The sequence below is a fragment of the Brassica napus genome, chromosome C9 (genome assembly GCF_020379485.1).
Source record: "Brassica napus cultivar Da-Ae chromosome C9, Da-Ae, whole genome shotgun sequence".
Lineage (NCBI taxonomy): Eukaryota > Viridiplantae > Streptophyta > Magnoliopsida > Brassicales > Brassicaceae > Brassica > Brassica napus.
Genome location: NC_063452.1, coordinates 13,913,076 through 13,982,594, shown reverse-complemented (window position 1 = coordinate 13,982,594; position 69,519 = coordinate 13,913,076). Strand labels below are relative to the sequence as shown.

The window sequence follows — 69,519 nt, the reverse complement described above, 5'->3', positions numbered from 1 at the left end:
AATCACAGATTGTATGAAGGGAGTTTCATTCACGTGGACATCCGAAGTAGACAACGCATTCGCAGACATCAAGAAGAAACTAACAACCGCTCCCATACTCGTGCTTCCTGATTTTGACTCACCTTTTGAGTTACATTGTGATGCTTCTAAGTTAGGAATTGGCGCGGTACTAAGCCAGCATGGGAAACCGGTTGCGTACTATAGTGAGAAGTTAGCCAGAGCTCGGGGTCGCTATAGCACGTATGATATAGAGTTTTACGCCATTGTCCAGGACATTAAACATTGGCGCCATTATTTGGCTCATAAGGAGTTCATCATGTATACCGATCATGTGGCACTAAAGTATTTAGGCACTCGAGATAAAATTTCTTCTCGACATGCGTCGTGGACAGCGTACCTTCAACAGTTTACTTTCGTCATCAAACATCAGTCCGTAAAGCTCAATAAAGTCGCTGATGCCTTGAGCCGACGCTACGCATTGGTCTCTACGTTACGAGTCTCCGTTCTTGGGTTTGACTCTTTGGTGACATTGTACACCACTGATCCTTTCTTCGCCAAGGTATGGTGCGATCTTCAGCAAGGGGTTCGCTCGGCTTTCTCTCTGGTCGACGGGATTGTTTTTAAAGACAATAGGCTTTGCGTTCCCGAGAGCAGTCTTTGGTTGCAGATCATCAAATAGTTACACAGTGAAGGACATGTCGGTCGTGACCGTACGCTGAGGCTTGTATCTGAATCTTACTTCTGGCCTACGCTTAGGCGTGATGTTGAGAGGTTTGTATCTCGATGCACGACGTGCCAACGCAGTAAGGGACATGCCTCCAACGTCGGCCTCTATCTCCCTTTACCTATTCCGACGCAGCCGTGGAGTGACATCAGCATGGATTTCGTTCTCGGCTTACTGCATACTCAGCGAGGCAACGACTCCATCTTTGTGGTCGTTGATCGTTTTTCGAAGATGGCTCACTTCATCCCTTGTATGAAAACTACATATGCTGTTCAGGTTGCTCAACTTTTCTTCTGCGAGGTCTATAGATTGCACGGTGTGCCACAGTCGATTGTCTCTGATAGGGACTCTCGCTTCATAAGCCATTGTCGGCTATCTTTGTGGAAGCTTTTTAAGACCAGTCTTAATATGAGCTCCGCATATCATCCTCAGACGGATGGTCAAACCGAAGATGTGAATCGTTCCCTTGGCAACATGCTGCGTTGTTTGGTCGGTGATAATATCAAGTCTTGGGATTCTATCTTGTGCCAAGAAGAGTTTGCCCATAATCACACCCATAACCGAAGTCTCGGCTTCAGTCCTTTCAAAGTGGTGTACGGGTTGGTGCCTCGTGGTCCATTAGCGTTGACAGATCTTCCACAGTTAGGAGAGTTTCATGGGCGCGCAGTGGATCTTGTTACCGAACTGGCGAGTATTCATGCTTCAGCACATGCTAATTTAGAGGCTTCTTCTGCGAAGTATAAGGAGTTTGCAGACAAGCGAAGGCGCGAGCTTCATTTTCAGGTTGGCGACTTTGTTTGGGCGGTTCTTACTAAGGAAAGGTTTCCCTCCAAGCAATACAACAAATTGAAGCCTCGCAAGATTGGCCCTTTTGAAATCTTGGAGAAGATTAACGCAAATGCATATCGTTTGCGCTTACCGTCTCATGTGCATACTGCCGACGTCTTTAACGTTAAGCACCTATTCAAACATGAACCGGATGATGACTTGCTGACCGGATTCGTGGACGAATCTTCCGTACGGGAGGGGACCTGATGTAGCATACATCGTATTCCCGTTAGGCTTTGGTTTTACAATTTTCTTTTTCTATGATAGTTAATGATTTATTTTACTTAAGAGATTAAGATTCTAATCTCTATCGTTATTAGGTCTTTATGTCGTTATATATAGTGCCTTCTCAGATTTGTGAGAGACACACTTTGATTATTGATTTATAAAACTTAGAGCTTTGTTTTACATCATCTCTTAAATCCTTGCAATTGGCTAGAACATAGGCGTTCTCAACGATCACAAGAAAACTTTGATCTTAGGCATTCGCAGACTAAATAGGATCATCGTGTTATCGGTTACTAAAGTTACTTCCTCTCCATTACTAAACCATAATAGAAATAGGTGAGCTAGGTGAATAATTATCATGTATATATGCTTCCACATTATATATATATGAACAGATTAAAAAGGCACGAATGTTACCCGTAAGTATCCTAAACTCCCAACAAATACCTAAGTTAATATATTTGAAATTTAGAATGGGTGCTAATAAATAATGGTATTGAATTACATACCCATTTGAATACATATCAACTGCAAACAAAATATTCAAAAAGATTTTTCAAAAAAAAAACGCTATATGCAACTTAATTATGCACACTAGTGTCACATTTTAACTTTGATTGAGATGGTTTGGTTCATCCGGATTGTATTCGTAATTAATTAAATTATAGTTATTGAGCGTTAAAAATAAACAAAAGAATTTGAGCACCATTCCCGGGGGAGACCAAGAAGATTCTTAGGGCAAAGCGTGAAGTTAAAAGGCTGTCGAAAATAAAACATTACGATTACAAACTTGTATCTTTCACAAAACCCTAGCTTCCTCCCAACCAAACTTCCTTCTTGGCACTCCTTTTTATTTCAATTCCAAGCCCCATACGTATTTGATTTCTTTAGTTCTTTATTTGGATCTCATAATCATTACACACTTTATAATATATTATTACTGCTCATGCAATTTGAATATGAAAGTGAGAATAGAAAACTAAGCCCTAGTTTGCAAAAAATAGTCGCTGAGCTTCTCCATGCTACAACGATAGTTTGAACTTTGAAACGATCATCTTAGTCCTCCTAATGGGTATAGTGTATTCCTTTTTTTTTTTTTTTGTAACTGGGGTATAGTGTATTCGTTACCCATTTCCTAGAGAATTTATGACTTTTTTTTTGGTAAAAATGTGTATATATATATATATTGGTTATGGTTAGAAAAGACTATATATATTCAACAACGAGTATTTTAGAAAAAGAAAACTTTCAATAACGAGTAATCTAAAAGCGTTGTTTTCTAAGGAATTGATATCTAAATAATGGATTTTGACTTGTTAAAATTTTGGATGTAGATCATAAGTTTTGAAATTGATCTAAAATTCTATAATATATGAATATACTTTTCAAAAATAAATAGTTAGGGTTTTTGAAAAGATTTTGAAAAATTAAGGATGTTAGTATTTAAATACCTTGAGTCAAGTATGGACATGAATTCAAACCATTTATGATTACGTGCAGAATGGGAGTATGTATTATTCTATTATTTTGTTTTGATTTCTTGTATTGTTTAATAGAACTGGTTTAATTAGGTGTTTGCATATTTCAACGTTGTGGCCTCCTCATGCTATTACGCGACCCACTCTCCCAAAAGTTTTCACTAAAAAAATATTTTTACCATAAAACTTTTAGTATGTACCATTTTTAATGCTTATGTGATCTGTGCTTTTCCACAAAAGAAAATTCTTGTGGAACAGTTTTATTATTCTTCATTTGTTCCCTTTTCAAATGATATATCCAACTACATTCAGCTGGCATAACTCTGGCTTGATTGATGAGATTCGATTAAGTGACATTAATAAAATCTTCTTAGCATATGTATATATAGACGTAGCTGTGAATTATATGGTTAGTCTATACTTTAACAAAAAGTATAATTTAACTACAGAGTAAGACATTTTTATTAGTATATATATATATATATAAAATTAATAGCATATACATTTAATTATAGAAATAACATGAGTAGTTGAGACATAATGTCACAACTAATCAACAATGACTTATAAGCATTTGTCATTGATTAATCAAATGCCTACATAGGTTAAACAAGGCTAATTGGTATGATTAGGGTAGATTATTATAATATAATTTAGAAATATGTGATAAAAGAAGAAGCAGAAAAAGAGGGAGACGACAAGGAGAAGAAATGGATGTCATTATATGAGAATTTCAAAATTTTCAGTGCGATTTGTTTTATTAGTCCCTGGTTGGCAGCTTCCATTCTCTTTCTATTCTTCTATTCTTCTATTCTTCTATTCTTCTATTCTTCCATTTTGTTTTTGTAAATCTCTAATTTTAAAAGATTCCATAACTACGGTACTACTACTAACCCGTATTTTATAAAGCTAGCGATATAATTTTATAATCGTAGGATGACAAGTAACTAAGATACGCATATCCTAGCTAGAAACATTTATATTTCTATTCTATGTTTTTTTTTTTTTTTTGTTAACCGAGGGTCCCTGGCCGAGGCCCAGACATCCCTCGAGGCCCGCAGTAGCCACGTCATTTCCACCCCAGAAGTAGCAGGGTGGGCCCGGGTGACCCGGCGTAGGGGTATATCTGAGGGGGAGGTTCGAACTCGCGGCCCTTAGGACCATTGCGAGCCGCCTCACACCACTCGACCACCAACGTCGGGTTAAAATTAAAAGGAGATTCTATTATATGTTTATTCTGTATATATCTAGTCTTACTTGGTGATTTCAGAAGTATTATGTTAACTCATGAACCCGTGAGAATATGAATTAATATCGAGGAGTTGAGCTAAAGATTTAAGAAAAAAAAATCAAAGAAAACGAAATCATTCAAGATGTCTGACAAAATTTTGTTCTTTTTATCAATTCAAACAAGGTATGACTGATCAATGATTGATACAAAGACGACAACTATTTGTCCTTTAAAAAAAATCCAATGGTGTAGGAAAAGAAATGCATCAAAGACAGTTTTGCTTGGTGATAAAAAAAAACAGTTTTGCTTTTGTTCAACAAGAAGTTAATTTTCTTGTTAAAATTCTTGGGTTGTTTAATAAGAATTTTGGAGATCATAAATTGCGTTAGGATTAGGAGATGTATAATTTTAAAAGGGCTAAATTATATGATATAGATTTTTTTTAATATGATATATGTATAGATCCTGTTTTAGGAATGTTAGAGTCCACGAGTCGAAAACTTCTCAATCCTTCAAATAAAATAAAATAAAATAAAATAAAGATAAATGTAGATTATGACTAAGAATTCTTCAAATTTGTATGATACTTCTAAAACATACAAATAGCCGCCTGAGACTTTTATTCGAGATCCGGATTCGATCCGAGATCTGATTCGGATCCGATCCAAAAATCCGGATATCTGGAGGAGCCAAATCCGGATCCGGATAGTAAAATGTTGGATCCGTCAAAGCCTGATCCGGATCCTGATATCTTGATTTTTTAGTCCGGATATCCGGATCCGTAAGTTTTATCAATAACTATTTCAAAAATAGTAATGTCTATATATAAAAACTAATTTTATTTAATATATTTTCATTTTTATAATGGTATATATAAATTTTATGTAAATTTTGTAATATTATACATAGAAATAATTAAAAGTATTATATTTATATTAAATTTTAAAATATAGTTAATATTTTATATATATTAATATTATTTTTTATTTCTTTAAAGAATCCAAATTCGGATCCAGATATCCGCCGGATATTACAATTTTTAGAAGGATATCCGAGAACTCCGGATCCGGATAAGGATAGTAAAATTATGGATAAGGATCCGGATACCTTAAAATTGTCCGGATATCCGATTCGTCCCAGACCTACTTTGTACATCTTCTATCATTTTTTTATATTATGAAATAAATTTAAAAATCACGTTAACTATATAATAGTTTTTGTATATGTTATATTTAGAAATATTTAAAAAGATTATAAATGATTAAAACTGTTAAAAGTTACGCACTGAAAATTTTGAAATTTTGAGATTAATGGTTTAAAAAATTTGTTATAAAAAATAAATTATCACAAAACAATATGAGTATGAATCATCACTTAATAGATATTTAGATTAAAATATATTATGTATATTTTAATATCATATAAATTTAATTAAATATCATATTAAAATCATTAAAATTTTAATTTAAAAAATTTAGAAATATGCATCATACTTAAACTTATTAGAGGCTATCTATTTAACAAATATTTTAAAAATATCTCATTTTATGTCGGACGAAAATTACTACCTAGTAAGAGAATCTCCAAAAAGACACTCGAAGTTTTCAAAACTCTAAATTTGAAGTTTAAAAGTGTTCTTCTCTAAAAGAAAAACTTCAAACTTAACTTCAAAACTATTTGTATTTTATACTATGGTCCTTATATTTGTTATAATCAATTTAAATTCATAAAGTTTTTGTAGATAATTAAGCACATGCATATATAAAAATGTTATATTAAAACATAAATTTTAAATAGAAACAACATGATTAATATTAAACTTCAAAAAAAATACCATATTATTCCATAAAGTTATTTCCGTAATGCATATATGATCAACTAGTACATTTCGAAGTAAAAATGACTCTTTTTATTTTTAATTTGTACCTTACAAATTAAAAATTGTTCAAATCGGATAGTCTTAAACTTGTAAATACATTAGATCTGAACAATAAAATAAAAGAGGAAAATAAATGTTCATATTTAAAGTTATACGGTGTTTTTCGAAGATGTTCTAAAGAATTGGTTAGTTGTTTCGGTCTCCAGCTGGTATCAACCGATCGAATATCCACGTTAATATAAAAGGATTAAGGTAACTATAATTTAATTTTTGTTAAGCAAAAAAAAATTATAATATAATTTGTCGAAATGAAATCTAAATATTTATTGAATAGTTCTGGACCTCTTGGTCTGATAGAGTTACAACCCTCATTGATTTCGAAATATGTTTGTCATCGACTAGAAGATCCAGATATCATAATTGTATTTGTACTGAATAGAAATTATCATGTGAAATCCTATTGTTGAGATAAAAACAAAACAAATACGTGATTTTGAAAAATGTTATTTGTGTATATTTGTGATCCATTTATGATAAAAAGACAAGAATCACAAGACTGTACCAAAATAAAAACAATAAAACCCCACTGTCAATTTTTCCCTACATTTATTTCCGTCTTTTTTTCTCAGAGAATTTTAGTTATGGAACTGAGTCCAAAAGGGCTAAGTCCAACACATTGCAAGACAAAAGGGCAACGTAAGCCTAATTAACAGAAAGACGAAGGTCCAACACACAGACCCAAAACACAAAAGGTAAACCGTCGAGGAAACAAACTACAACACATCATCTTCCACGTGTACGATCGCCCGGCGATCAATGAACACGGGTCAAGACGAGGAACCACTTCCTTCCAGGTGACGGAACTCCGCCGACAGCAAAGACGAACCACAGAAGAACCAATCTTCACAAGGGCTCGAACCGAAGAGCCAAAAGAGGTGGGGGGAGGGGGAGATACAAGACTGTACCAATATAAAAACAGTAAAATTTTCGTTACATTTCTTTGTGTACTATCTTTTTTTTTCTCAGGAAATTTTATTAATAGAACTGAGTCCAAAAAGGCTAAGCCCAACACATTGCAAGACAAAAGGGCAACGCAAGCCCAATTAGTAGGAAGACGAAGGCCCAACATAAAAACAAGGGGGGATACAAGACTGTACCAATATAAAAACAGTAAAATTTTCGTTACATTTTTTTGTGTACTATCTTTTTTTTTTCTCAGAGAATTTTAGTAATGGAACTGAGTCCAAAAGGGCTAAGTCCAACACATTGCAAGACAAAAGGGCAACGTAAGCCTAATTAACAGAAAGACGAAGGCCCAACACACAGGCCCAAAACACAAAAGGTAAACCGTCGAGGAAACAAGCTACGGCACATCATCTTCCACGTGTACGATCGCCCGACGATCAATGAACACGGGTCAAGACGAGGAACCACTTCCTTCCAGGTGACGGAACTCCGCCGACGGCGAAGACGAACCACAGAAGAACCAATCTTCACAAGGGCTCGAACCGAAGAGCTAAAAGAGGTGGGGGGGGAGGGGGAGATACAAGACTGTACCAATATAAAAACAGTAAAATTTTCGTTACATTTCTTTGTGTACTATCTTTCTTTCTTTTTTTCTCAGGGAATTTTATTAATAGAACTGAGTCCAAAAGGGCTAAGCCCAACACATTGCAAGAAAAAAGGGCAACGCAAGCCCAATTAGTAGGAAGACGAAGGCCCAACACACAGGCCCAAAACACAAAAGGTAAACTGTCGAGGAAGCAAGCTACGGCACGTCATCTTCCACGTGTACGATCGCCCGGCGATCAATGAACACGGGTCAAGACGAGGAACCACTTCCTTCCAGGCGACGGAACTCCGCCGACGGCGAAGACGAACCACGGAAGAACCAATCTTCACAAGGGCTCGAACCGAAGAGCCAAAACTGGTGGATCTACGAATCGGAAAAAGAACATCGACGCCTACAATCGATCCTTCAATTCCGACTATCTTGCATGAAAAGATCCGGCATCTTTGAAGATAAATATAATCTTGAAGATGCAAAAACCAAATCAATTGGAGAGAAGAATCGTCGGAGGTACAGAGCGAGAGGCAGTCGGTCAACGAAGAGTTGAATCGTAGATGGATCGGTGCCGGCGAGAACGATTCTAAGTAAGACATCGTCTCCCGGAGACAGAGGCCGGCGAAGTCGGCACTATGAAAGTCGTCGCTTCCCGGAGGCAAAGCCGCACGGCCATCGGAGGTACTGATCAACCGTCAAAGACAAGAACCGGTCGGAAGTACCGAAACCGGTAAACAAAAAAACGACAACCTTTCACTCCCAAATCAACTCTAAACCTTCTGAAAGATAAATGTGTGATAAGAAGGTTAGAGGAATGGAGAGAAATTCTCTCACTAGGGGAGGAGAGAGGTCGAAACCACTTTGGCAAGAGTTCTTTGTGTACTGTCTTACCCAAGATAAATCTATTTCTTACAAAATCAAATACTTTTTCCATTATTAAGAAGACAAAATTACCCACCCTAGACGTGACCTCCCTTTGACAATAAAGGGTAATATTGTAGTTTACTCCAAGCCCAACTTACACATTGTTTTTTTGAACAAATACCCAACTTACATATATTCACTATTATCACCATCGCGCCCGACGAAGCTTTCTTTTGCTTTTGTTTCATATGCTTCAAAGTTCTTTAGAGCGAGCTAGAGAGAGAGCACACAAAAAAAAAACTAGAGACTTTGGTCCCGCATCTTGGATATGTCTAGTGGGTGGGTCAAATCGTGGCAGTGTAAGTCGAAAGCTTTCGATGATGTTTACAATCCGAATCCGATACATCTAATGTCAAGCTACAGTTGCAGAAGAAGCACACAGAACCTAAAAGACGTGATCAACACTAAAAAAACCAAACCCAAACCCAAACCCAAAAAACAAGAATCCGACCCGGTTTCAAGCCCTTCGACACGGATTCGATCATCTGTAGTTCGTGACCCGCTTTTGCCGACACTAACAGAGCTTGCGGAGGGGCATCAGTCTCGTAACGTGGTGGAGATTATTTTCCAGACAAGCTGGGGCCCGAAACCGTTTCCGGGTCGGATCGATATGATCTTCAAAGTGCAAAACGGGTCAAAGACTATGACCCGGTTCGAGGAGTATCGTGAAGCCGTGAAGACTAAAAGCGTCGGGAAATCGCGTGAGGACAACGCGCGTTCGGTCGCCGACGGGAACGAGACGATGAGGTTTTACTGTTTGGGTCCGAGTTACGGCGGTGGCGCGTGGGGAATTCTCGGAGGAAAAGGTGGCGGCGCGTCGATATATACATTCGCCGGGAGTTGCATGGCGCATGAAAAGGCGGGTGGAGGTAAAGGGAGGAAGGCGATGCTTGTTTGCCGGGTTATAGCGGGACGAGTCATGAAGCGAAACGAGTTAAGGTACGACTCGGTTGACTCGGACGTTCGATCTCGGTTTGACTCACTGAGTGGTGGCGACGGCGAGCTGCTCGTGTTCGATACACGTGCAGTACTGCCTTGTTTTCTCATAGTCTACCGCCTGTAAAAATACGCAGTTTTATTTTATTTTTCTAACTTTTGACAATTGTAATTTCATTTATCAACGCGATTTTCTCCTAATTGTTAGGGAATTTGTTTTCCGATGTATAATTTGGTAAAAATTGTGATGATAAATGTTAATTAATTTTGTTTACAAAAAAAATGAAACGAGAGTTTTTCTTAATTAATGCGATTACATACTGAATCTTTCTGAGATTAAATACTGAATAATATGAAAATAAATACTGAATGTTATGGTTCATTGGCTTTTACAATGTCATAAATAGATATTATCACGAAGCCAATTGTTATTTTTAATACAGTTGGGTGTTTAGATACACGTACATTCAATGCTTTACATCTATAGTAAATCTTTGTTTCACTAAAATCTCTATACGTTACTTTCACAGCTACCTTCCTTAAATGTGAAAACTGAACACTATAGTTGGAAATTTCAAAATTTGTAACTTTTGTTAATACTGTTTAAAAATAAACTTTTTCAAATTTTCACTGAGTATTTCAAGAAAGAATAATCAGTGTAAACTGTAAAGTGGTTCCGTTTAAAGAGCATTTGTAAAAGATTTAAAGTGAAAAAAAAGAAGAGAATTTTTCAAAAAAAAAAGAAGAAGAAGAGAAAAAGAGCAAATTTTGAAAAAGAAATCATGAAAGTTTTATTTGAGGCACATGGACAATTACATTGGTGAAACTCGAAGAACACGAGAGGCCTGCCGTAAAGAAAAAGACGAGTATCTGAGGGTCAACAAGCACGTTAAGACCCATTAGGCCCATCAATTCATTTTCGATCATATTCATTTATATGAAAGCATAAAAGGCTAAAACAAAAGAAGATGACATGCCTATTTCTTCACCACTTTACCCATTAGGCCCATTAATTGATTTTCGATCATATTCATTTATATTATATTTTCTTTTACCAACTAATCATATTTCATATGTTCAATGAGAATTTGAAGATCATAGACTGAAAAGCTTTCTCCTCTACCTTTCACGCCGTTAAATGCTAAAACCCAATGTCAAGGCTAGGCAGATTTTTACTTCAAACGTTTCTAAAAGCATCAATGTCATTGTAGTGGTCCTAGTGGACATTTCGTAATTGGTATTATGCACAAAAGATACAGTAACCCCCCGTTAATATATTAAACCCAACTTATATTGGGCCTGAGCTTATTTACCCCCCCCCCCCCCCCCCCCCCCCCCCCCCCCCTCCCCCCCACGATCATTACTCTTTCGTGTAAAGATTTTGCAAATAGAAATGCAACCACGATATCAAAATGTTCCTCACGATTCATAGAGATTCAAAACGATAAGATAATCATGGATAAAATTTAGAATTAATCCTCTTGATTTGATTGGTTATTGGTATTTGAATTTTCATTTATTTAGTTACATTTTAAAAAGGAAACTAATCTTACAAGTAAATATATATGAATTAACATAATTTATTAACATAATTTATTTATAGAAACAACTAAATATGATAAATTATATTATAGAAATTATAATATACATATAATATTATAGAACCAATTATATAAACAATTCCAATTAACAGTGGATACAATAAATCCAATTCAGACAAATAATTTACGTAAACCTAATATTATTTATTATACCGCTCACTATATACATTTTCTGAAAATGTGTCAACTGAATGCAAAGCAATCAAATATTCAATTAAAAAAATCAGTCATTTTTTTCAATGAAAAATGCTGATATTATAGTTGAGTTATCACTTTCAAGAATAATAAAAATTAAAAAAAAACATCCGTATCCGCGCCTTTTTTGCTTCGCTGCTCGGAAACACCCAGTGCTGACAACACTAAGAGAGGTCATGATGAAGATTGTACTTAAGGCTTGGAGCTTCTGGGGAGTACAAACAAGTAAGTACTAGCTAGCCACATTCCCAGCTACTTAGTACTTTAATATTTGAAAACAGAAAATTATATGGTAAGTCGATTAAAATAATATTAACCAATGATTTTTTAATTAAAATATAAAATCATATAAATTTTTTTAATACATTTTTAAAGCACAGAAAAATAACTTTAAAAAATATAATTTACGAAATCAAAATGTTTTAACATTTTATTTTAGTGCATTTGAATATTTTATATATATAATTATATTATTTTGTATTTATAAATATGAAATTGTATAAGATATTATTTATTTATTTATTAGTATTTAAACTCTTTTATTTATGACTTTTTAATAAAATCTGTGTAATTTATTTGATTAACTGTATGATCTATTTTGACAAATTTTTAATTATAAAATTTACTTGATGTCAATTTATTAAAATTTTATCTATACAATATTGAATTTAATATAAAAATTTATTTAAATTAAAATGAATCTAATTTTTTATTTGTGAAAATATAAATAAAAGAATCCATTAATTTAATTAATTTGATAATGATTGATATTATTTTGTAGTATCTAAACCTCCAAAAATAAATTATAGTTCTTTTCAATTTTTCATAGATTATTGGAAAATTTTAGTCAATTATTTGATTTGAAAACTAATAAAAAGTTATTAAAAAGATGACACTTAATGTTTTATATTTTTTGGACACAAGATCAGTTATTGTGTTGTTTGGAAACAAAGATAATAGTATAATATCGTGTGCATAATTACTTTATAATAGAATGGTGTATTTAATTTAAAATCCTACAAAAAAATTGGGTCCAAAGAATGTTTCTGTTTTAATAAAAGAGAATATGTCATAAAAAATGATATTTGGAAACTTAGATTAAAGTTTATAAAATTAACATTGAATCTCAGCACGCTTCTCATATTATATAATACCAAAACTTTTGATTTTCAATTTTTTTAAGATTATTATTCAAAATAATAATATAATATATAGTTTTCATGGAATAATTATACCCGCAAAATAATAATATAATATATAGTTTTCATGAGATTACTAAACTATACTCCCACTGTTTTATAAAGATGCATGCATGATTTGTACAAAAATACATTTTTATATTCTCAATGCATATTTTATTACATAATAATGATTACTTGTAAACTTCAAAAAGATCAATTTCATTTATTGAATTATTATTGGTTCGAAATTATGGAAAATAGAGAATCACAAAACTACGCATTTATAACTAAGATTATATATCTTTGTAAAATAATTATAACTACATAATAATAAGATTTATTATGGTTTAACTAAATATATTATTATGTAACACATAATATATTATTGTACCAAATAATTTCATGTATTATTGTTATATATTAGGGCTTTTTGCAAAAGTGACTCAAAACTTGGAGTCAAACAGAAAACTAACCTTTTCTTTTGACTCCTTTTTTTTTTGAGATTTTAACCCCACATCTGCACTTTATCTACGAAAATGCCATTAACATTTTTTTTTTTTTTTTTCGAAAATGGCTTCTTTACTGTCTCAACCTCATCTTCTTCAAGTATTTACAATACTGCCACTGCAATGAATAGTGGCAACAACCTTGTACGAACTGTTTGGAGCTTTTAATGCCCTTTAATGCACGTAAATCTCTTTACACTCTCTCTGTTTCAATTGTTATGAACTAAAAACAACATTTCTTTCACTTTCTCTCTATATTCATCCAAAAAACTCAAGCTTTTGATTCAAAATATGGGCTATGGTTGCAGAGCCATATTTCTTTCGTTTTGACTTACGGTTGCTTTCGTTTGAGGTTCTGGGTGGTTGGAGAAGACCCTGTGTGCAAACGAAGTCATCTCACCTAGTTTAAGGTACGAATTTGAATTTTTTTTCAAGATCTGTTCGCGTAGAAGACTTACTAGTAAGTCATCTGTATGTAGAAGACTTACTGATGAGTCTTCTGGTCAAACGGACGACTTAAATTAAGTCGTCCAGCTTTGTTTGTTAAAAAAAAACACTTCAGACGACTTATATATACGTCGTCTACGAGAAACGGGCTAGTTTTGCATTTGACCGAATCGTGTCAGATCTTTGACTATTTCTGGACGACTTATAATTCAGTCGTCTCTGGGAAAGTTAAAATTTCAATATTTTATGAAAACTTGACGACTTACGTGTAAGTCGTCCTAGGTTAGTTTTGTAATTGAAAAATAAAACTTCATAATTTAACTTTAACCAGACGACTTAATATAAAGTCGTCCCTCCAGAAGACTTAATTTAAAGTCGTCCGGGGAAAGCAAAGTCGTCCAGAATTTTTCCCAATTTTCTGGTCAAACCTTGCTTATCCCGGACGACCTTAAATTAAGTCGTTTAGCTGGACGACTTTCATCTAAGTCGTCTGGAGAAAGTTAAATTTCAAGTTTTATTTTTCAATTACAAAACTAACCTAGGACGACTTACGTGTAAGTCGTCAAGTTTTCATAAAATATTGAAATTTTAACTTTCCCAGAGACGACTGAATTATAAGTCGTCCAGAAATAGTCAAAGATCTGACACGATTCGGTCAAATGCAAAACTAGCCCGTTTCTCGTAGACGACTTATATATAAGTCGTCTGAAGTTTTTGTTTTAACAAACAAAGCCGGACGACTTAGAATTAAGTCGTCCCTTTTAATTTTCAATTGCAAAAGTGACCTCTTTAGACGACTTACCTTTAAGTCTTCTGGACGACTTAATGCTAAGTCGTCTGCGGCAATGTTTATTGAACTTCTTCATTTCCCTTTTCTCTATGTTTACTAATGTGTTTTATTTTGAATATTTGCAGATGATTTTTCAGTTACATGCAGTGTATGGAGAATGGTTGTTGAGAGATTTCCATTGGGATTTTGTGGTTGATGATCTCAAAGGAGGAAGATTGTTTTTATTGAATGAAGATTCAACACATGCTGAACTTGTTGCAATGGCTCAAGAAGATTATAACCTGGACATGAGGAACGAGAATGCTTTCCTCCAGAACTAAAGCGTGGTCGGGGGAGACCGAAGAAATCAAGATGGCAATCTTGGTTGGAGCTATCTAGGATGAGAGGACACAAACCCAGGAAGAAACACAGGGCACGGAGATGCTCAAACTGCAAGGAAACTGGCCATACGAAACCACAATGTACACAAAAATTTTAAGTCGTCCAGTCTTGATTACCCGTCCAGACGACTAAAGTTTTAGTCGTCCAGTGTATTTTATTTTTAGACGACCTTCTACTAAGTCGTCCAGTGTATTTTATTTTTAGACGACCTTCTACTATCCCTTCAAGTGTATTTTTTTTTAGACTACCTTCTACTATCCCTTCAAGTCGTCCAAACCTTCTAGACGACTTATTTGTAAGTCGTCCAGTTGGAAAACCTTCCAGACGACTTATAATAAGTCGTCCAAACCTTCTAGACGACTTATTTGTAAGTCGTCCAGTTGGAAAACCTTCCAGACGACTTATTTCTTCCAGACAACTTATATATTTACAAGTTCAAATACAAACACTAATCTTCCAGACAACTTATATATTTACAAGTTCAAATACAAACACTAATCTTCCAGACAACTTATATATTTACAACTTATATATTTACAAGTTCAACTTATATATTCAAATACAAAGACAAGTTCAAATACAAACACTAATCTAATCATACAAGCCCACGAACCTATCACCATCCACATTTTCTTTTAGATGCTGATCAACAAGCTCCTTCCATATATCCACCGCCATATTATCCCTCATTTTCTTTGCGTTGCACCTAGCAAAGTCTTTAGGGTCAAAGGAGACACCGAGAGCATGACATTCAATGTACTTTACAGTGTACACGCCACAATCACCATTGTTGGCCGTGGGTACACCTTTCAGCGGTCTCTCATATGTGTATGGCTCCAACCCGTATTTGACCCGTATTTCGTCGGTGGCTGCGCACTCAACAAGCAGATAAGGGACCATCTGGAGAAAAGGCTCCATTATCGCATCCCATGCGTCTGGTACACTAGATGAAGGTATGCTGTCCCAGACGACTATGTGCCTCTTAGGGATCGATATCCAAATAGCAACCCAATGCTTGTCGTCCAAGTTCACTGGCGCATAGATATCGTCAATGTCCTCCCCCCACTTCTTGTTTGATTGGCAAAATGAAGGTATTGATCCGTCATAAAAATACGACGCCCCACCAGGTAGAACTCTTCCTAAACCTTTGTGATCAGGTTCCGATGTTTTGAAGAGGTGATACTGCTCTCTCCAAGACTGGGAAAAGTTGTGATCCAGGAAGCACATTCGCTCGCTCCTGAAAGCTTGTGGGTTCTCCTGATACCTCTGCCTTAGCACATTAATCCAAGCATCTATATGCTGCATATTAAATATAACAAGTTAGAAGTTACCAGACGACTTAAATATAAGTCGTCTACGTGGTCGTCCAAGTAGACGACTTTCCAGACGACTTATAATAAGTCGTCTGGAAAGTAGTCTACTTGGACGACTTTGTAGACGACTTAAATCGTGAGCAGAAGACTTACGCAGTCTTCCAGCCATCCTCTGGCTGTCCGGAGGAAGTGGTACCACCTTGTTGGTGATGTACGTGGTTTGTCCTCGGTCTTAGTTAAATAATGGCTGCAAACAAAAAAAGCAATCAGTTTTGGACGACTAAATCAAGCTATTATGGGTAAAGCAATCACTTACGGATCAGTTTTCAACCAATCAGCGAGTTCCTTCAACCGATCTTTGTTTACTGGCGGAAATGGATTATAGGCTCCACTTTATCTTTTTTTTCTCTGCCGTATAAGGAGATCTCACAGTGGGAGCAGGTTTCTTCGCTCGTTTACTCTTTGCACGCTTGTCCAATACAACCAGGCTCGGTTCTGAAACTGGATCGCTTGGCTCGGTGGAAGCGAGGCTCAGTTGTTGATCGGTGGAAGCGAGGCTCGGTTGGTGATCGGTGGAAGTGACAGCAACAATCTCTTTGGAGGTCTTATTTACCGAGAATGCCTCGGTTGCTGTATCCTCCGGCAACCATCTCTGCAATAAAAGTTGCACACAAGTTAACTCTGGACGACTTAAACAAAAGTTGTCTGGACGACTAGTTGGACCTGGACGACTTAAAATTAAGTCTTCCGTGGTCAACTAGTCGTCCAGACAACTTACGTTTAAGTCGTCCAGGGTCAACTAGTCGTCCAGACAACTTTTACAGTCGTCTGGACAACTAGTTAACCCTGGATTTGATACTAACCTCTTTGATTTGAGGAGGCTGTTTCTTTTGAGGAGGAGGCTGTTTCTTTTGAGGAGGAGGCTGTTTCTTTTGAGGAGGAGGAGGCTGCTGTTTGGTTTGATGAGGAGGAGGCTGGTTACTAACCACGGTTTCTTTGGCATGAGGGGTAGGTTGTTTATCTTGAGGGGTAGCCTGTTTGTTTATACCCCCGGTTTCTTTGGCAAGAGGGGTAGGCTGTTTATCTTGAGGGGTAGCCTGATTGGTGACACCAACCTTCTTCTCCACAGCTTCCAATCTATCGGACAACTTCCTAAACTCCCTCATGCACTTATTAAACCCTTTTTTCATGCAGTCAGCTACGCCCTTGAACATAATTTCCAACTCCTCTCTGGTCACCCCTCTAGCCTCTTCTCTAGCCTCTTCACTAGCCACTTTAGGAGCCTCTTTACGAGCTTTCTTCCGAGGTCTTGGATTGTCTTCCTCCTCCTCCTCCTCCTCCTCCAACACAACCATCTCTTTGGCCTTCTTTGATGGAGTCACAACCTTAGGTTTTGTATTGACCTTAGTACCAGTGACTTCCCAGCAATCCATGGTCCACTTCCACGGTCTCCGCTCATACATGACTTTAATGATGTTCTCCGCGGGCAGGTCCTCAACCTCAGAGTCCCATTTTGGCCACATTTCACTAATGTCCTTCTCAACAAAGTTGATCACGCGGGTCTGCAGTAAATAGAAGAATCGAGTTAGATATTTGAAAAAAAATACTAAATAGACGACTTAATTATAAGTCGTCTACTATGTCGTCCAGCTGGAAGACCTTCCAGACGACTTATAATAAGTCGTCTAATAAGTCGTCCAGATGGAAGACTTTCCAGACGACTTATAATAAGTCGTCTAATAAGTCGTCCAGATGGAAGACTTTCCAGACGACTTAATTAAGTCGTCCGATAAGTCGTCCAGCTGGACGACCTTCCAGACGACTTATAATAAGTCGTCTGCGCAGTCTTTTGGATTGAAGTAAATACCTGACTCAAGATAGCAGCTTTCATTGATCTGCGGCCTCTGCTGCCCTCGTAAGCCAGTATCGGTGGAGACGGACTGTCTGCTCTGGGACCACCAATACTAGCACCCAATTCCGGCATAGCTGTGTACGTCCAGACCTGAAGAACTTGTATAAACCCATCCACGGTGTAACAGCCAGCAATTTCTTTGTTCCACAAAGAGTCCATCAGCACCTTAAATGCGACTCTCCCCCATGGATAATTCTCAAACCGTTCTAAATCCATCACTAGCCTTGCCAGAGTAGATCGTGTAGCGGTTGAAAACTTTCTCCCTTCAATGAATCCAGTGAAGATGGAGAGGTACGCGAGCCGCTTGCGATCTTCCCTGGACCAATCCCCTATCTCTGCAGTGCTGCTATTATCTGATCAGTAGTTGGCCCAGCTTCCAGATGAACTCCCAGCATCCCCCAGAAAGAAACCATCTCTGGGGTAACATCAAATTTTGGTGTCTCAAGGTCCTCGATGTACTCGCAGTTTAGACCAGTGAGGTTTTCAAACTCTAACAGTGAAAACCTCAAAGGTTCTGGACCAACGAGAGACCACATCTCATACTTCTTCTTAATGTCCAGCTTGAAACTGAGCATGTAGTGAACCAGCCTTGAAGCCCAACCAAATCCCAGCTCCTTGAACTTGATGAAAACTCCCAAACTCGACTCCTTGAGCTCTTCAAATTCGTCATCAGTAAGAGCTTTCCTAAGAGCAGTATGCAACTTGCTGTTATCCGTATGATACGAAATGCTATTGTGGGCTTCTGGTTCTTCCCCTGATGTGTATAACCTACGGGGGAGTTCTGGAATATCCATCCTTTTTGTCTGCAAAATAATCAAAGACAACGATATAAGTCCAGACGACTTAGTAGACGACTTATAATTAAGTCGTCTGGAAAGTCTTCCAAATGGACGACTTATATTTAAGTCATCTACTAAGTCGTCCAGTTGGAAGACTTTCCAGACGACTTAAATTACTTACAAGTCTTCCAGTCGCAGAAGGAGTTGGAGTACTCGTCATTGCGGTTATAGATCTGAAAAAATAAACGTGAAACGGTGAGAATGAGTAAATTGATAGAGACAACGTTTTATGTTCATCTTTTCCTCGAGATTGATGACTTAGCGGCGTTAGGGTTTACAGAGAAACGGCGCTAAGGTTTACAGAGAAGAAGCGGCGGCGCTAGGGTTTAGAAGAAGCGGCGGCGCTAGTGTTTAGAACGTTGGTGACCACGGTGGCGAGGGCGACGGTTTGTTCGGAAATAGTGGAAGCGGCGGCGCTAGGGTTTAGAGGAATCGGCGGCGCTAGGGTTTAGAGGAATCGGCGGCGCTAGGGTTAGAAGAAGCTGCGGCGACAACGGTGAGAATGAAGTGAGATAGATAGCCGATGTTGAGAACGATGGTTTGTTCGGAAATCGTGGGAATTCGAAATCGCCTTTGAGAGAGAACTGTTAGGGTTTCTGAATATCGCGAAAAATGAAAAAAAAAAAAAAATCACCTTATATATTGGGTAAATAATCCGGTTAGCTTTAAAATTACATTGGTAAACTTTAAGGTTTGGTCCGGTTTAGACGACTTATTCTGGCTGATAATGTACAACAGACGACTTAATATTTAGTCGTCTGTTTTCAGACGACAAAATATTAAGTCGTCCTAGACCCTAAAATGAACCCCTAAACTAAAATGACTAGATTAACTAACTAACCACGTTATAAAATCAAATTATACTTAAATAGTGTTTACTATACACAGAAATGAACACGCATAAGTAATTTTAAAAATTTTCAAAAACGGTTTTAATGCTTTCCAAAATCTAACCCTAAGAACACATACAATACTACAACATATGTTGATGAAACATAAACTTAAGAATATCATGACTCACTACTTTCACTCATCTATGCTGAAAACAATTGAAATTTGTTATATCTTAATTTATACCTCCTAAGACATATGTTAATTACATAATTCCCATTTTTCACTTATCAAAATATTTTTTACAAAATTTTTAAATTATGTTTAAGACTAACTGTCCAGACGACTTTAAGTTAAGTCGTCTGGACGACTTATTTTCAAGTCGTCTAAACAGACGACTTGCGAGGGGTAGAAACGTAAAAAGAATTCCGTTTTTTTGTTTGGTCACAAGGGGATAGTTGTAATTTCAATAGCCTTTTAGGTTACTTTTGCCTTTGACCCAAGTTGGGGTATTGTTTTGGGTTTGACTCCAAGTTTTGAGTCACACTTGGCAATTCTCCCTATATATTATGGTATAATTAGATGTGATTTAAATATGATATATTCTATGCATGTGTTAGATTGGTAATATATGGTATTATTTATATGACCCAAGAATTTGTGTATTATTTACTAAAATATCATTAGTGAATGGTCAGAATAAATATCAAAAACTAGTGGCATATCTTGTAATAAACACATCAACTAATTTTTTTTAAAACAATAAGTTTCTTTTTCGATAGATTACAGTTAATGAAAGATATTTTGAATATGTCCAAAAATTGAAATATACACAGTAGCTAAAAGTTAGATAAAAATATGAATCTAAATTAATAGATAAGTTGTCTAATTCTAATTAGTATGAGATTTTTGGAAAAAAGCCTAAAAATTTCCATGTGGACATTGCATCACATATTCAAGGTGCCAGTGATTTGTGCCGAAAGGCTTCCTAACAATGCAACAAATGTTAGATTGATAATTTCTAACTGTGTTATCAAAATACTAAGTGGAGCACTTTTATGGTGATCAACGATTAGTTGAATAAATCTTAATAGGTGTAGCGAAGGTTAGGTGAAGAGTTCCATTGATGAGTACGACAGTACAAGATTGGTGCCGAGTTTGCTGAAGGTCGAAATCAAGAATTTGTATAGTACTTGGTTTGAGTGGATGATAGTTTTTATTCCAAGTTCCACATCGTAAGTTTAGATAAATATTGGCTAGTATATAAGCAATGTCCGATTCTAAATAGTATGAGAACTCTTTTTCGGAAGGAGCCAAAAACAAATTCATACGGACCTTGTGTAACGGATCCAAAGTAGACAATAATTTATTATTTTAAATTCATGTAACAATATGAATTATGTTAATTATAAATTTTGATTTTTGATTTAAATTTTTTAAAAGGGAAAATTACTATAACCTTACATATTTATAAAAAAATATTTAACTAATATATCATGATTTTGCTTTTGCTTTTCTTAATCAATCATGTTAATTATCAATTTTAAAGAACCAAACTTTATATAATAAGATTATTTTGGTTTTATTACAAATTTTTCCTGTTTGAGAAAATTATTTTATGTTGTAGATTAAGATTGACTCTTCTAAAAGCAAAGTTCTGAAAGTGTTCTTAGATGATATCTTATCTAGACCTAAACCCTCTAAATTTTTGGTGATTATCTTCTAAATTGTCTAAAACTATATTACTAATAATAAATAATAAATAATACATAAATAATTATATAAATTATGGTCATCAATATAAAAAAAATCATATAAAATGGTTTAATATAAATTTTAATGTTTGTGAATCATGAAATTTAAAATATTAGTATATTTTTTATGTGTTTCAAAAAATTATATATTTTTATAAAGCAATAAACTTTTAAACTATCAAATAACCATTTTAACATCTAATTAAGTTTAATTGTTTCAAACGATAGGTATTGAGTCACTGTTAGCGCCTAACATTTGTTGAACACTGCTTAAGGAAAAGGTCGTAGATAGAGATGAACTCTTTTAGCAGAATGAGAAAGATTAGTAATCCTCCTAATTTCTAATGTTACATGGAGGTTGAATCAGGTCGGCTGAGATAGGGGGGCGAGCGGTGCAACCGCCCCGGACCCAATCCGTTGTCCCCCTATTTCTTAATGAGTTCGATTTTTAAAAAATACATGTATTTTTATATAAAAAATAAGAAAAGGGGTCCAAATTTTTTTTATATGAAAGTATTTTTTTTATTTTCATAGATTTATTTTTAAAAATACTTCTGATATTTTGAAAAAAAACATATATCTATCAGATTTTTTAAAGAAAAATAATAATTTAAAAATTAAATTTTTTTTACCCTAGGTCCTATGACACCATTGAGCCGGTCTGGGTTGAATACAAAGAAAACGGAAAATATCGTCTTTGGATTTTATGGCTACTGCTCATCCCTAATTTCCCTAGCAAATACAGGGCTTTAGAAAAATTCCAATAGTTTATCATGTAGTCTATCTATCTATTATTATAAAGAACAATATATATGAAAGTATTTTTTTATTTTCATAGATTTATTTTTAAAAATACTTCTGGTATTTTGAAAAAAAACATATATCTATCAGATTTTTTAAAGAAAAATAAGAATTTAAAAATTAATTTTTTTTTACCCTAGGTCCTATGACACCATTGAGCCGGTCTGGGTTGAATACAAAGAAAACGAAAAATATCGTCTTTGGATTTTATGGCTACTGCTCATCCCTAATTTCCCTAGCAAATAAAGGGCTTTAGAAAAATTCCAATAGTTTATCGTGTAGTCTATCTATCTATTATATAAAGAACAGTTTGTTCTCTTCTCCTTAAGACACCTAGGATTTCACCTAGATAAGTCGAGCTCTATGAGCACGACACGTGTCCCACCATCCCAAAAACTAGCGTTTCATTTAAGTTACAGATCGTAACTGTGACGCCTCCTCTCCTCCTCTGCATCTCTCCTACGTGAAGTTATTAAGCACCGTGATGCCTCATCTCCTACTTCGTGACAGATCTGCTCCTCTCCGGCTATTACGTCTCTACTCTTCCTCGTCTCTCTCTCTCTCCACGTCTGTTCTTCTATTCCCTGGGATCTCTGCTCCATGTCTCTCCACCATCATGAGATCTATTATTATAAAGAACAGTTTGTTCTCTTCTCCTTAAGACACCTAGGATTCCACCTAGATAAGTCGAGCTCTATGAGCACGACACGTGTCCCACCATCCCAAAAACTAGCGTTTCATTTAAGTTACAGATCGTAACTGTGACGCCTCCTCTCCTCCTCTGCATCTCTCCTACGTGAAGTTATTAAGCACCGTGATGCCTCATCTCCTACTTCGTGACAGATCTGCTCCTCTTCGGCTATTACGTCTCTACTCTTCCTCGTCTCTCTCTCTCTCCACGTCTGTTCTTCTATTCCCTGGGATCTCTGCTCCATGTCTCTCCACCATCATGAGATCTATTATTATAAAGAACAGTTTGTTCTCTTCTCCTTAAGACACCTAGGATTCCACCTAGATAAGTCGAGCTCTATGAGCACGACACGTGTCCCACCATCCCAAAAACTAGCGTTTCATTTAAGTTACAGATCGTAACTGTGACGCCTCCTCTCCTCCTCTGCATCTCTCCTACGTGAAGTTATTAAGCACCGTGATGCCTCATCTCCTACTTCGTGACAGATCTGCTCCTCTCCGGCTATTACGTCTCTACTCTTCCTCGTCTCTCTCTCTCTCCACGTCTGTTATTCTATTCCCTGGGATCTCTGCTCCATGTCTCTCCACCATCATGAGATATCTTCTCATGTCTCTCCATCTCCACTGCCATCTCTATCAATTAATGGTAACGAATCTCCTCCTCCTTTTTAGATCTACAAATTATTTACTTTCTCATCATCTCTTCTGTGTGGCTTTGATTTTGGTGAAGTTTGAACAATCGAAGGGTGAAGACGAAGCAGAGGATCGATACGGTGTGGAGGAGCAAAGATGAGTGTGGAGGAAAGAAGGAGAGGCTGTACGGAGGATTACTACCGCCGTATAGACAAATCTGGGTTTTGTTTGAGTTTTATTAGATCTGAATTTTGCTCTTAGTTGAAACAATTGATGAATATTATTTCTATTTTTTGTAGGTTTGTGATTTGAAGATGATGGGTTATATATAGTTTATATAGGCTGGAAAAAGACTATGGTAAGGATTTGCCATGAAGTTTGATTCTGATTTTGTCTCTGTTTTTGGTAGATGAAGTTGATGGAAAGGATTTGCCATGAAAGTTGAATCTTATTCTGTTTACTTAATAGCTTTCTTTAAGAGACAAACTTCGTTTTAAATTGTAAAGTTTGCTGTTTTATCCAATGTTTCTGACTTTAGCTGTGTAGAGAAGCAGTGATCTTTCGATGTGTTTTAGTTCAGCTTTTTAATGTTGTTCAGGTTGAGTGATATGTTTTGTGGTTGGCAGGAGAGAGTGATATACAGAAAAAAGGAAAATGGAAAGCGTAGCCATACCAGAACATTTGATCAAACTCCTCCCTGTTGCACAGCCTGGAATATTTGATCTGGTGAGTTATGTCATCTCCGCCGTGGAAGGGAATCCATACCAGAGCGTCTTCTACAACGGAAACATTGAGGTAGTTAAGGAAGGCAAAATGTGGAGAGGCATGGACGTCTTGATTTTCAACGGTTGGCATTGGTGGACCCATATCGACCACATCCAGCCGTACGTTTTCTTTGGCTTTTGTTTGCTTCCTTTTTGAGTTTTGACTCATTTGATGACTCTACGTGTGTTTGTGTGGCCCAGGTGGGACTACATGGAAGATGAGAACAGATTATACAAAGACATGAACAGACTGGTCGCTTATCACAAAGGGATGACCACTTAGGCTCGATGGGTTAATGCATTTGTCAATCCATCTAATACCAATGTTTTTTTCAATGGCGTTTCTCCTGTTCATACGAGTAAGTAAACAAACAAAGAAACCCGTTTCAATAGGTAGTTGATATTACTGGCTAAGCATTTTCTAGGAATAGCATAGCTATTAGGGAATCATAAACATTTTAATGTTAATCTTAATGCAAGAAATTGATAATTTAAAGACCATGTGATCTATGTATAATAGCACTTTAAAATTTAGGGATGGAGACAAATGTTTTATCCTGCTGTGCTCAAAACCGGCCATGACTATTATTTTGATAATGTATGTTATTGTGTAGGTGATTATGGTTCTACCATTCTCTAATATTCTCTTGACGATCTTTTGTTGGCAGTGGAAGGGATTGGGGAGAGCCAATGAAGTCATGTAAGAGTCACACACAGCCATTCTACGGGAGGAAGTATTGAGGAGGGTCACCTGTGGCTTGGGTGATTTTAAACAAAGTGGTGAGGAGATTGAAGAACCCGGTATATTGGCTCGACATAACCGGTCTATCTCAGCTCCGTAAAGATGCTCATCCTTCTTCTTACAGTGGGAACCATCCTGGTAATGATAGCCAGTGGTGTCTTCCTGGTCTACCTGATACTTGGAACATACTCTTTTCTCTTGAAGTCTCTTTTGTCCTATCATCAATGTATAAGTTACTGAATAACAGTCTATTTCTTTAGTTAACTTTGAATTGTTGTTGCTTGATTCTTGACTGAAATAACGTTATAGATACCAATATGACTCTAAACATGAGGAAAACATCTCAGACCAATGTTTTTTTCAATGGCGTTTCTCCTGTTCATTACGAGTAAGTAAACAAACAAAGAAACCCGTTTCAATGGGTAGTTGATATTACTGGCTAAGCATTTTCTAGGCATAGCATAGCTATTAGGGAATCATAAACATTTTAATGTTAATCTTAATGCAAGAAATTGATAATTTAAATACCATGTGATCTATGTATAATAGCACTTTAAAATTTATTGATGGAGACAAATGTTTTATCCTGCTGTGCTCAAAACCGGCCATGACTATTATTTTGATAATGTATGTTATTGTGTAGGTGATTATGGTTCTACCATTCTCTAATATTCTCTAGACGATCTTTTGTTGGCAGTGGAAGGAATTGGGGAGAGCCAATGAAGTCATGTAAGAGTCACACACAGCCATTCTACGGGAGGAAGTATTGAGGAGGATCACCTGTGGCTTGGGTGATTTTAAACAAAGTGGTGAGGAAATTGAAGAACCCGGTCTATTGGCTCGACATAACCGGTCTATCTCAGCTCCGTAAAGATGCTCATCCTTCTTCTTACAGTGGGAACCATCCTGGTAATGATAGCCAGTGGTGTCTTCCTGATCTACCTGATACTTGGAATATACTCTTTTACTATGCTCTTTTCTCTTGAAGTCTCTTTTGTCCTATCATCAATGTATAAGTTACTGAATAACAGTCTATTTCTTTAGTTAACTTTGAATTGTTGTTGCTTGATTCTTGACTGAAATAACGTTATAGATACCAATATGACTCTAAACATGAGGAAAACATCTCAAGAATACAATATGTACACAACCGTGGAAGGATTTAGTAGTCGATCAATTTAGGTCTGAATAAGTTTCTATACGTTTTTGTTTATATGTAAATTGATATTTTACTCCAAATAGATACCTAATCAATAAAACATTAAAATTGGTTTGAAAATAGTAGACGCTAAAGATCAACAAAAGTATAGCCTTTGTGGTTTAGTTTATGCATTAACAAAAATTATGCATATATGCACACTGATTAAACATAAATGTAAATAAACAATCTATGAAGACATTTAACCATCAAGGGAAGCAAAGAGACGCCTGAGACCATACATGTCCTCTTCACACAAGAATCGATGCAATAGTAAAACCAAAGCCCTTCCTCTACCCTCAGGATTTCTTGCAAAACAAGTTTCTGGAAAATTCCTTGCATCGGACGGCACACACTCTGGTCTCAGGCGCTTCTCCACTCAACAAACAGACGCAAGATCACCAAACTTATCCTCAGACCATCGCTCACCCGCATACATTTCCAAATCTACGCACATATACAAAATGAAAAAACGAATTACAAAAAAAAGAACCAGAAAAAAGAACACATACAAAATGAAAAAAAAGAACCAAAACATTTAAAAAAAGGTTTGGAAGTGGAAACACAAAAAATACGAGTGGATGTCTAATGTCTGCATAGTTTTCAAGGTATCCCATAGACTAATATAACACATAAAGGATCGAGTAAATAATGTCCGCATCGTTTTCAATCCCATAGACTAATATAACACACAAAATGCACGAGTAGATGGCTAATGTCTGCATTGTTTTTCTCTCTTTTTTCTTATTAAATAATTATTTGGTCCTCATCCCATAATATGTTTCCATTATATTTTTTTCATTCGTTTGTTTCAAGATTATTATTTACTACATTTCATGTAATTTTTTGGCCGTTATTTTAAATTTCAAGAGGTGTTTTAAATACCAAAATAGCTCAATGTATTTTTTTTTTCCTTTTAACATGTTCTTTTTATTAATATATTATATAATTTCATAATCTATAACCATTTTAAGCTTTTTAAAATGTTAAAATACGAATTTTTAAAGTACGAATTTTATCTTTTCTTTTTCTCTCTTAAAAAAATCATCACAATTGAAAAGAAAAGAATTATCAATTATCTGACAATTTTAATTTTATTGAAATATTTTTCTCGCTTTTGATTGCATCCAATTGATTTATGTGTGTTTATAGTGTTATAAAACTGAAAACACTATAAAAGTTTACAATTCAAGATTAAAACGGCCAACATACTTAGAATCCGGTCATTTTTAGTTATATAATTAAAATTTGGTGTAGACAACATAATCATACTTACACCCAACTTAACATAAAAGAAAATTTACACAAAATTATATCTTTTATAAAAATCGATCCATTAAATCCTGCCTGTAAGGCGGGCCGACCCTAGTATAATATATAATAAAGTTTTATTGTGAAGGATAGGAAAGTTTATTTAAGAACTCAATGCGTGGGTAGGTGGGTAGCTAAATAGGTGAATGTGTTGATCACGTGTAAGAATATGTAACAGAAGACGACATATATATACTCCCTTCCTCCGTTCTTTAAATGTAGATATTTTAGCGTCTTCACGTATATTAAAAAACATATTAATTATGCATCGTTTTTAAAAATTATGAAATCTAATGTTTTTTAACCAGTGGTTTTTTAATAAATTCAATTAATTTTATTGAAATTTGTAATTTTTATATAAAAACATAAAAATCTATTTTCTGATTTTTTTTAACTTTTCTAAAAATTTTATTTTAATGGAACAGAAAGAGTATAAAAGTAAACCAAGATTAATATCAATATTTCACCCCATAAAGCACATATATAGAGCATCGTACCTGAATCCTAGCCTTTGTATTTCTGTGTATATTAGTTGGACAAACTAATTCGATCAAAAATTTCTGGAAGGTAATATTCTAGGTGATGATTGTTTTCATTAGTTTTTGGTTTTAGTTTTTTAGTTTTTAAATTTTGGTTTTGCTGTATTCTTAGTTTTTTTTTAATAAAATAAGCAATACATTGTTTTAAAATAATATTTTTTAAAACAATTACCATTAAAATTTATCAAAATATAGTCTCTGTTATTTAAAATAAAAACATTACCATGTTTTAAATTATTTTATTTTTAAGTGTTATATTTAAATATAATTAATAAAATATCTATAAATTATAAAAATTAAAATATTTTAAAATTTTGAAACAATTTATAAATTTTATTACATAAAATATTTTTCGTTTGTTAGAACTTGAATGGCTATTTTTCAAATTAATATAATATATTGTATTAATAAAATATTTTAAATTTTATAATTTTTAGATGTTGTTTAGTATTTATAATAAAATTATTCAATAGATTATTTATAGATATTAATAATTAATTGGTTACAACTAATACTAAAATTATCTATATTTATTTACATATATGAAACACATAAATTATTTTACATTAATGTTAAAAAAATTGTATGGGAATTTTATCTTTATGAAAATATTAGTTACTTAATTATTAATTAATTAAAATATAGTATTTTATATAAAATAAACAAAATTCGTTTTTATATTGAAAACCCAAAAAAAGTTGGTTTTTGGCTTTTCTTCATAAATTGGTTGGAATTTTGAAAAACTAGTTTCTCTAAATTTTAGAGAATTTATTTGTTAAAAAACTTGATTGGCAAGTGAAACGGTTTTTACAAAAACAAAAATTAAAAGCTAAAACTTGATCAGATAAAAAAATGGTTTTTACAAAACAAATTTTACTCTAACTTAAAAATGAGAAATCGTTCGACCATAGTTGATTGATTTCCGATGAGGTTAAGAAACTAGGGTTCAAATTTTCACACTAATATTTTAATTATGGTTGATTATTATATACGTCATTAGTGATACCATCATACCAGTATCCTACTATTCACAAGTTTGTAAGATTGGAATATATTTTCCTAGTTCTGTATCTCCTGGTTAGTAGAATAATATTAGCGAAATGAAGTTGAAATATTTATCGTAGACATGGATCTCGACGTTTCTTGTTTTATTTACTCTACGGTCCGTACCTATCAAAAGCAATCAACGATGAACAATGAGATGGTCCGTATGCTCAACTAAACCAAAACGCTCAATAAGAAGCGTGAGTTATGACATACCAACTCAGGCTAAAGCTTTTTGGGGGCTTTTTCTTAACTCTCTTCTCCATTTAATTTATCAAATGAATTCCGCAGAGCATGGCATAATTTCTTCATGGAGAAAAACAGAAATGTTATTACACGGTAAAACTATTGGAGTTTAGACCCCCAAAAAAAAAACTATGGGTTCTTACAGAATCCAAAAGAAAATATGCTACTAAAATACATCTATGGATGCAAAACCTCTACTTCTTGCATAACATATGTAAACAACTATGAATATTGCTGAAGAGAACCATTGAAACCAGAAAAGACTCATAGTTTTCTTAAGAAAAAAAAAAGTTTTAAACCATTTTCAATTCACCTCTATTTTTCTTTTATAAAGGATAAATAAGAGAAAACTATAAATGTGAGAAAGAAAAAAAAAATAGAGCGTAACTGGAAAATAGTTTCAACGATAATAAAAGTAGAGTAACAAATATTTCTACTCAGTTACTATTTTAAACAAATTAATTTAAATTTGTTTTCTGTCCATTTACTTCAAAAATAAATAAAAATAGAAGGATCTATCACTCTATAAAAAATATAAGGAAAAATTTAGGGATAATTTGTAAAATACTCTATTAATAGTTTCAAATTTGAAAATTACATCTTTTTATATTATTTTTTGAAAACTACACTTTCTTAATTTTGAATTGATATTTTTATCCAGATTAGATATATATATTTTTTTAACACCTCCAGATTAGATATTTCAATAATTGAAATTTAGCTTCGAAATCAATAATAATAATAATAATAATATTTATATTTAAGATAAATTTGTTTGTTGCTCAGATAAATATGTACTTGAAGTCACTTAATCTTTTAATATTATTTATTACACAAACAGAGCTTGCGTACTTTTTGTAATTTAATTTTCAGTGACCTATGTTACCACTGTATTAACTCTTACTATACTATCTCTATATTGGAACATAGTTTGAAATCACGCATAGAGAACTAGTACTTGAAGTCACGTAACCTCTTAATTAGGCAACTATTTACTGCGTACGAAATGTCAAAATTCTGCTCAGTCTTTCTTAATACATCACATGCTTCTTTCTTGATCATGTAGGGAAGTTAGCACGGCAACTAATAATGAAGCTGCGGCAACATAAACGAAGTTCCCGCCATCGCTCGTAAACTGCGCCGCAACAACAGGGTCACTTAAACTCAAAAAACAGATAATGGCAAAGATGAGAAAGTTACACAGATCAAATATATTTTTCAAGAGAAAGAAGATAATAACAGAAAATATGAATTTACAAATTCTAATAACACATAAGGACTCATGAACTAGCTAGCCTCTAAATGAGAGAAAAAAATAAACTATGAAACAAGAGAAAGAAAAATGTTTTTGCAAAAATGGAGGATAATGTCTCATGGAGAAGAAGAAGATCGTCTAGAATGTGTTTTTTTCGAAAAAGAATATATTAAAAGAATATTTTCTAGATAATCTAAAGATTTCTATGTTTTCAAAAAAAAAAATATTCTTGTTGAAACTGTTATTTTAACTATAAAATAAATTTAGATGAAAAATAATTGAGAAATATTCAGACCGGACAATTTAGTCAATTTATATATACAAAAGTGTATTTTTCAAAAAATTAAATAATAGTGTAATTTTCAAATTAAAATTTTATCTAAGTGTATTATTCCAAATTTTCCCAAAAAGTGATCCTGAAATTAACATTTTTTTCTATTTTCATCTTTTTATTTCTACCATTTTATTCCACTAAATACGGAAGCAAAACTTGACTTATTTTTCAAAAGATATTTTCATTCAAAAAGTTTATCGATCCGAGAGGGTGCAGATTTATAATCTATTTCTCTATGATAAAATTATATTTGGTCGATACACTATTGAGTCACATCCGTAATATTATTTCCATCAAATCTAGAATTACAATGTGTTTTTTGTTTATGTTATTTTAGTACCTAGAGTAACTCTAAAATTAATTCGACTTGATAGGTAATTTTATAAAGTAACTAAGAATAATATTTTTTTCACCTCTTTTGTTTACTCTAACCATTTTAACCGGCATGTTTATCATGTTGTAAAAAAAATTTAACCATTCAAACTCATAAAATAAACTCCAATAACATAACAAATAACTATTTTCATTTTTATCTCATATTTAATCTGATTTATTCTATTAGGTTGTGACTGCAATAGTTTATTACTCTAATAATAAATTAATTATATGTTTCACTAGTAATTCACCAATCAAATTGAAACTTGCAAGTATTTCTTTCTTTTTTACTATGATCACTATTAATTGAAAAAGATATACATAATTAATTTTACTCTCAGTTTTATTATAATAATAACATTTATTTTAGTTTTTTTATTCTCTTCCTTAATTTTCGCCATTTTATTCGGTTCTATCTTTTCCTTTTGTTTTTTACTCTGGTTATTCTGAAGCTACCAGTCAGACCCTCAATGTTTCTCATCAGACTCATTATTATAGTTTGTCAATCTGATTTCTTTTCTGGAAACAGATGATCATTCACTTTAGGTAAAGGAGATACGGTAAAGGAGCTGGCAAATTAACGCTGGAAACCTTAGAATAATCTGGCTCTCAAAAAAAAAGAAAATTCGAATTATAATCAAATATATTCTGTTGGGGCCACTATAATTAGAGTAATTGTTTTTTTGTCAGCGGTAATTGTTTTTTTGTTATCAAAGAACTTTCTTTTGTTATTTTTCAGCTAGAAAGTTTACTTTAGATCAAGAAGGTGGAAACATTGACGTCAGATGTGGTGGACCCTTCTAAACTTTCCTTTACTTTACCACTTATTATCAGTAGGATTACACAACCATCGTATACCAACACTAGGCTTGGTACTTTTATCCGAGATCCGGATTCGATCTAAGATTCGATCCGGATCCGATCCGAAAATTCGGATATCCGGAGGGGCCGAATCCGGATCCTGATAATAAAATGTTGGATCCGTCAAAGCCGGATCCGGATCCGGATATCTTGATTTTTTAGTCCGGATATCCGAATCCGTAAGTTTTATTAATAACTATTTCAAAAATAGTAATATCTATATATAAAAACTAACTTTATTTAATATATTTTCATTTTTATAATAGTATATGTAAATTTTGTAATATTATACATATAAATAATTAAAAACATTATATATTTTTTATTTTTATATTATTTTTAATATTTTATATATATTATTATTATTATTTTATTTATTTTAAGGATCCAAATCCGGATCCGGATCCGGATATCCGCCGGATATTACAATTTTTAGAAGGATATCCGACACCCGGATATCCGACACCCGGATATCCGACACCCGGATATCCGAAAACCCCGGATCCGGATAAGGATAATAAAATTATGGATCCGCCGGATAAGGATCCGGATCCGGATACCTTAAAATTGCCCAGATATCCGATCCGTCCCAGGCCTAACCAACCCTAATGAAATTTCTTTTGTAACAAGTTATTTTTTTTCTTTGTTGATAAGTACACTTTTCAACCAAAAATATATATAAATGAAGGGTTAAAATGAGGTAAAAGATACCTTCGCTCCACTCACCTCACATTGAATTAACCTATTGCGTATTTATCCAAAAGACTATTTTATTATTGTCCATAGATGAACTCGGATCTAAATATAAATTTTTTTACAATAGTAAAAAAGTTTTAAGAATATTTAACTTAGACTATTTTGTTTCTAGGTTTGGTTTCTCAACTTTTTTTTTTGGCATAAATTTTAGGTTAGTTACATTGAGCTTATAATTTCGCTAATTTCTCTATAGAGAATAATACCATTAACCTGTAAATAAAAAAATATAACATCCATCTATTATAAAAATATATATAGAATTTCTATTTTAAATTTTTCACTTTAAATTTTTCTCTCTTGTACTTTATAAATTATCCGACATAGCCTACATTTTGTAGAGTGACAAAAAGATGGAAATCAGTAAAAGTCAACCAAATATTTTTTTTCTAGCGAAGCTAACAGGAACAATTTTTTATTCTTTTTTCATCTTGATTGGATGTATTTAAATGGAATTCAGAATTTTTTAAAAATATTCTTTTTTTTTTGTTACTCTTAGAATTCGATACAATAATACTCAATTCGTTTAAAAAATATCACCTGCGATAAGTGGTTTTACTTGCCGACAAAAACGAAAAGTAAATGCGCATTTTATTGGAGTTTGGCACATGTAGACACATTATTATTTAAGAATCATTACAACTTCTTTTTGTAGACACATATCTTCACTATAATGATTCTTAGAATCATTAGAGAAATATGTTGGTCCATCTAATTATATAATAAGTTTTTTAGTAAACTAACAATAAATTCATCATTAATGTACTTTATTATTTCCTTAAATAAAATTTACAGAATTGCCTAATATGGCTAAAGTATATATGAGAATTAATGATTTTAAATAATAAAAATTTGATAAAAAATAGTGTATCTTCTATCATATTTGTTTGATTTAAAACTATTAAATAAATTAAACAACCACAATAATCATATAATAAAAATTTAGATTTTTATGTATATGTTATATTTTGAATTTTTACAAACGGCTATAAATTACTAAAGCTGTTAAAAGTCTCACATTCAAATTTTATGATCCATGGTTTAAAATTTTTTTACGACAAAATACAAATGATTACAAAAATTATATAAGTAAAAAGTCTAATTTAATTAATTATTAAGATTAATATATATATATCGTTTTAAATTAAACTATAAACCATACAAAATACAATATTTTAGTTTCAAATTTTACTTTGAACAATTTTTTTGATAAAAGTTTTGAACGATCATTAACAACTTAATTTTTTTTTAAATTATAAATTATTAAAACTATTAATCCCACAATGAAAATTTTGTTATCAGTTATTTAAATTTTTTGTATAAAAGATAAAAATGATCAAAAAAAACTATATGAGTAGAAATCATCATTTAATAGACATTAATATTAAAAATATACTAAAATATATTATCTATGCCAGTATCATTTAAATTTAATAACATATCATATCAAATATAAAAAAAATATTTTTTGGATTAATAAAATTGATGTATATGTTCGCATCAATTTAAATATATAATTAATAGTTACTGACTTTTAATTATTTAATATATATTTATTATTTCATAATATATAAAAATATTTAATACATAAAATAATTTATATATATAATGTTGATTCCGCGCAAAACGCGTATCTTAACCTAGTTGGTTAGTATATGATTGCGAAACTTGATCCACCGATTATTTATTAGCTCTACACATGAAGTCACTGCTCTAAAAGTTGGATTAAGCAGACCCTAAGCCTATGCCCGACTAATCGGTAGAAATATGTGAGTGACGTATTGGGCTATGTACTATAATAATGATCTTCTAACACTTCAAAGACTGATTCAGTTTATTAACACAATAATTTATTTTCTTATTAGACCCTAGTCTTCTTTAATGTATTGTATTTAACACTTTAATGAAAATATCTTTTAAATAAACTTGATTTCTACTTCAAATTTTTAGTATTTTAAATCAAATAAAATAAAGAAAAGATTATAACATTATCACTGAAAAATTAAAAGATATTTAAATTGTACTAATTTTTTTTATCAAAACCGCACTATTTATCCACACTTATCTCACAAATCGTATAAACCACAACTGGACCGTATCGCACTTTAATACTTATATTATCAAAACAATGGTTACCATTCAGACACTAAATTCCAAATCAGGAAAGGTTAAAACAGGTCTAGTATATATCTCTATAACAAAAAAATCACAATGATGGAACATAGATAACACATCTAGATGAAAGTGAAGAGACAAGAACTAAAGAACCAGGATAGGAAAAAGCATGCGACACAACAACTAATAATCAAATTACTAAATGCTAAAATGAACACCACACAGAAGCAGAAACAAACAGATCAAATTGAAGTTTAATCCAATTATCCAAGAGACGAGAACTGCAACCACCCACCTTGACAAACCAGCAAAGCAGAAAACGTCGGATAAAGCAGCAGCAACATCATTTAACCCAAACGAAACCAGACAAATGGATTAACTCAACCGTCAATCAGACATATCTGGAATTTAGGCTTCAACACATGGAAGGATAAAATCGGATCTGAAGTTCTACGCCTCACATGCTTCCATGGCTTCTCAGCCACATACCATTAGAAATCAAACCAAGATGAACCTCACTTTAAAAAGAAGAATGACAACAAAAGAGAGATGGGAAATTTGTTCAAGTGCTGTCAAAGCAAAGAAAACCGGTCTCCGCAAATTTGTTGGTATACTATTATTTTTTTTTTTTTGAAAAAAGAGAGATGGAGAGATATAGTAATTATTTGCTTTTAACTAAAATTACAATTTCGTTAAAACAACAAAAACTTGGTTTAATTAAAACTTATGATAAAACTTATGTATATATTTATGAATTAAGAAATGCAAGCAAATTTAAATTTTTATATATTGATTATTAATTAGTTTGTAATAAATTATAATTTTCCAAAAATTATAGATACATCAATTTTACAGATTCACATAAAAATATTATGATAATTTGCAGTAATACATATCACACTTGTTTACAGTTTTTTGAAAAATATTATTAATGATATAACTTGATAGTTTTGTGGACTACACAATAGAACACAATAATAAATAATATACATATTTGGAAAGACATTGTAAATAAAAATACATTTTACACTATTATCACAAATATGATTGTCGAAATATGTTAAGAATATAGACAATACATAAAAGTACAGACATATAATAAATTTCGAGAATATATACATACTGATTGTTTATTTTATTTTTTGTATTATAGAAGTATGGGGTTCATCTGAGAAGAACTCAATTCGTAAAAGGTTCTGTTTTCCTTTTTTTCAGCAATTTATATTTTCTTTATAATGAAAATAAGTATTTGTATATATCTTCCTGTTCTATATAAACCCATTTCTCTTAGCCGGAGTAGACAACATACAACTAAAGAAATAAAAAAACAAACATAACATTAACATTTGAAAAATGGCACCAGCTCAAAACCCAATCAGTTCGAAACACGTAGCGGTGATCGGAGCCGGAGCATCCGGTTTAATAGCGGCCAGAGAGCTCCATCGTGAAGGTCACACCGTCGTCGTTTTTGAGCGGGAGAAACAAGTGGGAGGTCTCTGGATTTACTCACCTAAATCTGAATCCGACCCGCTTGGTCTCGACCCGACAAGACCTATAGTTCACTCGAGTGTCTACGAGTCTCTCCGAACCAACCTCCCGAGAGAGTGTATGGGTTTCAGGGATTTTCCGTTCGTGCCATGTGTTGATGACTTTTCAAGAGACTCGAGAAGGTATCCGAGCCACAGGGAAGTTCTTGCGTACCTTCAAGACTTTGCTAGAGAGTTTAAAATAGAGGAGATGGTCCGGTTCGAGACCGAGGTGGTTCGGGTTGAGACGGTTGATGGAAAATGGAGGGTCCGGTCCAAAAACTCCGATGATCTCTCCAAAGATGAGATCTTTGACGCAGTCGTTGTTTGCAGTGGGCATTATACCGAACCTTACGTTGCTCATATTCCTGGTAAAGATTAGTTTCTAATTGCTTATATAGTTTTGCAAATCGTAAGTTAATGCTTTTGACCTAAAAAGAAACCAAATTGCGGTGAAAGAGTTGGTAGTAAACCCCAAGTGAAACTGTTTAGGTTTTATTTAGCGATTTCATAAATATTACAACTTTTTGGCGTATAAGAGAATCAATCTCCAACCCACTCCATATTTTAGTCCAAAATAGTGTAAATGAAAAAAAAATATATATATTATTCTATAAATAGAGTAACATTTTATTTTTTTACTCATTACTCCATATTTACTCCATGGAATGAAGTTGGAAATATCCGATTTAAGTAAATTCACTTTATCGCGTGTTTGTATTTCACACCTCCAAGGGTTCAACTAACAAAATTGTTTACTTTGTTAATTTTGGAAAGTTATTTTAAGAATCAGTAACAAAAATAAGATATATTTCCTATATTTTGAAAATTAGATGTTTTGGAATTTTTACCCATTATATATAACATAAATACTTATTTTGTTATTAGTTATTTTAATACATTTAATATTTTATGATGTTTCACTATATGTCTATATATTTTAACTTGTATACTATATGTCTATATATTTTTATTTTTATTTTAGTTTTAAAATAAAATGCTTTAGTAAGAGTCTAAGCATCAATCTTAAGAAGAAGAAAAATATGATTAGTGTACTTTTTGCTTACTACTTTTTTGTACTTAGTAAAAAGTAAACAAAGAGAGAGTAAATTGTGTATTTTCAGAAACCGTTAAAAACTTGATAACTTTTCTTTACAGAAATCTATAGATAAATTGCCACCACGAGATTTTCTTAACCACATCAACGGATTTTGCATTACAATTGTTTACATGCATTCCCTACTGAAGACTTTATGATCATTTTTGTACTGTCTATATGTATTCTGAAAGGAAATTCAATAAAAATATTTAATTAAAAAATGTATATATAGGGATAAAATCATGGCCAGGAAAGCAGATCCATAGCCACAACTACAGAGTTCCGGGTCCATTCAAAAATGAGGTACGCATAAAATATATGGCCCTCATTTCTTCACATAAATTCATAATATATGGTTCTTATTAGATCTCAGACAGATCCTAAATTATTATTTAGGATCACGAATATACACATTTTTAAAAGAAATATTTAAAACAATGTTATACTAAAACAAAAAATTACACAACCCATTTTATTAAGACAAAAATGTTTCAGTTAATTATTAATATTTCAAAACTTATCATTATTTTTAGTTACAGAAAATCCAATCCCTTAATTTTATTCCATCTACATAAACTAGATATAAATTGATTGCAAAAAGCATGATCATATTCTTAAATGAAATAAAATATTAATTTAGGTGATAATTATGAATATAAAAACACAAAATTTATGCTAAACAACAACTTTTTATCACTGTACAAATAAGAGATTACTAGATCTCGATCCGGATTTTTGTTTTCATTTATTTTTATATAAATATTTTATTTTCAATTCTATATTGGTATATATTATATTATATGTGTCTATCAATTTTTCAAACATAATAAGTTTAAGGTATATATTTTTTCATTGAATAAATTGTTTTAAACTTTCACATGTATTTGTATCTTCTTATATATATATTTTTTCGGATTATTATTTCATTATTAAAATCGTAACTATATATATAAAGATTAGTAAAATAGTGTTTTATTGTCATATTCAAATATATTGTAACATTTAACAAATTTAGAAAGTTTTTAAAAAATTAAACTTTTTGCTTCATAGATTTATATTATCGAGTAATTAAACATTTAGTTTTTTGTTAAATTTTGAAAATAAACTATATAGTTTCAATTTTTTTTTCATTGATTTAAGGTAGTAAAGATTAATCATTTTTAGATAATATGATTTTTGTTATTTTGAAAAAAATATTTATAATTTTAAAAATTAACATTGACAAATATTATCTATTTAAATTATATATATTTAATTTATATTATCTATAAATCTAATGGATCATCTATTCTTTAAGTTCAATTATTGATAGCCCAATAAATATTTCCGATAGGTCCAAAATTTAAATGATAAGATTAGATATTAAATGTAACATGACTTTATAGAAATAGGTCCATTAGGTCCATTTTTTAAAAAATCATTCGTGAATCAACGTTGTAACTTCTGTTTTAATATATAAGATAGAGGATGTTACAAAAAATAGAAATTAAATAGGTTATTAAAATAATAATTACCAAATATAGAAGAAGCAAAATTAATTTGTTGATTTATGGGTTGCCAGAATTTAATATTATTTGGTACTTATTGGTTAATTGAAGCTAAAATGGTTTAGATAATAAATATTAATATTGTATTTATATTAGAGAGATTTAATATTAATATAGTACTATGTGGAAACTGATGGTGATAGAGGTGCTCTGATTTACGTGAAATAAAAAAAATTATAGAGGAATGGCATATTTCAAAATAACTTTACTTCTTTATTTTGGGTGAAAATTATCACAAGTAACTTTTTTTTTTACTGTTTTGGGTTTATCTTTACAATTTTGCGAAATTTATCCTAATTTAGGTTTCAAACTTATTCTCGCATCATTATTTAACACATTATATGTCATGCATTGCCCCTGTGCATTGCTTTCGAACAGAAGAAGGATTCATATCCGTCAATATACATACAGTAGCAACAACAAAGAAAGCAAAAAATGACACGATGTTTTTTTAAGGAGATAATAAAATACTAGGATTTGACGCGCGAGTGTTTGTGTTAATAAAATAAACATTTGTTGACGTTACTTTTCAGTGACATTATTCATTTGGAAAATACTTAGAAAATTAATTGTTTATCTAAGACAAAGTTTTAAGTACGTATTACAATTACATAGGGTTGAACGTTGGTTTGCAAAATTTAAATTTATAGACTTTAGATATTGTATTGAACTGAGAACTCACAAAAATTTTAGATATCCGTTTTGAAAATGATAAGTTATAGCATACGTATAAAAATAAAGATCTATTTTTCAATATAACTGTTTGCTCACACAAATTGTATTAAAAAGATTGAAGGTACATATCAATCCATAGATGGGATGAAAATTACGATTAACAAAATATAAAATAAAACAAAAAGAGAGATGAGAGATAATAGATCGAGAGAGTCATTGTCTACCACATACACTTTGCTTCCAGAAAGGTAAAAGTATTCTCTTGCCCGAATTCTATATAATATGTATCATATACTAACTATTGGCTTCTTATGGTTATCTAATCAGTTATAGTTTTTTGTGTGTTGAAGGGGGCAATTTCCCTTTATATGTGTTTTAAAACTAAAAAGAAAAAAGAATGATATGCTTTAATTTTTGTGTTGATGTTTTTGATAGGTGGTGGTGGTCATCGGAAATTTTGCGAGCGGTGCCGATATCAGTAGAGACGTAGCTAAGGTCGCCAAAGAAGTACACATTGCGTCTAGAGGGAGTGAAGCCAGTACGTATGAGAAGCTTTCCGTGCCCACCAATAATCTATGGATTCATTCTGAGGTAAAGCTAACAACTTTATTTTCAAACCATGATTTTAGATTATAATAGTTCAAAAAGAAATTCATCTTAAAACCATTAGAGAATGAAAACTTTATGTTTTTTTTTTATCGTAGATAGAGACTGCATGTGATGATGGTTCAATTTTTTTCAAAAATGGGAAGGCGGTTCATGCAGATACCGTTGTGTATTGTACCGGGTATGTTCTCTAATCATTTTCAATATTTTAATGCTTATATATAGCGAGATATCATATGTAAATGTGGATGGATTCATTATATTTCTTATATCTTGGTTTACTGTCCAGGTACAAGTATAAGTTCCCATTTCTTGAAACCAATGGCTATATGAGCATTGATGATAACCGCGTTGAACCTTTGTACAAACATGTCTTTCCACCGGCGCTTGCCCCAGGGCTTTCTTTTGTTGGTTTACCAGGGATGGTTAGTCTTGATCGATATTCCTTTATTGGGTTTCAAGTCTCTCACTTCTTTTTGATCTATGATTTTATGATCAGGGCATACAATTCGTCATGTTTGAAATCCAAAGCAAATGGGTAGCTGCAATTTTGTCTGGACGAGTTACACTTCCTGCACCAGAAAAGATGATGGAAGATCTTATTGCATCGTATGCCATGCTTGAAGCGTTAGGTATTCCCAAGAGACATACACATAAATTGGGTAAAATTCAGGTACGCTCTCGTTTTCCGATATGATCACGTGTACAATATTGGTCTTGATAGTTTCAAACATTATTTAATACTCCGTCCATTTGTATTAGTTGTCGTTATACACTTTCAAATTTATTTTATTTGAAGTGTCCTTTTATCTTTTTAATTTATATGTTTGTCAGAATCTTTAGATTATCTTATTTTTATCTCACTAAATAATACTTCATCCGTTCCTAAAATATCCATGTTTTAGAATTTTCACACTTTTTAATAAAATATATTAAAACTTAACTATAAATGCATAGTTTTTTGTAATTTTATATTTCCTATATTTTTAAACCAATAAGATTTAAAGAAATGCAATTAATGTTCTTGAACTTCACAATTTCTCATTATTAGTTGACAAAAATTACTTTGAAAATATAAAATATATATCTTTTTGAAACAAAAGTTTTCTCTAGAATATGAATCTTTTATGAACGGAAGGAGTAGTATACTGATTGATGGCAAAATAAAAACATTTAATTTTTTTAATAGGCATGTAAAAACCTTTAAAATATACTCCCTCTGTTTCATATTAGTTGTTGTTTTAGAGTTAAAATTTTGTTTTATTTTAAATGTTGTTTTATGTTTTCAATGCAAAATCTATTAACAATATTCTCCATTTTATTTTATTTTATTAGTTGAAATATGGTTAAGTGTATAGGTAATAATGTTTTTATTTTGGAAATATGCAAAATTAAATATTTTCTTAATCTGTGTGCATAAACTTAAAACGACAATTAAAATGAAACAGAATGAGTATAAAATATGGAACAGATGTAATCTATTTTGCATTTACATTTGAATTGTTTTCTAGTTGTAAAAGAAATTTTAGTTTATCATAAAATATTTTTTCTTGCAAAGTATAAAAAGATTTTTTGTGTGGCTTTGAAAATCTCGAATTTATAATTTACCAAAGAACTTGGATGTTACTGCTAAATTAGTAGCGTAACAAGAGTATCATTATATCAATGATTTTTTTCTCTCTTGCAGTCTAAGTACCTTGACTGGGTCGCAGAAGAATGTGGTTGCCAGCTTGTTGAGCCTTGGAGAACTCAACAAGTTGACCGTGGTTACGGGAGACTTGTCTCTAACCCTGAAAATTACCGCGATGAATGGGACGACGATGATCTCATAAAAGAAGCGTACGAGGATTTTGCTAGTAAGAAGTTGATTAGCTTTCTTCCTTCTTACTTCCCCGAATCAGGAAGATGATATCCCATAATGGTGCCTACTTGTTTTTTTTTTTTTTTGCTAAAATTTGGAAAAATGTTGGTTTTAGTAAAGCAAAATGTAAGGGTTGCTTGTTATACAATGGCTACTACTTTTCAAATTGTCATAGGTTTTATCTAAGAAAAATCAGGATGGAGATTTAAGCTTTCATGGCATAACTTATTTCAATTAAACATTGCTATGCAAGCACGCATGGATGATTTGTACCAACCGCAATCACTGCTTCCAAAGTTCACAACATGTGGGAGGCAGAACGGATCCATTATTTGTTGATGCATATTACATACGTAAATGAAAACTTTAGCAAAGTGTTACAAGACAGCAACATATGGAGATTAACTAAAATTAGATCTACGCGAACGTATATACATGGCCGTAATCTCGCTAATAATCTAAAACTAGATATGTTACAAGAAAAAAAGATCTAAAACTAGATGATAATTCCTACCATGTGCGGGACAAAATTTAATTAAAAATGTTTAGATGATGTAAATAATGAGTACATACATATCTATATATATAAAGAATAGTTTTCTCTATCCTGGGTCCTCCACGTCGAATTACACGTCACTCCTGACGTTATGACACGTGTCCTCTGTAGCCATACTCACCGTTTCATTAACCTTATATTGGGCTATGTGTTTCTCATAATTTAGTGGGCTTTACTCAGTGATTCAGCCCAAAACAATGAAAAACCAGCCGCAGGACTTTTAGGGTTTCGACGTCTTCTTCTACTATGAAACGAACAGTTTTCTTCTTCGATCTCTCTGATATATCTATGGAGTTTCATTTTCTTCAATCCGCGTCAATCATGGCTGTATGAATCTTCGATCTGGCGTTCTGTCTGTTAATCATGGCTCTATGAATCTTCGATCTGGCGTTCTGTCTTTTCTTTATATAAATGAAACTTTCCTTCTAATTGATTCATCCTCTTTATCGTGCTCTTAACTCCATCAACCCTCTACGAGCACGATCTGTTATTGAATGCACCTTATTCCTGTGTAAGGCGGTGTCTTCTAATCCTATAAAAGGTGAACCTTACTTTCCTTAGAACATCATCATCTGAACTCTTGGAAACGATTAAGAATTTTTTTTCTCTGAAATGACTAATTCATCGATTTTCTTTTCAGATCTGAAGTTCGGTTGATGCTTATCCACGGTTCAAGCACGGTTGCTCCGGTTCTGTTAGGCCAGAAAAGTCAAAAAGCTGTGGGGAGATGAGGCGTGGATATACTCTTTACTGGATTCTAAGGTATTTATTTAAAAACTTATGTTCATCATTTTCTTCAATTCATGTTCATATTTAGGTTGAATTATCCGGGCGTGTAATCTCTATCAAGGTTTTGAATTTAGATCTTTGTTAGGTGTTCTAAAACTTTCATCTTAATTAAGATGATTCTTTTTTTGAAATCATGTTCATATTGTTCTTAAACTAAACTCATGTTCAAAGTGTTCTTAACTCATGTTCATATTAATTTACAAATTGTTGGTTGATTATGTTTCTTTTTCAATGTGATTCTGTTTGTAAACTCATGTTAATAGTTTTTTTGAGCTTACTATCTCGAATTTCCCTTTCCGTTGACGTTTACAGTCTACTGCTTTACACGCTAACTTCCACAGTGCCTAACTAAGTTAGAGAACAGAACCTTCACTTTCCAGCTGAAGCTCACTGAGTTCAACTTCACTTCAAAGCATCAGTCATTCACCATCTCCCACATATTTGAAAAGCATCAGCGTCCACCACTACCAAGCTTCGCTGAACAAGTAAGCACACTTACAGCCATTAATTCAACTGTACTGAACATACACTTCGTTCCTATTAGCTACTTTACTTTTTTTTTTGTTTCTCCAGAGAAGTAACAATCAACCTGGTGAAGACATGCCACGAGCTGGAGCAGTGTCAAGTAAGCGATCTGGTGAGATTACCGGTGAAGCCTCTAAAAACACTGGTGTGAGTGATCGTCTTGGGATTGTTGAAGGAGGTGATGCTGATCCACCTATCCAATCTGATGAAGCTGTTTTTGTTGACTCCACCACTACCAATGAACCACCCACGGATGATGTGCGTGAAGGGAAAAAGCCACGCAGAGCTTAGCTTCATAACTTCAGCATGAGTTGATGTTTCAGTCGTCATCCTCGCCTCTTATCTTTTCTCCGTCTTTTTCCTGGTTTTAGTATTTTAGTACTCAGAGTTACTTCTCAGATGAAACCTATTTTATGTTTTGTTTTAGATCCTACGTATTAGTTTTCCTTACCATCTTGGTCATAAAATTGGTTTTTATCTTTATAAAAAAAAACTCTTTCTAGAAGTTTTTAAAAGGGTGACTCATACACATGATATATGTAAAATGTTATGAGTGGTAGTCTACAGCTCCATACTCATAACTTGCGTTCTAAGTAAGGTGGATTGATTAACAAGCTCCATCGCTTTGAGGCCGCACGACTATGATGTGACTCTACATCCCACTCTCAGTTTTAATTAAAACTCAAAGGATAAAGTGATAAACTTTTAAGTTCCTCATCTTCCCTCTTCCTACATATGAGCTACAGATAACGATGCCTGGACTACGTCACGTACATTATTTAATTAACCCTCCAACCGTCGTCTGTAGACGCCCCAGATTGTACCCCGTTTAATTATTAATCCGTCAAAAAATCACATGAAAATTAATTGTCTAGATCACAAACGGTCGGAGTCACTATATGCAAATGTCTTTATGAGTTTTCAGCAAAACATATCTTACACGTTGAAAAATCTGCAACACGATTACTGTGTTTCAGGGATAACTTAATCTTGCTCAAGTTCCATCCATATCTCCATCTCGGTATCAATAACTTCATCAATAGGAGTCTGAGCCAATGTTGCCCACTTTGGAACTTCCTCAAGAAGAATAAGCCAAGAAGTTTCAACACTTGATGGCAACGTAAAAGTTGAAACTGAAAGGTTTCCATTCTTTTTGAATGTTGTATCTACATTTATTTTCATGCGTACACCTAAGTTTGGGAGTGTGGAACATCAACTCAATTCTTTTTGTCTCTTTCGGGTTTCCACAAGTTTTGGTCATATGTTTTTTTTTTTTTGAAAAAAGTTTTGGCTATATGTTGGTATATGGGTTTGATGTTTATCTACAGGCTGAGAGGCCTAAACACATTAACATGGCGAGTGGAATCTGTGGTTAAGCTTAAATGACTTGCAAGGTTGTGTCGACTTTATGCCAATGCTTTTTAGGATTTTTGGTTGTTGTAGTATTGAGTTTGTAACTGTTACTTCTTAGTGTTTTCTTATTTGGTTTTAGAAATTCTCAAATACATAACTTTATTTTTTCTCATCGAGCATTGTAAATCAATCATGATAAAAAAAATGAATCACTATCAACTTACGATAGAGAATTTTGAGTAACTTAGGTTTACCTCACGTGGAACACAATGTTCTGCCGAAACTCAAACTTATGGTTGATTGTTATAATACAAGTTTTGTTCACACTGAAGAGAAATGTTATGGGAACGGACATGAAAAATTACAAGTCAAAGTTACAAACTTATCACTCATAAAGTGTATTTACAATTTAAAAAAAAAAAAATTTTAGACAAATGACATTTTAAAAACTAAGTATTTGAGTTAGTTACAATACATATAATATTCCCTTCTAAATATTAAATTTCGTACATTTCGTTATTTACAGTATTTAAATGATCAATAAGATTTTGGAAGTAAAAATATGAAGTTAAAATCAATATAAAGGAACATATTTTCAACAAAGATATATAAAAAAAATTAGATGATTTTTTAAAGGAAAACTGGGCACATAAGATCACAAAGGTGACAAATAGACATGACAAACATGATTTTTAAAAAAAACAAAGATAAGTTTCTTTCCGACTCCACCAACATCAATTTCGAATTCTCTGATTTTTTTTTTAAGTGTTTTTTCTCCGGCATAATCATGGCATATTCAGCGATCTCACTCTCCGATTAAACTTTATGTGTTAAAAAGGATTTATCTTTCACTATAACCCGCTTATGGTTTTTATGTCGATTGGCAAAAGATTCGTGCGTTATAAATTAGAAGACAAATCCTTTTTACACATAAAATTTAAAACTTTAATCAATTACAAAAAACTACAAAATATTAATTTAAAACTGTAAAAATTAAGAAACTAATAGAAACTAAAAAGTAAACCTAAACTATTTACATAATAGTAAAAAAAATAACTGAACTTCAAAAATCGTAGATTACTTATTAATTGAAAGTATATTCTTTACAGATAGGCAACGACCTTAAAAGAATTGAAAATTTTGAAATAAAATTTTATAACTGTACATTTAATATTTAATTTATAATATATACAATTAGATTTACACTTTCACTATTTTACTTAGCTTTTAATTTCGATATCATATTCAGCATAATATAAACCGTAACAACATGCAGTCAATTCGTTCATATAAATAATAATCATGGGAATCATAAGACCATTTTTGAGATCCCAAAATATAACAACCCGCAATTAACTAAACAATTATGAATTCAGAATTATCAAAAAAAAAAACATACTACAAGAACATTACCGGCACCTCATCACACAATATTATATGTTATATATCGCAACCTGTTAATATAGATACAAACATCAAAATCAAACATAATTATGATTTTAGAGAATAGAGTAGGTATTGAGAGATTAAAGGTAGATTAGAGAAGGTTAATGGGAGATTTGTAGAGAGATTAGGTAGTAATCATGTTTAAGAGTGTTTAAGAATCATCATGAACAAGAGAGAGAGTCTAGAGAGATAATCTCATACTTCTTAATTATTGATCTGATCGGAGTTTACAATATATATGAGGAGGCAACAATAGGATGAGGGTTTCATAAAGTAGCATTATTACAAGAGATAAGGTTTGCTTTAATTCAAACCATCCAATGAGCTTCTTCCTTGTACATAAAGCTCCTTTTGCTTTATCCAGCTCTTCTCCAGCCTGTCACACGTGCCTCCTCTTCCCTTGCAACGGACTGATGCCTTAGCTAAGGGAATAGGGCTTCTCTTCTTCTTCTTCCAAAGTTACTCGGGTAACTAGTATAACTAGTATACTAGTAAGTTACTCGGGTAACTAGTATTACTACGGCCTCTTCATCATACTCAACTCCTCATGTCTTTCTCTTCCTATATATTGATCTCATCTCAACACTCCCCCTCAAGCTCAGCTTTGTGAAAGTCTAAGCTTGAATAGCCATGAGATCTTCCTCATTAAAAACCTCACCAAGGAAAACCCATTAGGACAAAACCTTGATGAGGGAAAAAGAGTAAAGACCTCATGACTTAGGGGATCAGCTCCTTCTCTTCCCAAGATCTATGAGTCCCAATCTGATGTGAATGGACTCCATAGTCTTTTGTCTTGCAGCCTTGGTGAACACATCTGCCAACTGATCTTCACTTCTTGTATAACATGGCAAGATCACTCCCAAGACTATCATCTGCTCACCTTGTGGCAATCTACTTCAATGTGCTTCGTCCTCTCATGAAAAACTGAGTTTGTAGCAATGTGAATAGCCGCCTGATTGTCACAATGCATAGTCATTGGTGTTGCTTGCTCAATCTCCAAGTGCCTAAGATTCCCTTTGATCCATTGGTAAGCTTTAGCATAGCTCTATACTCAGCTTCAGCACTAGAGCATGATACAACCTTCTGCTTCTTACTCTTCCAAGTAACCATGTTTCCTCCAATGAAAGTGCAGTAGCCTGTTGTAGACCTTCTGTCTGCTCTATCACCAGCCCAATCAGCATCACAATAACCCACAACTTCAGTGCTTTTATTGCAGCCCATCCATATTCCAAGCCCTTGAGTTCCATTCAGGTACATGAGAACCCTCTCCACCATGCGCCAGTGATGCTCTTTTGGGGCTTGCATATGCTGGCTCACTTGATTCACAGCAAAACAAATGTCTGGCCTAGTGATGGTCAAGTATATCAGTTTCCCCACAAGCTTCCTATACAGCTTTGGATCGTGGAACAGTTTGTTGTCTTCAATCTCCCCCTCACGTGGAACCTTGTACCCATCCTCCATGGGCATCTTGGCTGTTCTTCCTCCATACGCACCAGCATCCTTCAAGAAATCCAATGCATACTTCCTTTGAGAGATAAACAACCCTTCCTTGGATCTGCACAGCTCAATCCCAAGAAAATACTTCATCTCTCCCAAATCCTTTATATCAAATACTGATTTCAGAAACTCCTTGGTGGCTCGGATTCCTTCCTTATCACTGCCTGTTATGATGATGTCATCCACATACACAAGCAAAACAATAATACCTGATGGAGTATTGAGAGTAAAGAGAGTGTGATCAAGCTCGAACTTCCTGAAGCCTCTACCATTCAGTGTTGTGCTTAGCTTATTGTACAATTCTCTAGTTGATTGTTTCAATCCATAGATGGCTTTCTTCAGTCTAAGAACATTTCATGGCTTCACCATTCCTTCAAGACCCGGAGGTGGTAGCATATAGACTTCATCTTCTAGCTCTCCTTGGAGGAAAGCATTCTTCACATCCATTTGCCAAAGATCCCACCAAGGTTGGTTGCAACTGATAGTACAATCCTAATAGTATGAAGCTTTGCAACAGGTGCAAAAGTATCAATGTAATCCTCTCCATAGGTTTGTGTGAAACCTCTTGCTACCAGCCTTGTCTTACGCCTATCAATCTTCCCATTAGGTAAGTACTTGATGGTGAAGATCCACTTGCATGACACAGCTCTCTTCCCCTTAGGCAACTCACTCTCATACCATGTATCATTTCTAATCATGGCATCAGCCTCATCATTGACTGAATCTCTCCACTCTTGAATCAGCATTGCTTCTTCATAGCTTCTTGGCACATAGCTTTCATCTAAGCTTACCATAAAGGAGTAGTGCTCTTCCGGAAACTCAGCAAAGGAGCACACAGCTTGGGAAGGATGTTCCACAGCCTTGGCATTGTATAACACTCTCGTGTTTACCCAGTTTCTTGTGTTTGCCCACTCGGAAGCATCCCTCCTTACTCGTGTGCTTCTTCTCAAAGGAACTTCTACTTGTTCCTCAACAGCTTCCTCTTGTAGCTGGATTTCTTCTCCAGCTTCCTGACCTTCATTCTGAACTTCTCTTCCTGATTCATCTCCACTTTGGACAGGAGAATCTAAGCCTTGATCTTCTAGACCTCCAGCTTCTTCTGAGCATTGATCTTTTAACCCTTCAGCTTCAGATTCACTTCCCCCCCTCATGTTCAAAGTGGGTTGGTTCTTCAGCGGCCACTTGAGTAGGCTCTTCACGCCTGCTCTGATCCTGGGACACGCCAATACCGAGTTCTTCTAGTATGTTTCTCAAACTAGCAGCTCTATCTGATGGTTGAGAAAGCCCTTCAAGCTCCTCCCAATTCTTCTCTTCATAATACCCTTTATCTTCCATGAATTTCACATCCCTAGACACCAAGACTCTTCTAGCAGTGGGATCAAAACACTTGTATCCTTTTTGAGATGCGGAATATCCAATAAGCATAACCTTGGTGCTCTTTGCCTCAAGTTTGTTTCTCATCTCTCCTGGCACCAGTACATAGCACACACACCCAAATGTCCTCAAGTGATCTAGAACTGGTCGACTCTTGTTGAGTACCTCAAATGAAGACTGATCCTCTAGGATTCTGGTTGGTATCCTGTTGATTAGATAGCAAGCAGTCATCACATCATCACTCCAAAATCTCTTAGGGACACTCTTGTGGAACATCATTGAACGGGCCACTTCCATGAGGTGTCAGTTCTTCCTTTCAGCAACTCCATTATGTTGTGGAGTGTAAGGACAGCTAGTCTGATGTAGAATTCCATGTTGAGCTAGGTGATCTTTGAATGCGTGGCCTATGTATTTCTCACCATTATCTGACCTGAAAATCTTAATCTTGGCATGATAATGGTTAGTAACATAGCTTTGAAATTTTTTAAATGCATCAAGAACCCTATCTTTTGTTTTGATGAGTGTTAACCAGGTGTATTTGGATTTTTCATCAATGAATGTGACATAATACTTATAATCATCCCTAGATAAACAAGGCGCAGTCCAAACATCAGAGTGAATCAAATCAAAGCAATTCTCATAAATAGTGGATGATCTTTGAAACACTGTCCTACAATGTTTGCCCAAAATACATGCTTCACAATCATTATTTTTAAACATGACACCTGGTAACATAATGCTTAAGGCCCTAACATGTGGATGTCCAAGTCTAGCATGCCACAATGCATCTTTACTTAAGGAAGAAACAGAACTAAAAGAGAAACAAGAACTAGAGATGGGACTAAGATCTTCAAGCATATAAAGGCCTCCTTTGGTTGCTCCTTGCCCAATCAACTTACTGCTTTTAATATCCTGAAACTTAACATCATCAGGACTAAAGATAACATTGCATTGAAGATCAGTGGTGCATCTTTTGACAGATAAAAGATTAGAAGTAAACTCAGGCATGAAAAATGCTTTTGAATCCTTCTCAAACAGTTTTAGTTTACCAATTCCTCTAATAGGAATTTTATCTCCATTAGCAATCATAACATGTCCATGAGCCGGTTCTATGTCTTTAATCAGGTTATTATCACTAATCATATGATGAGATGCACCAGAATCAATGATCAAAGGTTTATGCATGTTTCTAGTAATCTTAGTCCTTGATGGTTCATTTTGTTTTATCAGGTTTCCTAGTAATCCTAAAATCTTACTGGTTATACTAGGCTCACTAGCAGTAGTGTAGGCGCTTTTAAACATGTCTAGTAACTTATCAGTATTACTAGGCTCACTAGCAGTAGTGTAGGCGCTTTTAAACATGTCTAGTAACTTATCAGTATTACTAGGATTACTAACAGCAGTGTAAGAGCTTTTAAAAATGTCTAGTAATTTATCAGTATTACTAGGCAATGTATGAGCAGCATATGAGTATCCAAGGGTGTTTCCGAGGGTGTTACCAGACTCCTTAAGAGCTTTGAAGAAGGCTTCAAGGCCAGATCTCTTGAACACCTCCTGATCCATACCCTTTTCAATCAGTTGATGAGACGCCAAGGCTCTACCATCACTTTCACCCACCTTAGCGCCTGAGCTAGCTCCGGATGAACCAACACCATTTGCTTCAGCAGAAAGATGAGCCTTTGCTTCCCTATCCCTGTTGACCCCGCGTGGCCTGAGGTGAGGATGTAGGATCCAACACTCACTCTTCTTGTGATCGGTCCTCTTGCAATGCTCACAGCCCCCCTCATACTTTTCATACTTCCTTCTTGAGCCTCTGTATGCAGCCTTGTTTGCTTGCATTCCTTCAACTTGATGAGCCATAGTAAGCTCACCCTTTCCTCCAAACAGGCCAAGAGATCCCTCCTCCTTCTGAAGTTGCGCGCATACTTCCTCCATGGATGGTAGGTTAGGCGATCTCAAGATGTGTTTGATAACATCCTTGTAGCAAGGATCCAATGTCATCAACAACCCAAACACTTGATCTTGTTCTCTTCTTTCCATAAGAGCTGCTTGATCAGTGGTGTTAGGTCTTAGACTTTCAAGTACAGACCATAATGATCCAAACTTTCCCATGTGTTTGGTGAGCTCTCCTCCATCTTGCTTCATGGAGTTAATGACTCTCTTCAGTTCAAACACACGGCTGATGTTGGAGACGTTTCCAAACGTCTTTGAGAGGGTCTCCCACAAGTGTTTGGGAGTCTCACAGTAGCTGTAAGCTTCAAGAAGAGGAACATCAAGAGATCCTTGCAGCACGGAGAGCACCATCAAGTCTTCTTGTACCCACTTCTTGGCTTCAGCTTTGGTGAGAGTATTTTCCTCTTCACCTTCTTCAGTTTCTTTGGCCACTGGCTTCAGACCATCATCAGTGATGTGGCCCCACAGCCCTAGCCTTCCAATGGCAGTCTTCACCAATCTAGACCACAAGAGGTAGTTTGAACCACCCTTCAACGCAACCGGGACAGTAACTAGCTTGCTGAAGTTGTTTCCTTCCATCTTCTCTTGCTTGAACCAGAAATTACCAGAAAGCTTCAAACTTGCAACTCAGCTGAAGAACACACAGTACCAGACTTCAAGAACACACGAACTCAAAGCACAGCACCACTGGACTCAACTTTATCATACAGCTTCACGGAACCCTCAAGAACACAAGAGCAAGAACACAAGGACACAAGAGCTAGAGAAAGAAAGAAATGGAACGAGGTTTCTCAATACCAAAGCCAACCTGGCTCTGATACCATATGATTTTAGAGAATATAGTAGGTCTTGAGAGATTAAAGGTAGATTAGAGAAGGTTAATGGGAGATTTGTAGAGAGATTGGGTAGTAATCATGTTTAAGAGTATTTAAGAATCATCATGAACAAGAGAGAGAGTCTAGAGAGATAATCTCATACTTCTTAATTATTAATCTGATCAGAGTTTACAATATATATGAGGAGGCAACAATAGGATGAGGGTTTCATAAAGTAGCACTATTACAAGAGATAAGGTTTGCTTTAATTCAAACCATCCAATGAGCTTCTTCCTTGTGCATAAAGCCCCTTTTGCTTTATCCAGCTCTTCTCCAGCCTGTCACACGTGCCTACTCTTCCCTTGCAACGGACTGATGCCTTAGCTAAGGGAATAGGGCTTCTCTTCTTCTTCTTCCAAAGTTACTCGGGTAACTAGTATAACTAGTATACTAGTAAGTTACTCGGGTAACTAGTATTACTACGGCCTCTTCATCATACTCAACTCCTCGTGTCTTTCTCTTCTTATATATTGATCTCATCTCAACAATAATTAGTCTTAGCATACACAATCCCTACACGTCCTAACATTCTTAAAAACCATAAAGGTTATTATATACTTCTATTGCAAAATCTTACATAAAATACACACAAAGAAAGTATATAATTACTTATTTATATATATCACACGTAAACTATATTCCGTGCGTACCGCGGACCGACCCTAGTATATATATTTTTTGGTGAAAGTTATCTAAAAAATAGTGATGCCCGATTTTTAAATGATAAATATGTATATTTTTATTTTCTTTGATCAACCCATCACATCTCTATTCGTACATCATTGATCCACTGATCATTAATTATAGTCTCATTTTTATGAACCTTGTCAAAGCCCATTAGATTGTGATGGTAATACTTATATGTGAAAAATCGGATGGTGATTGGAAATGTATAACGATTTATAATGGAAATTGTATATATAAGGTCTTCTTCCACCAAAATATACAATGTCATGATTAGTAATTTCTCTAGTAAATTAAATTCATTTAATAAGAAGTGTGAGAATATATGCGGTGATGACACTTCGACATAGTGATCAATGTTCCAATTTAAATAATGCTCCTGAATTAATATATAGAAGATTAGATCTACAAACAAACGTATATATGTGGCCGTAATCTCGTTAATAAAAAGGTTTAACCATAGGATTTGATAATGTTAACATTAATTAAATATATTTATTTAAAAAAAAATTAAGCTATCAACACTATAAAAAAGAAACATTGCTTAAACCTAACTTGAATTATCGTGTGATATTACTAAATAAGGAATCTAATGTTAACTATGCACCATAATATATTGCATAACAACTTAATTATTCATTTTTTTTAATATTTCAAAAATAAAACAACTCAAAAGATATTCACAAATTTTTTTTTGCAATATAATAAACTCTAACTTTATATTTTAAATAAAATATAAATGTACAGTTTTCAAAAAGTATATTTAAATTTATAAATATCTAAATAATTTAATAATTATATTTTGTAGTACATTATTATTATTTTAATTTTGAATTATATGCATAATATAAAATATATAAAAATTAAATAAAATATAAATAAACAGTTTTAAAATATTAAATATAGTTAAATAAATTAATCTATTAATTAATTTTTAAATTAAAGTATACAAATACACACAAAATAACAAAAGTTTCTAGATTTTACAATATACTTTAATTCATAAAAATATTTATTAAAATTAAAAATTACAAGTTAAAAATTATATTAACGTTAATTAATTATAATTTATAAAATAATTTTAAAAATTATACATTAATAATTAGATAAATATATTTACCTTATAAAATCAAATATTAAAATAAACTAATATTTATATTATTTTAAGATATAGTGAAACGAGTTGCAGTTAATAGCTTTAGGACTATAGATTTAAGGGTTATTTTATCTGTCATGAAATTTATTGATAAAATAAGAGGCAGTTTTAACAAACACATTAACACATTTATATTACTTTTTTAAGAAAAAAATTGACCAATGAAAAATAGATTAAGAGGCATATTCCTCCGTTTCAATTTTATTTTTTAAATAAAATAAAACAACTAGGGGAAACACTAAATAAACAAAGTATTCTAGTTTAATTCTTATATATTCATATTTATAAAAAAATAATTTGACTATAAAATAAAAAACACAAATATAATTTTAAACGAACATATCTTATTCTGTAAACAAAAATATTATAAATCAACACAAAATATTTCAAACTTATAATGATTACTTTATTAAATGTAAAATATTATCTTTAAATTATGATATTGTGTTATAGTAAATGTTAGTTAATAGAATAACTATTTCTTTTGCAATTTGTTTTAAATTTCTCTTTTTAAATCTAAAATATGAGCATTTTAACATTTCAAATTTGCGATTTACTTTATTTCACAAATTTAAGAAAAAATGCTCGAAATACGCTAACTTTGGATACCATTTTTCCAAAAAAAATATACTCAATCAAAAATACAATAACGTTTGAGTGTAGATTTTATGATTAATGTTTAGAGTCTAGTATTTAAGGGGTAAGTATCACATCTGGTTTGCTATTCTGTTTGAAATTACTGGTGAGGTTATGGGAATCAAATCAGCAATTATTTTTATATCAGATTAGCAACTATTATTTTTAAATTAATTGCATTATATATATATATATATATATAATGTAGATTTTAGTCTCTTTTTAGAGTGAGGCACCATCAGGAAGAGAGGACAAGATGTAACGCCTACAACGTACCTTAAAACTCTACTTCTATGCCTTTCGATAATCGGTTCAGGTTTGGTTTTTTTTTTTGTTTTAAATTAGTTGGATTCTCTTATTTCATTGGGCCTAAAATCTGTAGCTTAACAGAGACAACAGACTTGAAAACAGTTCACCGGCACTTGCTCCATCCGTGAATCACCCGTGAAGATGGAATCGTTGCTGTGAAGTTCAATGTTCACCCCACCCCCTATGGTCAATCAATGGAGTAACAGTTTAGGAATGCATTCAATCAACTTAATTATCCTTCTCATTAACGCCATTGATCCACGAGCTCCGCCGCATTCAAGACAACCCTCCTTCCTCCATGTTAGCGAATCTAGGCCTATAATAAAGAGAGTCAGCTTCATTGATATACATCAGTTGCTCCCTCTCAAATATTATAACCCTAAGAGAATCACTCACCAGCGATGGCAATCTCCTCCATTTTGATTGCTGATTTGAAAGCCGGCCGCTGTCACTAACACCTATCGAAAGAATACACATGCACAATTTAAAACAAATATGTATATTAAAGTTTGACTTCCCCGGCTCCTTATGTATCATCTCTACCTCCAAACTCTTCTCTACCACAGCAACTGCCTGATGTGTTTCTTCGTCCTCTCATTTACTTCCTGTCACTACTACTTCTTGATGTGCTTTTCCAGACTCCAAAATTTCCAGAGACACATCCCTTACATCCTCTACTACAGACCTTATTTCATCCCTTCCCTCTATTTCTTTTCCTTTCGAGCTACATACTTCTTCCGCGTGACCCCATTTGTCACAGATTCTACACTTAGTTGGGAGCCAAGGAAAGTGAAACCCCATTACGAACTCCTTTCCATTCCTCTTGAATTTGATCTCTTTAGGTAAAGGTTTGGAGACATCCACCTTTGCAAACACTTTTGCAACTTCAAAATTAGTACACGCGACTGTCTCTGGATGTAGTTTTGCCGGGAATCCAACAGCGCTTGTGATAAAGCCAAGCCCTTCCCAGGAGTACATGTGCAACGGGACACCGCGAAGATGTACCCACATTGGAGTTGCCTCCTCCTCCTATTTTTCTTCCTCTGACCTTGGCGACCACTTTGATACCACCATTGGAACCCCAACTATGTTCCACATCCCCCTTTTCAGAATTTTTTCCCTAGCCTTTGGGTTTGCGACCCGGAACCTCATTGTCGTAGCATTGACCTCAAATACCTCAACCTTTGCAGAGACCTCACCATATTTCCAGATCTTATTCAGCACCATGTGAACCTTTGCGACGTGGGGGGAGATATCCAGGAACTTTCCCACTATGAAATCCTCCCACAGCGGCGTGGAACTGGCAAGAACATCATCTGGAATCTCCACCGAATTCAACCCATCCTTGTTCGAAATCTCTACCTCATACTTCTTTAGAACTCTCTTGTCTTGCGTCACAGACACCCAAGACGGAGCAATGGGTTTTGCCCCAACTACCGGATCCGAGTTACCCACCGACGAACCTTCATCTCCCATCTCTTTCTCGTCCAAAACCCTCGCCGGAGAACCTGGCGGTTCAGGCGGCGCATCAGAAACCATAGCCCGTAACCCTAGCTCGCTATCGCCCAGAAATCCCCCTCTCACCAAAACGGAGCGTATACAGCGAGAATATATTGAGGTAAATGGAGAAATACAAAAGGAGGGGAAAAATCTAATGGAGAGGTCAACGAGTGACAACTGGTACAGCGTCTCTCTTACTAAGGTCGGAAGATCTCCGGTAAATCCCTTTGTCACTCAAAGGGAGGACAGTCATATCTCGGCTTCTAAGTTTTCTGTACTCAGTGTGGGGGATGAGGAGGAAGGAGAAATCCTGCAAGACAGGGAGTTGGTTGAGTGTGATGCTACTGACATGGGTAATGATGAGGCAGGGCAACTTGAGGAAGACTTCATTAATCAGCAGTGTGCAAATCGAAAGTTGCAAGGGAAGAAAGCTAAGTCTCAGGACGCAAATCCGAGGGCAATGAGCACAAGGTCTTCTCGTCGTCATCATTAATATGTCAAGTTTCTTTTGGAATGTGCGCGGTTTCAACAAAACTTTGAAGCATTCCGTGTTAAAAGATTGGCTGAGTAATAAAGACTTGAAATTTGGGTGTATTTTGGAGACTAGAGTAAAAGAAAAGAAGGCTGGGAGAATTTTGGGGTCTGTGTTCAGAGATTGGTCAGCGATGACAAATTATGAGCATAGTCAAGGAGGAAGAATCTGGTTGCTTTGGAGAGATACAGTGCGTATATCTCCGGTATATAAGACGGATCAGCTAATCACTGTATCCGTTGCTTTACAAGATGAAGAAGAATTTTTTTGCTCGTTTGTTTATGCAAGCAATCAAGTGGAAGAAAGAAAGGTGCTATGGGAAGATTTGATCCATCACAACGCTTCTCCATTGTTTCAACAAAAGGCGTGGATCATAATGGGAGACTTTAACGAGAAATTGGATGGGAGTGAACACTCTGAATTTGAAAACTTGGGGAGGTTAGCAGTGGGTATGCGAGATTTTCAAAGAATGGCTCTTCGGTGTCAACTTTCCGATCTCGGCTATCAAGGACCTCTCTTCACTTGGTGCAATAAGAGAGATGAGAGACTGATTTGCAAGAAGCTAGACAGAGAGTTGGTGAACCATGTGGCACTGCACAGATTTGGGAATGCTTATGCTGTTTTTGAGTCAGGGGGCTGTTCTGATCACATGAGGTGCAAAATTCATTTGTTGCAAGACTCTGAGAAGATTCGAAGACCTTTCAAATATGTCAACGCCACTGGTAGGCTCCCTACTTTCCTGCCTATGGTAAAAGAGTATTGGGACTCAACAGAAAAATTATTCCATTCCACTTCAGCCATGTTTCGGTTCTCAAAGAAGTTAAAGGACCTTAAGCTGCTGATTAGGAACCTTGGTAGAGATCAGTTGGGCAATCTATCCTTAAGAACCAAAGAGGCGCACGCGGTAGTTTGTGATAAGCAGAAGAGTACTCTAGCTAACCCAAGTGGGGAGGCAGTTCAGGAAGAGGCAGAGGCATATGGTAATTGGCTTCACCTTGCGGGGTTAGAAGAAGATTTTCTCAAACAGCGGTCTAAGTTGCATTGGTTGGATGTGGGAGACCAAAACAATACGACGTTCCACAACTCAATAAAAACTAGACAAGCTCAAAACACTATGCGGGAAGTCAGATGCCCAAATGGTTCTATGGTTAAGCAACACTTGGGGATAAAGGCCGAGGCAGGGAGATACTTTGCGGAGATTCTCAATCAGACACCGGAGAGCTATCATGGAGTATCTGTGGAGGAGTTAAGGAGTCTGTTGGATTTTGAATGCTCAGGGAATGATTGTAGAAACTTGGAGGCTGTTGTAACTGCTGAAGAGATCAAGAATGTCCTTTTCTCTATGCCATCAAATAAGTCGCCAGGACCTGACGGGTTTCCATGCGAATTCTTTAAAACAGTTTGGTCGGTTGTCTCTCATGACTTCATAGTAGCAGTACAATCAGTCTTTCAACTGGGGTTCCTTCCAAAGGGTATCAACTCAACAATCTTGGCGCTCATACCAAAGAAGTCAGCTGTGATGGAGATGAGAGACTTTAGACCCATTGCTTGCTGCAATGTGATTTATAAAGTCGTCTCAAAAATCCTTGCAAACCGATTAAAACAGATACTCCCGAGGATCATTGTTGCAAATCAGTCTGCGTTTGTGAAAGGCAGGTTACTGATGGAAAATGTGCTGCTGGCATCAGAATTGGTAGCTGATTACCATAAGGACTCAATCACGCCGCGCTGTGCTATGAAAATCGACATCTCCAAGGCTTTTGACTCTGTCCAATGGACCTTCCTGCTGAACAGTTTAGAGGCTTTGGGATTCCCTGCAAGATTCATACATTGGATAAAGTTATGTGTTACCACTCCCTCCTTCTCGGTTCAGGTTAATGGAGATTTAGCAGGCTACTTTCAGAGCTCATGGGGTCTTAGACAGGGGTGTTCCCTTTCTCCCTATCTTTTTGTCCTTTGCATGAATGTTCTGTCGTATAAAATCGACAAAGCTTTCCAGGAGAGGAGATTTGGTCTTCACCCGCGATGTCAATCGGTTTCTCTTACCCATCTTTGTTTCGCCGATGACCTGATGGTGTTTGTGGAAGGCAGTAAGGCGTCGGTGGAAGGAGTCCTATCAGTTTTTGAGGAATTTGAAGGTTGGTCTGGTCTCTCTATTAGTTTGGAGAAATCTACTATTTTCATGGCTGGGGTTTCTGAAGTGGAGAGAAGTAGAATCCTCACTAACTTTCCGTTTGCTGAGGGTAAACTGCCAGTTCGCTACCTAGGGTTGCCCCTGATGACAAAAGGAATGGTTAGACAAGACTATCTGCCATTGATAGAAAAGATCCATGGTCGGATTTGTTCTTGGACATCTCGGTTTCTATCCTACGCAGGGAGACTGCAATTAATCAAGTCTGTCTTGATGAGTATTGTAAACTTTTGGGCCACGGCATTTCGTCTACCAAGTCAGTGCTCAAAAGAGATTGAGCAACTCTGCTCAGGGTTCCTATGGTCAGGGCCAGAACTCAAGTCCACTGGAGTTAAAGTTGGGTGGAAGGACATATGTAAGACAAAAGAGGAGGGTGGATTGGGGATCAGAACGCTGAAGGAAGTGAACTACGTGTATGGTCTATAACTCATATGGAGAATGCTTGCTGGAGATTCTCTTTGGGGCCAATGGATCAGAAGGAATTTGCTTAAAAAGAAGAGTTTTTGGGAAGTAAAAGAGAGCACGCAGACAGGCTCTTGGGTTTGGAGGAAAATGCTCAAGTTGAGAGATGTCGCTAGAACGTTCCATATGAAGGTAGTAGGGAATGGGAGACATATTTCCTTCTGGTTTGATCGCTGGTCGGAGATTGGGGTGATGATTGAGGTACTTGGTGACAGAGGTTTAATTGAAATGGGAATTCATCGGGAAGCCACTTTGGAGGAGGCGATTTGGAACCATCGGAGGAGGAAGAGACATAGACGGCCTCTGTTAAATGAAGTCGAAAAGGAGCTGAGTATAGTCAAAGAGAAGCTGATTCTGGATATGGACGATGTGGATTTGTGGAGATGGAAGTCAGGTTTCAAACCCAGCTTCTCAACTGCTGAGACTTGGTCGATGACCAGAGAAGTAGCGACGCCATGCATCTGGGGGCAGAGTATCTGGTTCGCACAGGCCACACCAAAATTTTCCTTCATGACCTGGATCGCCATACGAGACCGACTAGCCACAATGGATCGAATCGCTGTTTGGAATCCAGGTGTAGACACTACTTGTGTGTTATGTAAAAGAGCCCCTGAGACAAGAAATCACCTCTTTTTTGAGTGCTCCTTCTCATCCTGGATTTGGGAACATATTGTCAAAGGGCTGTTGGGAAGAGCCTACTCGAATAAGTGGAATATAATGGTGGAGCTAATATCTGTTTCGACAATGGAGAAAAGGAAAAGGTTCTGTCTCAGATATGCATTGCAGGTCACTGTGTATACACTGTGGTGGGAGCGTAACAAGCGACGACATGGTGACCCTCCAAGGCCGATGCAAGTTTGGCTAAATTCATAGATAAGTCAATCAGGAACAAGCTGAGCCTAGTGCAAATGAAGGATATGAAAGGTATGAGGGATAGTCTGCAATATTGGTTTGGCACAAGACTGTAAATAAGTTTTGGTAGCTAGGAGGTAGAATGCTAGAGGGGTTGTAGCTGTAAAAATTTTGAAGGCTTTACCTATCAAAGATCCACTTGATGTAAAAAGGTTTTTGGTGAATAAAATTTAACATTCATTCAAAAAAAAAAAAAAGTTTGACTTAGCCTGTCACACCAAAAACCACCCAAGAAGGTAAATCTTTAGTCAAAAGAATAAAGGATAAGTTGTTAAACCAAAAGAGATTGATCTGCTCACAAATTATTTGTTCAGTGCTAGTCTTATGTCTTCATCTGTACTCTGGTATATATCGCTGAAAACTTGGTTATCTGATCAATAAATATATCGCCCATCTCACCATCGGTCCATCACAACAATGACCAGTGAAAGAGGTGCAGCCTATAAAATGTGATCCATCTATCTATTGTTCACTAATTTCCCCTGACTTCTTACATATGGCGTTCCCACACCATATTGCCTCCATTACATGCACATTGGCAAAGGAAGCCAAGTAAGGAAACAGTTGTGGCAAATGTAAGGTAAAATAAACTGTTCCTAAATGTTTCCGTTTGTGCAACATTCTTGGTAAACCACCGTAGCACACACACATTTACATGATATAATCTTTGTATTATGCTGGTTGTGAGTGCTTTTATTCAGATCTACAGAGAATTGGTCAGCGTCTTTCCGGAGCTCGAGTCAACCACCATCTCAGTATTTGGATATATAAATAATATTTATTTAATATATTTAATCATTATTTATAAGTTATTATATTCAATAATAAAATAATGTTGATCTTGGTAAAACTAGACACATAGAGAATTTTATATATAATTTATTATGATAATTGCTTTTATTTAATATATTTTAAAATTTGAAATAAAAGTAATCGAAAGCATTGGTGGAATAAGAAAAACAATAAAGTGAAATAAGAAGAGTAAAGATTTTTGTGATGAAAAAAAAGCGTATGACAATCTATTTTTCTTTAGTTTAAGGTCATGAGAGTCTTTTATACAAGGAAAAATGTGTCTCAAGTGATATGTGTCTTGTTGTGTAATTGTAAAGTGAGAAAGTGTCTCTAGGTATAAAAAATTCAATGAGTTGATTACATTCATGGACACTTTTTGACTTTCTCTTACACATAGAAACATTTCTTACATGTGACACACTTTGTTGTGGACCAGTTACAGACTTTGAACAATTTTACCCTTAATAAAAACGACAATTGTGGACGGATGAAGTGTGGATGGATGATTTATGGATGAAGTATACGTGGACGTATGATGTGTGGATGAACATTTATGGACGGCTATATGTAAACAAATAGGGGCAGACATTGACCCAAGAAAGCTAGTAGGTGTGAAAATGAACACACAGATAAGTAGTACTCAAAGTCTACAAGTATGTAAAGCCATTTTTCAGTTTCATGTTTAAATACTCTAGTTATAAGAGCTTCTTCTTCTTCTTCTTCAGTGTCCACTTATGCTTAGAGAGTCTCACTTTTCACTACTTCTTTTTGACATGTATGCAAAATATGTGGATGAATAGCAAAATGAAAAAATAAAAAATGTGGGTTATTGAAAACGGGGATACAAAAACGTGGATGGTATACATATGAATACAAGTTCATGTGGACACTATTTTTCTATAACGTGAACAAAATTTTGTGGATGATGTTTTATCTGTTAATCATTAATGTTCTTCAATTTAATATATAATAATTTTATGTATAACCATTGTGAAATCATGATGTCTTGATAAGCTTGAACAGACAACGACGAAGATTGAAATCTCAAGTTCGACACAATGAAGAAGAAGAAGAACCACAACGGATTGGAGTGGTGGTGACGGCAGTGGTGCCGATGACGATGGGAATAACGGTGGAAATGTGGTTTTGTGGGTTTTTCCTTCTGAGAGACTATGCCAAAGAAAAAAAAATTAAAAGTATCAATCAAGATGTCCATGTCCACAAGTAATATGTAATTTTATTATCCACGCTTTGGTATCCACATTCACGTTTAATTTTTTTTATATGTTGATATATATATATAATATATATATATGAATATGAATCTTAAAAGATAGAAAATTATATATATAACTTATTATGATAATTACTTTTATCTTACACAATAAAGGAGAGTTGTCTCTCTCCTCCTGCGTCCATGTCAGCATTCACATATGGGCGTTTGATGCCACGTGGCATACCCGAACACAAGCGAATCCTGCGTTTTATGTCCTTTGTTTGAACTGGGTTTTTGATACAACTTGCGGATGGGCCTTTTAAAACAAAATGGCAAGCCCAATTAAGTTTTAGGTTTCCTCTGAAAGATTCTCTTCCTCTTCACGCCTCCGACATACGTAAAGTAGCAGCCGAAATTTTTAGAAACTAGAACGACTACTCCCACTCTCCCGGTAACGTCTCAAGCTTCCATTAATATGTGTTTAAGAGCTTTAGTGTGATTATCCCACTCCTCCCACCTCTTCGCATTCCACAGTAACCGGCTGAAGTTTGGAATATAAATATCCCATCTTCTAACTATGGACACCATAACTCAAACAAGATCCAAAAGAATAGTTTGTTCTAACAACCGATTCCAAAAATATCAACAAAGCCGGTGAAATCTCAGGACAAGTAAGTCACATACAACCCTAGCTTAATATGAATGTTCTTGCAAAATAACAATAGCTATCATCCTAACGTTACTACATTCATTACAGGAATCAGCTAGAGAGACCAGTCCAAGTCTCAACGTTTTTGAAGACAGCTACGATGGTCATCAAGAGGTGGAGACACGATAGAGATACTATTTGGATGCTGACACTACAAGAAAACAGCGGTATTCTGACAGACATTCCGACGGAAAATGAAATCCTCGGAATATCCCGAGGAATTTCCGAGGAAATTCCGAGGAAACACAAAATTTGGTTTCCTCGGAATTTCTTCGGAATATACCGAGGGATTTCCGAGGAAATACTAATCCGTCGGAATATTCTTATGGAATACCGAGGAAAAACGTATTCCTCGGAAAAAACCGATGAATTCCGAGGATATATTATAGCCGTTAGAGAGCCGTTGCGGGATTTTTAAAATTCCGAGGAAATTCCGACGAACTAGCTGTTGGCGTCGGAATTCCGTCGGAATTTCCTCGGGCTGTCGGTTGGATTTCAACTATAAATACAAGCACCCCTCTTCCTCTTCATTCACTCCATATCTTCATCCTCCCTCTTACTCTCTTTACACACGAATTTGATTAGTAAAAAACATGTCTTCTTCAAATTATTTTCGTTCTTGGATCGATCGACCTCATTTGGATCCGAACACAAGATTGCTTACGGAAGAATACCAACGAGGTATAACCGAATTCATGGGGTTAGTTCACCGACAACCGGAAGCAAAAACAGGTATGTTAAGATGTTCTTGCTCTAATTGTAAAAATAGAAAGGTTATTAAAGAGTGGAATGTTTGGACTCATCTATATTTGAGTGGGTTTACACGAAGTTACAAAATTTGGTATCATCATGGGGAAACTGATTATGAACATGGTAGTACTAGCGAGCCTCAGCCAGCGGTTAGATTAGAAGAACCAATTAGAACGGATGTAGATTATGGTGTAGGTACTGAGCAGATGGTAAATGATCATTTTAGAGGGGAAGATTTACCCAATGCACAAGCTAAGAGATTTTATGATATGTTGGATGCTGGAAAGCAACCATTATACGAAGGTTGCAGAGATGGTCATTCAGCTTTATCATCTGCTACAAGATTGATGGACAATAAAACAGATTATAATTTGGCTGAAGACTGTGTGGATGCGATTGCTGATTTTGTAAAAGGTATTCTACCCGAGGATAATGTAGCTCCTGGTTCATACTACGAGGTTCAGAAACTCGTAGCTGGTCTTGGTTTATCGTATCAGGTAATAGATGTATGCAGCGACAACTGCATGATTTATTGGAGGGCGGATGAACAGCGGGTTACATGCAAATTTTGTGGAAAGCCTCGTTATAAAGATACGAGTGGAAGAGTTCCAGTGCCATATATAAGGATGTGGTATTTGCCTTTGACGGAAAGGTTACAGAGGTTGTATCTGTCTGAACGCACAGCACAACCAATGAGATGGCATGCGGAGCACTCAACAGATGGTGAGATCAGACATCCTTCAGATGCAAAAGCGTGGAAGCATTTCCAATCAAAGTATCCCGACTTTGCGTATGAGAGAAGAAATGTCTACCTTGGATTATGTACTGATGGTTCCAGCCCGTTTGGCAAGAGTGGAAGACAGTATTCTCTATGGCCAGTCATTCTTACACCAGACAACCTACCCCCAAACTTGTGCTTGCGACGAGAGTTTTTGTTTCTCTCGATTCTCGTTCCCGGACCAGAGCATCCTAAGAGATCACTTGATGTGTTTCTTCAGCCACTAATATATGAGTTGTAACAACTATGGGCTCAAGGTGCTGAAACATACGATGTTTCGTGTAAAGAAAACTTTCAAATGCGGGCAGTACTAATGTGGACAATAAGTGATTTTCCAGCATATGGTATGTTATCTGGATGGACAACGCATGGAAGGCTATCATGCCCATATTGTCAAGATAACACTGTTTCTTTCCCACTAAAACACGGAAGCAAAACGTGTTGGTTTGACTGTCACAGGAGATTCCTACCACCTGATCATCCATATCGTAGGAATAGGAATTTGTTTACGAAGAACAAGAGGGTGTTTGACAGTCCACCTCCTGAAATTTGTGGGAAAGATTTGAAGACACAACTAAGAGATTTTGGTGCAGAAAGGACGCCAGACGTCGGTGGACATGAGCGTTTTCCGGTATTTTCTGGGATCTGCCATACTGGGAGGATCATCTGCTAAGGCATAATTTAGATGTCATGCATATTGAGAAGAACTTTTTTGACAATCTCATGAACACTATCCTTAATGTTCAAGGTAAAACAAAGGATAATTTGAAGTCAAGACTGGATTTAGTCGATATATGTGCTCGTTCAGAACTTCATGTTGATGAGAATGGTAGGGCTCCTTTTCCCATATACCGACTTGATGCAGAGGGAAAAGATGCGTACTTTGATTGGATTTCAAACGATGTGGAATTTCCAGACGGTTACGCATCTAATTTGCGTAACTGTATCGACAGAAAGGAAGGAAAGTTTACTGGCTTGAAAAGCCACGATTGCCATGTAATGATGCAGCGCCTCCTTCTGTTTGCCTTCAAGGAACTATTACCACGAAATGTTCATGAAGCAATTGCAGGGATAAGTGGTTTCTTCCGCGATTTATGCACGAGATCAGTGACTCTTGAAGGTATTGAAAATTTGAAGACTAACATAGCCGTGATTCAGTGCAACCTTGAGAAGATATTTCCTCCCTCATTTTTTGATGTTAGGGAGCATCTTGTTATTCACCTGGCAAGAGAATTGGAACTTGGTGGTCCTCTGCAGTATATATGGATGTATCTGTATGAGCGGTTTATGTTCCATTTGAAGAAGATGGTGAAAAATTTAAGTAGGGTGGAAGGTTCTATAGTCGCACAGATGATCAATGAAGAAACTTCAAACTTTGCCGAGTACTACTTTCCAGCAGAAGTTCAGACCAAAAACAGAAAACCTGCTCGGCATGATGATAGAGGCGAACAGGCAACATATCATGTTACGGTTCCAGACATTTTCACAGACGTTGGACGACTTAGCGGAAAACCAAAGGACCGTCGACTTACTGAGCAGGAGCGCAGTCATTTGCAAACATATTTGCTCACCAACTGCGAAGATGTTCTTCAATATGAGAGGTAAATAAATTAGCTTACAAATTTTTATTTTAACAAGTTGAAATTTAAATCTTAATTAATTACATTATTGTCATCATATGTACAGGATTTTCATGGCAGAAAAGCGGTTCGAATATAGATACGCCACAGAGGACGAACTAGAAGAAATGAAGCAGAGAGAATTTTCTAGATGGATGTTTATTTATGTGAGTGCTTTAAACAAATTAAAATATCATTTATCACATATTTATACTAATTCACATTTATTGATATAACATATATATGTGCTATTAATAGGTGTCTGCTAGTTTGGCCAGAGGTGAAACATTTGACGATTGGATACGCGAGATGGTCGTTGGACCAAACTTTGTTGTGAAGTCATATCCGAGATTTTGTACTCGAGGATATGCATTCAAAACTCAGAAGAGGAGACGTTCGAGTACGACTTATGATGCTGGCGTTTGTTCTGCATCAGGAGATGATGTATACTACGGACACATACATGAGATTTTGGAAATCAAATATCTGGGCATGGTTGGATTGCGCTGTACGGTTTTCTATTGTGATTGGCACGACAACACTCTAGATCGAGGTGTGAGAACAAATGCATTTGGTGTTACATCTGTAAATTCGAGGCGAAAGCTGCAATATTATGATCCTTTCATTCTTGCTTCTCAGGCCGATCAGGTAATTAAATTTTAATTATTCAGAATGATTCATCATCATGTGTATTAATTTATAATTTTACTAATAAATTTTTTAATGTTACAGGGTTGTTATATCAAATACCCCCGGGTAAGGAACAGAGATGATCCATGAGTTACTGTTACAAGACTCAACCCGAGAGGCCGAGTTCAGGGAAGTTCTGAGCTGGAAGACCCACTACAACCAAGCACATCCGGCAATTTAATTGCAGCAGAAGATTTAGCTGGAGTTGGCCTTGTAGTCGATTTAACCGACTTCGGAGAGGAAGCTGTCGTTCACGTAGAGGATGAACCAGTGATTGGAGAGTTTCACCAAGATCCAGATTCTGATTCATCTGGTGATGATGACTCGGAAACAGACTAGCATCGACTTTTTTTTTTTAATAGAAATACCGAGGAAATTCGGAGGGAAGATAGGTTTTCCTCAGAATTTCCTCGGAATAGACTAGTATTTTTTTTTTCTTTTTTTCATATAAATACCGAGGAAATACCGACGGAATTTCCTCGGAAGATAGGTTTTCCTCGGTATTTCTTCGGAATAGACCTTCTCGATTTAGGGATTTGATTATAGAGTCAATTTCCTCGGAATTTCCTCAGAATATTCCGACGGAATTCCGAGGATTGTGAGGGTTTCCTCGGAATTCCCTCGGTATATTCCGAGGAAATTCCGAGGAAGTAGAGTTTTTAAACCGAAAACAACGTTTTGCGGTTTGAATAACACTTATATAACCCTTATTAAGTGTCTTACACTGATTATGAAGTCAAAAATTTGTTCCTTACCCTATAATAAACACTTTTCCGATTGTATGAACGAAATCCCCACAACATAAGAGAAACACTTATACACTTTCATGAACGGTAAAGGGAATACTTTCAATTCGTTTTGAAATTTGTTATTTCATGGTTTATGCATTACAATTGTATAAGAAATGAAATACGACAAAAAAAAATTGATGTTTTGAAACCCCAAACACTAGTTCCTCGGAATTCCGAAGGATCTTTTAGTATCCGTCGGAATTTCCTCGGATTTTTTTCCCCAAACACTAGTTCCTGGGAATTCCCTGAATATTCCGACGGAATTCCGACGGATCTTTTAGTATCCGTCGGAATTTCCTCGGAATTTTTTCAATTAACCGGGCAAATATTTCGCGAAAATTGAAATTAGAATTCCGACGGAATTCTGACGGATAGTATCCGTCGGACCCTAGGTTTTATAACCACTAGCCGCTTCTTCTTCCCCATTTCTCTCTTCTTCCTCTGCACGGCTCCTCTCTCCTCTCCGGCGATTTCCCCCTGAATTCCGACGATATCTCCGACGATCTCCCCCTTCTCTTACACAAACCATGTAAGGAACCTATCTCACTCTCTTAGGTTCTATTTGTTAGGTTTTTGTGTAGATTTGATAGATTTTTGTTAGGGTGATTGGTTAGGATTGTGATTTGGTTGTATAATAGGTTTGGAACTGTGATTTGGTTGAATAATTTGTTTTGTTGAATTGATTTAGAATTGTTTTATAATTTTTTTATTTTTTTTTGTATTTATAAAATCGATTTTTGTATATAAAATCTATTTTTGTATATAAATTCGATTTTTAATATCTATAAAACTTTTTTGTGATTAAAAACTATTATTTAGGATTTAAAAAAAAATATATATATTTTATAAATTTCTATATTTATTAAACATTTTTAATATTATTAAAACTATTTTTTGTAATTATTAA

The 69,519-nt window shown here is 34.6% G+C and overlaps 3 protein-coding genes and 2 long non-coding RNA genes across 5 annotated transcripts; 4 read left to right on the top strand and 1 right to left on the bottom strand.

Moving 5' to 3' along the window:
* The first annotated feature begins 8,994 nt into the window (after nt 1-8,994).
* BNAC09G13390D lies at nt 8,995-11,100 on the top strand. Its single transcript, XM_013850240.3, has one exon. The coding sequence runs from the start codon at nt 9,125-9,127 to the stop codon at nt 9,917-9,919; it is 795 nt and encodes a 264-aa protein (XP_013705694.1). The 5' UTR covers nt 8,995-9,124; the 3' UTR covers nt 9,920-11,100.
* Nucleotides 11,101-20,241: 9,141 nt separating this feature from the next.
* LOC125593433 lies at nt 20,242-26,881 on the top strand. The gene is made up of 4 exons (XR_007329339.1): nt 20,242-23,679; nt 23,764-24,550; nt 24,632-24,789; nt 25,099-26,881. It is a non-coding gene; the product is annotated as an uncharacterized LOC125593433 (long non-coding RNA).
* Nucleotides 26,882-30,305: 3,424 nt separating this feature from the next.
* Nucleotides 30,306-36,212, bottom strand: LOC125593432. The gene is made up of 2 exons (XR_007329338.1): nt 35,499-36,212; nt 30,306-30,645 (listed from the first exon to the last, which is right to left on the bottom strand). It is a non-coding gene; the product is annotated as an uncharacterized LOC125593432 (long non-coding RNA).
* Nucleotides 36,213-36,549: 337 nt separating this feature from the next.
* On the top strand, nt 36,550-44,892 carry LOC125593431 (flavin-containing monooxygenase FMO GS-OX2-like). Its single transcript, XM_048770055.1, has 10 exons — nt 36,550-37,100; nt 38,061-38,131; nt 40,486-40,641; nt 40,755-40,837; nt 40,946-41,081; nt 41,156-41,329; nt 42,344-43,614; nt 43,714-43,835; nt 44,175-44,347; nt 44,436-44,892. The coding sequence occupies exons 1-7, from the start codon at nt 36,557-36,559 to the stop codon at nt 42,563-42,565; spliced, it is 1,386 nt and encodes a 461-aa protein (XP_048626012.1). The 5' UTR covers nt 36,550-36,556; the 3' UTR covers nt 42,566-43,614; nt 43,714-43,835; nt 44,175-44,347; nt 44,436-44,892.
* Nucleotides 44,893-60,331: 15,439 nt separating this feature from the next.
* Nucleotides 60,332-61,228, top strand: LOC125592486. Its single transcript, XM_048767677.1, has one exon. It carries the CDS (start codon nt 60,332-60,334, stop codon nt 61,226-61,228), a length of 897 nt encoding a protein of 298 aa, XP_048623634.1.
* Nucleotides 61,229-69,519: the final 8,291 nt, after the last annotated feature.

Excerpts from the sequence above, each read along its gene's own strand:
- BNAC09G13390D (XM_013850240.3), top strand. The coding sequence starts at position 9,125 with ATGTCTAGTGGGTGGGTCAAATCGTGGCAGTGTAAGTCGAAAGCTTTC.
- LOC125593431 (XM_048770055.1), top strand. The coding sequence starts at position 36,557 with ATGGCACCAGCTCAAAACCCAATCAGTTCGAAACACGTAGCGGTGATC. Across the intron at positions 37,101-38,060 it reads TTACGTTGCTCATATTCCTG|GGATAAAATCATGGCCAGGA; the intron begins GTAAAGATTAGT and ends ATGTATATATAG. Across the intron at positions 38,132-40,485 it reads CGGGTCCATTCAAAAATGAG|GTGGTGGTGGTCATCGGAAA; the intron begins GTACGCATAAAA and ends TGTTTTTGATAG.
- LOC125592486 (XM_048767677.1), top strand. The coding sequence starts at position 60,332 with ATGCTTGCTGGAGATTCTCTTTGGGGCCAATGGATCAGAAGGAATTTG.